Source organism: Delphinus delphis, chromosome 14, assembly GCF_949987515.2.
Source record: "Delphinus delphis chromosome 14, mDelDel1.2, whole genome shotgun sequence".
In the NCBI taxonomy this organism is placed as follows: Eukaryota; Metazoa; Chordata; class Mammalia; order Artiodactyla; family Delphinidae; genus Delphinus; species Delphinus delphis.
This window is the reverse complement of record NC_082696.1, coordinates 74013139-74066718: the sequence shown is the minus strand read 5'-3', so window position 1 is coordinate 74066718 and position 53580 is coordinate 74013139. Positions and strand designations below refer to the sequence as shown.

At 41.3% G+C, this 53580-nt stretch overlaps 1 protein-coding gene across 1 annotated transcript; it reads right to left on the bottom strand.

The window, feature by feature from the left end:
• Window positions 1–19426: 19426 nt before the first annotated feature.
• ELOVL4 (ELOVL fatty acid elongase 4) lies at window positions 19427–46328 on the bottom strand. Its single transcript, XM_060030313.1, has 6 exons — window positions 45946–46328; window positions 29574–29761; window positions 28106–28186; window positions 24769–24940; window positions 23560–23687; window positions 19427–21038 (listed from the first exon to the last, which is right to left on the bottom strand). The coding sequence occupies exons 1-6, from the start codon at window positions 46043–46045 to the stop codon at window positions 20763–20765; spliced, it is 945 nt and encodes a 314-aa protein (XP_059886296.1). The 5' UTR covers window positions 46046–46328; the 3' UTR covers window positions 19427–20762.
• Between the last annotated feature and the right edge of the window lie 7252 nt (window positions 46329–53580).

The window sequence follows — 53580 nt, the reverse complement described above, 5'->3', positions numbered from 1 at the left end:
AGATCAACAAGCCAAAAGATAAACAGGCAAGGACATAGACAAATCACATAAAAAGAAGTATAAGTGGCCCTTAAGCCAATGAAAACATACTCAAACTTACCATAATTTTTAAAATGTTAATTAAAATTATGCTGAGATGCTGTTCTCACTTATATTGGCAAAAATCCAAAAGTTCAATAACATACCCTGTGAGTGAGACTGTTGGGAAACGAGCAATCTTAGCGTTTCTGGGGGCAGCGCAAATGGTACCATCTTGGGAGGGGACTGTGTGGCGATATCTATGCAATACATATCTCAAATACTGTCTCTCTTTAAACCAATTCTCCTCATTCTGGAAATTCATCTTACAGAAGTCTCTGCACAGTTACAAAAGGATACACATAAGGCACGTATGTGGAACTAATAGTGTAGAAGCCATTTCTGTAGGTGGAGGGAGGATGGTTAAATAAACTAGGGTAGGTTCTCACAATGGAACACTATACAGCTGAACGTGAAGGAGGTTGCCTTCTCTGTCGTGCTCGGGGAAGGTCTCAGGACAGATGGTTCAGTCGAAAAGCAAAGTTCAGCGTAGGGACCACAATTTTATGCCTTTGTTTCATGAAGGGGAGGATAAGATTTTGCATTTGTTTTTGTTTGTAACTGCAGAAAATACTGGATGTGTGTACTGCAAGGGAGAGAGCAGATGGCAGAACAGGGCGGATGCAGTGGAAGCAACACTTCTCACTGTGTACCATTTTTGCTTTTGAAACCTGTGAATTATTACTTATTCCAAAAATTAAAAATTTAAAATCCTACATCTTGCCCGTAGGTTTTAGAGCCAGATTGTGTGTCTTTGTATCTCTGCTGCACCTTTTACCACATCAGTGAATCTGGGCAAGCTTCTTAACCTCTCTGAAGAAGAATCTGATGAGTTGAAATATGCAAATAAACCAAGCCTGAAGCAGAGTAAGTTCTTTGCAAGTCTGGGCTGTTATTAGTACTGCATTTACTAATAATAATTTTAAAGAGCTCTTAGTAGCCCTTTAGTGATGAGGTTTTTGGAATCTTTTCAATATTCTTGTGTGATAGGAATAAGCTGTTTCTGTTTGCGAAGAAAATAAAATTAACGCCAAGAGAAACAAGGTGATTAATTCAAGATAGCACTGAGTGCAGTACAAGTGCAGGAGCTGACAGCGGGGCACTGCATGCCACACATACGGGCACAGCTAGAGTCAAGTGCATCGATTCCTATTCCTCTTTAGCACATCAAAAAGAGAATATAGTCAACCTGATTTGGAGGTATTACAAATTTGCAAACTGTTTCGAAATGTGCAAGACAGCTGCAAAACACAGCCCCTGCAAGTAACTGCTCCAAATCTTGACAAAATCAATCATTTGAAATCTTCCTCCTAATTTTCTAGTGGCAAGGGGAGGTCACCATCAGGCTGGGAGTTTCTAGGGAGGAACTTGAAATAAATATGGGCAACAGATTCCCCTGCAGGGCTTTGCATGTTTATTTTTTAAAAATAAAGAATTACTGGGGCAGAAATAATATCATTAGCAGGGCACTGTCAGTACATTCACCTACCCCTTTTAGAGGGCTTAGTTTACCTTTTTCTGTGGAAAATGAATACGTGCGTGACATTTTGAGATTTGGATTATTTATCATCGGGTAGGGCCAATTCAAAACAGCACAAAGAAACAGCTTAGGTGTTTTTCTTTCGAATAAAACAACAATAAAACCCCCCAAGCCTAATACATTGTGAAGAAATTGTGCCCCCTGCTGATTTAATTTGGTATTAACGTCACCTTAAATTTTTTGGAAAAATCCTCAACGTCTAAGACTGCAGGAAGGTGCTGTGAATTCAAGGTCATTTAAATATCCTCTCAGACATAGCCTCTCTCAGCAATTAGGAACTCTGCTTGATACTGACCTTGGGAAAAAGGAAGCAAAGAAGAAATGCTGCCTTTTGTGACTCTTATAAAGACACTTGTCCTAAGAACCTCCTCGGCATTCCATGTACCTTTGTCGACTCTGAAGAGGAAACATGCGCAAAACGAAAAGCGTGTGTTGGCTGATGGTGAGCACAAAGCCCTTGTGCTTACTTTCAACTTTATTAGGACGCAAAGGACATTAGAACTCTGTTCCAACTACCCAGAGAAATTAAAATGCTCCTTGAGACCGACTGAGATGATTCAGTCTGAGAAGACTAATTACCGCCAACGACCAGTAATCATGGCCGTGCATTCGGGGCCTCAGAAGTCACTGTTAACTTGCCATGAGCCACCGATTCAGATCCTAAATGCTAAATCCTCCAAAAGGGCTCCAGCCCTGGACAAAATGAGCAGCTGAAAATGTAGCAGTTGTAACACTGGCCCCCCTCTTCTTGGGGGTCCTCATTTTTGTCTTGACGCCTCTCAATCTGGGCTTTTAAATCTATACCTTTTTCTGGTCTGGTACTGATTTCCCACGGGTTGCCAAGCACTCTTTCGGGAAGTTCATTGACAAAGCTTATATCCTTTTCCTCTGCTATGGACTAAATGTTTGTGTTCTCCCCAGCTCCATACGTTGAAGGCCTAACCCCAACAGGATGGTATTTGGAAGTGGGTCTTTGGGAGGTGATTAGGTTTTGATAAGGTCATGAGGTGGGAGCCCCCGTAATGGGCTTGGCAACTTTATAAGGGGACGTAGAGAGCAGAGCTCTTTCTCCTCCATGTGAGGACACAATAAGAAGGTGGCCGTTGCAAACTGGGAAGAGAGCCCTCACCAAGAACCCACCCCGCTGACACCCTGATCTCTGACTTCCAACTTCCAGAACTGTGAGAAATATAGGTCTGTTGTTTAAGCCACTCAGTCTGTGGTATTTTGCTATGGCAGCTTGAGCTGAGACATTCTCCTATGAAGATATTTATATCTTTTGGAGAAACGCTAAACATAGGAAGGACTTTAATGGTGCATTTGGCCTTGGGGAAGATAATGAAGGTGTTCCGGGGTAGAGAACCGTTCCTCATGCCTCTCCTAGCCACGGCCACAGGCTGCATCCCTGCTTTTCTGCCAACAGCAGAGAGAACACGGCCTTCTAGTCTAAAGGATGCAAAGCTTTGTTCTAGAGTCAAGTAACAGGAAGGTAGTAAAAACTGTCTTTTTTTCCGCATCCCCTAGAAAGGCTTTCATTCTTCCCAGGCCCCTTTGACCTTTGGAGGGTGTTGCCAGATTTAGCAAAAAGAAGTATAAGGCACCCTGTTAAATGTGAATTTTAGATAAACAAGGGATGATTTAATATTCGTATTTGTTGTTTGTCTAAAATTCAGATTTAACTGGGGTCCTGTATTTTGTCTGGCAACCCTATCTTTAACTGTCTTCATGGTTTCTGTTTCCCGGGCATTCTAAACACACCTGAGTGACTCCTGAGCCGGGTCGGGGTAAGTGGGCCCTGGGCTCAGGTGACCACAGGGGTCCCTCAAACGCTGCTGCTGTCCGGGAGCTAATCGCCCTCTAGTGGCCAACAGGGACATGAAACCCGCCGAGAGGGGAGCGGGTCTGGGGAAGGATGCTCAGCCCACATCCTCACGGTGGTCCTCGCGGGCTGGGGAAGGGGCCTGCTGAGCTCATAGCTGGCTAAACTGAGTTCTGTTTCCCCAAGAGCCTTTGCACAAGAAAGTCGCCCTATTCCCAGTAGCAGAAATGGAGATTCCCTTCTTTCGGTTAAAAGTACCCTGGAAGAGTACCCACCTGGAACAGCCTAAGCTAACGGTGATGATCTAACCTTGGACTGCACTCACTTCGTCACTGATGACTGTGGGATAGATGTCGTCACCACCTGCTGTGGAGAAGTCCAAGCCCTTCACCCCACTGACCTCAAGTGATTTGTCAAGGTGTGTTCTTTTAGACAGAAAGCTCCGGGAGACGCTTATCTGTAATATGCCTAGCGCTCAATAAATATGTTTAAATGAACTGATGTTGAAATCCACTAGCAGCTTTGAATTAAAAATAAAGAAGAAACCCACTCTTACCCTCAGAGAATGACTGCTGTATCAGGAGAAGAGAAGGCAGAAGTTCTTACCCTCAGCGATGACGGTGGAATTAGGCCTTAGAATTTCAGTTCCACTCTTCACATAGTGACTTGATGGCTGGAGTCGGGCCAGCACTGAAGGATTGATAAATGTGAGATGGTTTTACAGGACATGGCTTGTAATGTTCCATGAAACACATGTAATGTCTAGGGTAGTGGAATTGAGCTAGAGCCTGGGTTCTAGAATCCAGAGGTGACTCCCCGATTATACCCTGAGCTCCTTGAAGGACAATTTCTTCAGTATAGATGCCCCATGATTGCTTGTTGAATGAATGAATGAAACTGTATCTACCACAACCTTCTCCACACCAAAGATTATCTGTCACGGAGCATGCTCACTGGCTTTAGCGGGGTCACGGCAAGGCAGGTATAGACTAGAATGACAGAAGTCTCGTGTCAGGAGCCCCGACCATCAGTGGCAGTACTAAGGGGTGACTGGGGACAAGGGTGACCTTTAGTCTCCATCAGTTTTCCTCAGTCCCCCCAAAGAGCACAGAATCCAAGCAAAAGCAACCATCTTGCTTTGAATTTTCAAGACAAATCCCCTAAAAGGGAAATCTGGTTAAAACAATCATTACTATATTCTGGTTCCCAAATCATTCTTTTCATGAGGTTAACTATTCCTGGGAAGGTATGCAGGTTCAGAAGCACTGAACTTTCCTAACTTCGTTAGGAAAGGAAAAGTTAAGGCACTTGGTGATTGAACTGGTGTATTTCTAGAGAGCAGGACTGATACGTGGACATTCTGATGGCATTTTCTATGTCATTTCACCGGCATTTGGCCACTTACAGCCCCGATGAAGATATAAACCCCTTAAATCCAATAATTCCACTTGATACTAGATTATAAAAGGGGTAGAACCTGCATACCTTCCAAGGAATAGTTAACCTCATGAAAAGAATGACTTTGGAACCAAAATATAGTAATGACTGTTTTAACCAGATTTCCCTTTAGTCATTTAGATGCTATATTCATTCCTTAAACACGCATTTTCTTTTAAGTGCTTACCATGCTTCAGGCTATTCTGAGAGCTGTGAATAGGATGAATGAGAGTCACTTGAGGACTTCCCTGGTGGCGCAGTGGTTGGGAGTCCGACTGCCGATGCAAGGGACACGGGTTCGTGCCCCAGTCCGGGAAGATCCCACATGCCGCGGAGCGGCTGGGCCCGTGAGCCATGGCCGCTGAGCCTGCGCGTCTGGAACCTGTGCTCCGCAACGGGAGAGGCCACAACGGTGAGAGGCCCGCGTACCACACACACACACACACACAAAAAAAAGAGTCACTTGATTTCATTAACCTTAGCATGTATCACACTTCCTCAAATTCTTCCAGAAAGGGTCTGAGTAACATTAAGTCAATAAGTAAAAATTAAATAGATTATAGAGATGTTCCCACTATGAAAATGATCACTGTGCACACTGGGGTTTACGTTAATGGACACATGAGTGGAAGTGGTGTCAGCAACACTCTTTTTGAATATCATCAGTTACAAGGAGTCCAGAATTTTTTGAAAGAAGATAAAGAGGCTGCCTTTGAACCCCATTTTGTTTAATCACGTAGTCACCTGGTTAGACTTACTATTAGAACCAAAATATATAGAATGGATAGACAACAAGGGCCTACTGTATAGCACAAGAAACTATATTCAATATCCTGGGATAAAATAAGTGTGTATATATATATATATATATATATATATATATATATATATATATATAACTGAATCACTTTGCTGTACAGCAGAAATTAACAACATTGTAAATCAAACTATGCTTCAATTAAAAAATAAAAATTAAAAAATAGAACCAAAAAAGGATAGTTTCAAGTCCTTTGACTAAATATTCCTTTTCCTCTTACCAGCTTTTGCTTTTCCTCATTATTTAATTCTTGAGCCCTTCAATTCTATTCCTCCTTGGCTATTTGCACCGTCATACTCTTTAAATATTACTATTTCCTTCTTTGGTCATCACCCACAATACGTGTACTTCATTATCTTATCTTGGTGTGAGAAACTCATCTAATACACCGATACACTTCCCCCTGAAGATGGTATCATCACGTTAGCAATTTTTCTCTCTTGTAATTGAATAAGCTACCTAGAAAGTGATTCTTACATCTTCTTTTTCTCTCTTTCCTTATAAAAGCTCTGTCTATATTGCTGACATGGCATCTGCTTAAATATCCAAGATTAAATCTACTGGTTGGGCAGGAGAGGAGTTGATATATAACAAAATGGCACTTCTCCTTCAGGAAACTCAAGATTGTGTAAGTATGCCTGACACACCTGCTGCAATGGCGTTGTGTAATAACAGAGGGGCAACAAAGGATGGCGATGATGACAGCCCAGCCCAAGCTGTGGCGACTGGTTCTCTAACTCCATAAGCCAACAGAGAAATTATGACCTGGTGAAACAGGTCTCACAATCACTCCAGAAATTCCAAGGTGATTTTTCATCTCCTGCTTGCAGTGAAGAGACTAGGTTGTTCGATGCTTTTCTTCGCTTGTTCCATCGTTTCCGTACTTGCCTTACAAGACTCTTCACTGTCATTTAATCCAATTTGTGTTCAACAAAGATTTCTTGGGACTTCTCTGGTGGCGCAGTGATTAAGAATCCTCCTGCCAATGCAGGGGACACGGGATCAAGCCCTGGTCTGGGAAGATCCCACATGCCTCGGAGCAACTAAGCTTGTGCGCCACAACTACTGAGCCCAAGCACCGCAACTACTGAAGCCCATGCACCTAGAGCCCATGCTCTGCAACAAGAAAAGCCACCACAATGAGAAGCCCGTGCACCACAACAAAGAGTAGCCCCTGCTTGCTGCAACTAGGGTAAGCCCACACACAGCAACTAAGACTCAACGCAGCCAAAGATAAAATAAATTTATTTAAAAAAAAAGATCTGAAGATTTCTGAAGCCCTTTGTACATGCTAGCCACTGAGCTAGGGGCTGGGAATGCAGCCGTAAGTATCAGTAAGTGGACAGAGACACTAGTGTCTTCTGTTACCTTCTTCCCTATTCATTTAATCAAATTCATCTGTCTTTAAGATTCCCGTTGCGGAGCATAGGCTCCGGACGCACAGGCTCAGCGGCCATGGCTCACGGGCCCAGCCGCTCCGCGGCATGTGGGATCTTCCTGGACCGGGGTACGAACCCGTGTCCCCTGCATCGGCAGGCGGACTCTCAACCACTGTGCCACCAGGGAAGCCCCTAGGATACCATCTTATACCGAGGGAATGCACAATAAATGTTTATTGATCTGAAAGAAATTTTCATTTAATTGAGAATATTTATAAAATAAAATGCTGATAACTTATGTGGATAATTTCAAATTTCTGGCATAAACAGAGTAATGAGGCAGTGTTGAGAAGGCCATAATAGGTATTCAGTCAATAGAAGTAATAATAGTTAATATTTAATAGTAGTTAATAATAGTAGTAATAATAATCATTATATTTCAGAGACTGTTGATTTTATTTCCAAGATCTGAAGCTTTCTGAAAATGGGACACCTGTTTTTCTTTTGGTCCATGGATGCAGTGCAAGCTGCATGCCGCGGAGCGGCTGGGCCCGTGAGCCATGGCCGCTGAGCCTGCGCGTCCGGAGCCTGTGCTCCGCAATGGGAGAGGCCACAGCAGTGAGAGGCCTGCGTACCGCGTATAAATCCTATTTATGTTCAAACTGCAGGAGATTTATAGATGTATAGAGGGATCGGCATGGTATTAGTAATGTTCCTTAATCCAGGCATCCATGGCAGGCCCCTCTGGATTAAAAGTCATTAATTTCTATTATTGTCACAGTGCCTGACCAGGAGCCCCTAATCTGATTATCTCTCCTGCTATTCTAACCAGATCTATTCCAGCACTGTCTTATAACAAGTGCAAATTAATTCCTAATATAAAACAATAAAAGCTAATATAGAAAGTTCTTTGAATTTATTGTGCTATTAAATAAATTCTGAAGCGCTTCAGTTCTTGGTTAAGAAATCATGCTCTTCCCTTTCGTGATTTTCTTTGCCTGAATTCAAATTACAGTCTATTAGTCCACAATCAGTAGTATCAGGACAGAAAAGGTACAGTTAACACCACAACAACTCTTTAATTTGAAGGTTTCCCTCTGCACTGGAGATTTTATTTCCATCTCCTTATAACTATTTTCTAAGGAGGTCCCAAATTCAGAGCATCACTAAAAGTGATTTGTGATGAATCATAATACACTAGCTAAGTGCCAATACACTGAATGCTTTACTAAGCAGTTAATATATACAGAGTATTATATTATCTTTAAATTTAAAGATGAAGATGCATAATACAATCAATTCACAAGAGAGGTTCTACTATTTTCTAACTAGAGCAAAACCACTTCAGAAGTAGGTTTTAAGCTATGAAGAGAAAACAAGAAGAAAATCATGAATTGTCTTAAATAAGTAAAAAACTAGTTTGTTTCTTTGGGAGGGAAAAATTATCTTTTTTTGGAGATGAACATAAAAACAGATTGTGGATCATCTGCAACTAGAAAAAAAGCCTAGGGCAGTGATACTCTTTCTTTTTATGGCTGTGGAAAGAATAACAACCCTGCAAACTACCTAACCCTCCCCATTACTACCACAAAATAAATTAAGAAATAAAAATAAAACAATTCTATCAGATCTGAGGAAGAATGAACTTTTAAGGAGAAGTCAAGAAAAATGCAAGTTCACATTAAGCAATTTCTATGAGCTAGACGCTATACTAAATATTTTGTATACATTCTTCTATTTAATTCCTATATATTAACTCTTTGAGTTAGATATTATTATTTCCATTTTATAGATGAGGAAACGAAGATTGAGTAACCTGTTGAAGGTTATATCAGTAACACAGCTCAGGTTTGAAATCCCCCCTTGTTTCAAGAATGTTTTCTTTTTTAGAAATATTAAAAAGCTTTCTGATTCAAGATGGTAGATCAAGGTCACCTGTTTATATTCATTCCTTCTCAAGGCTCTATTTCAAAGATACTAAAAGATTGGTAACATGTCCAAACCCACAACAATGGGGGGAATATGAAGGGGCCACAGCAGGTGAGAGATTTCAACAATTTTCTAGAAGATGGAAATTGGGTAGTTAAGTTACGGAAGCGTGAGGCAGAGTAGAGGAAGCTGTCACCAAGCCACAGGCAGAGGTGGCCCTAGTGAAGCAGGGAGCTGGCTTTCCCTCCATTACCCCCAGAAAATGCCACACTGATGGAGGCTGGGGATGAAAAGTTGAGTTGAAAAAAGGGGTTTGGAAAGCCTGTATATGGAACAATCAAAACCCCCATTCCTTTCTACCACTCTCATCCATAAAATTCATAGTATTACAGCACCAACTTTCACTTCTTACACCCTCACTGAAAAAAAGGAAAGCTTACCTCTTGAAAAAAATTACGGTGAAAACTAATGCAAATAATATAGGTGTTGGTGCCTCAAAATACAGCCCTTCTCATTGTGGCATGGGGAGGTCCCCAGCATAAGAGCCAGCTCCTGTTCCAAGTACGGATCCGTATCACCAGGTCAGCACTGGCCTCTGCTGACAGCAAGCTGGGCACTCAGCAGTGGTCCAGCCAGACCAGACTTGCTAAGTCCATACCGTTTAAGCCCCAGTACAACCTTCCTTTTTGTAGGTATTGGTTTCCTGTGGCTGCTGTAACAAATGACCACAATACTCTTGACTTAAAACAACAGAAATTTATTTTCTCACAGTTTGGGGGGACAGAAGTCTGAAATCAAGGCATCAACAGGGCCATATTCCTTCTGGAGGCTCTAGAGGAGAATACGTTCCTTGCCTCTTCCAGCTTCTTGTGGCGTCCAGCATTCCTGACCAGCATCACTATCGCTCCAATCTCTGCTTGCATCTTCACATCACCTTCTCCTCTTTTGTGTGTCGCATCTCCCTGTTATCAGAACACCTGTGATGGCATTTAAGGCCCACATAGATAATGCAGGGTTATCTCCTCATCTTCAGATCGTCAACTTAACCAGATCTACATGGACTCTTTTATCAAACAGGGTAACATTTACGTGTTCCAGGAATTAGGCCCTGATATCTTCGGGGGCCGCCATTTAGCCCATTACATTCCACCTTGCTCGTTTTGTTTACGAGCCCAGTGAGCAAATATAGGGTGGCTAGGAAAAGAGGCTAATATCCATAGAACATCCAGGTCACCCTGTCCCTCTGTTTCTTGAGAACCTCTTCTACAGTGGGTGCCTTTGGTAAGCATTTACAGAGAACACAAATGATGTCACACTCAGAGCTTCTCAGCACTTCTTGTCATCATTCCTCAATTTTACTCCTTACAAGTTACTGAACACCTGGCCAAACCTTTATCAACTACCCAAAAGCCAATGTAAATTCATAACTTTGGTAATTTCTAGGAACAGTGGACAACCAGATGTACTGCCCAGAGTCCTTTCATGGGGAGGATTTTCCTGCCACACATCTTTCAGGGCCAGTCCTAAATGAAGCTGTAACACTGCCACTGTGCACTTGCAGCTTGTTTGCATATATTATGTGCTATAGTTTGTAACCAGGCTCAGTTATTCTCTTTTTCAGTTTCTCAATCAGGGTTCCAGCATAAATTAAAACTTATCCCAGATGGTTTAAATGAAGAGCCTTTAATAAAGAGATTGTTTATAGAGGTGTAGGCAAGGTTAAAGGAACAAAGGATGGTGGGGTACCCAGACACTAGCAAGGGTATGATGTTACTATCACCCCTAGACGTGAAGAAACAAGAGAAGAAAACAGTGCTCCTGGAGCTCCGTGAGAATTAAAACTATGGCAAGAGACTTGCCAGCAGTAGCTGTGGCTGTGGAGAGAGTAGCTAGGGCCAGAGATGTAACACCCAAGCAGGGAGGAAGCATGGAACAAATGTTCTACCCACTCCATCCATCCATCCACCCACGTATTGATCTCCTATTGATTGGAACCAACTGGAAGCCAGCTGACAAGGGAGACAAAGTGATGCAGTGTCCATATGGGTCAGTATCCTAGGACACAAAACAAGGCAGAAGGGATCAGAGGTGTGCAAACACAATCGACCTATACTTCAAAGGAACTTTCAAGAGGTCAAACGTGTGGGTTGACGGAAAAGTGACAGTGCAGCAGGAATGATGCAGTGGTAGTCTGAGGCACTGCCTATGCCACTTACCTGTGGCTTCATAACCTTCCACGTGATGAAAGGATGCTTCTGTGCATGCCTTAATGACATGGTGAATCAGATAATACCCAGTCCATGACAGGCAGCTCTGCTTACATGATCATGTGATAGTCTGTGATGAGATACACAAATTTCTGCCATGGTCCAAAAGTGGTCCAGGATCTGTTTCTTAAAAGAGGAGTTATTTGGAGACTAGGTTGTGGCTTTGCTCTAAAACCCAAGAGGACTGCACTGTAATTCTAAATCAAGGCTGACTAGAGGCCCCTATAGGACTGCCTTCTGTCAGATTTTTCAAGAACCATTTGATCTGTTGGATCTTCAGGCTGAAACAGCAGAGTAACTTGCACTGCAGTCCATAGTAGGAACAAAGCCGTCTCTTCCTCTGGATCCATTCAGAACTGGCAGCCTGATGGGTTGCTTGATGAGTGGGTCAAAGCAGCTCCCTCAAATGTATGTATGTTGTTTCAAAGGTCCAGTGAAATTTACCAATCAAAGAAATTCACCTCTTTAACAGTGATGGGTAACAAAGTATAGCAATTGTCTTTCACTGAGGAGGAAAACTCTCAACCTGCTACAGACCACTGGCCTGCCCCAAACTATTGATGTCATGGCCGTTGAACTTACATGCCTCCCTCCCCCACCACCCTTGGGCACACCTGTTCCTCACCAAGGAATCATGGTACTCTCTACCTCCTACTCACCATATCTAATAGTATGATGGACCAAAGCAATATCTTATGGCATGATGAGACAAACAGGGTTCCTAGATTCCTACAGGATACTGGATAATTGACACTCTCCTGCAGTAAGATCACAAAGGAATAAAGGGGAAAGAAACTACTTTTGTTATCTCTGTATTGGAAAGGAGAAGAAAAACATTTAAGAGATTAAGAGCTAAATATCACATGCCAAAATTATACTGATTTGCTTCAGTTAACTGACTACGTCTAGAACAGCCATTGAACTCTGACTTACGTGATGTAGTTGAAGATAATCCACTGTCATTCTCCAAGACTCTCCGATTTCTGATCAGGTCAAAGAGGAGAGTTAAATGGGTGTATGATAAAAATCATCACTCCTGAACCTCCATGCCTGTGATGCTGGCATGCACCTCTAACATTCACCTAGAAACGTGGCACTGCTTTTGGTCCACTGTTTCAAGAAGGAGGGGATATTTTAGGGGCTTTGACTTGGGCCTTTAATACGTATTAGCCCTCATTCCATGAGACGGGGAACCAACGTCGAGATTCAGCCAAAGACTGAGAATGACTAATCCGCTATACGTTCAGGAACCAGAGAGGATAGGTTTGGGGATCCTCAGGGCCACTGGTGAGATGGACTCAGGCCAAAGTTACACTTATCACCCGGCCTCCTTACGCCCCTGTTTGGACTGACGGTCACAGTAGCAATTTGGCTGCCCAGTGATCAGCATCTACTCAGTGCCCCAGTAATTCGCCCAAAGTCTGCTTATTACCCTTCCCTTTTGGCAAAAGCTAGTAGAATTTACAGTGCATACTTGTGACAACGTCACAGGGAATTTTCTCAAGGGGATCCAACATTCCCTTCATTTAGGAAGCTCGGGGTCTATGAACTGACTCAGGAACGCAAATTGGTGAGGGGACTCTATTGTGGTGACTCAAGCCATGCCTGTGTTCACTAACTTTAGAGTGCAGAATAGAAATCAAGTAGGTTGCCTATCTATTTCAGTCCTAGGGACATCATAATACATTAGCTGCCACCATAGATACTCAGGGATAAAGCCATTTTAATAACCACTGAGGGGAATTCCCTGGAGGTCCAGGGGTTAAGACTCTGCGCTTCCACTGCAGGGGGGCACAGGTTTGATCCCTGGTCGGGGAACTAAGATCCAGAAAGCCACATGGTGGGGCCGATGATAATAGTAAGCGCTCAGACTCAGCTGCCCATTACCGTAACCATGTCCACTTTGTTTCTGGCATTTAAGTACTGGCATTTGGCCTTTGGCAATCTGCAATACCATCATTCCTACTGAAGTCAGGGAATGCATTTCAGGGACAGCACCTTCCCTCCTTCATCATCCTGAGGGGGATCAGAATACGTCACCCCAAAATACGCCACTTTGACATAAAGATTATTTTGAGCTGAAGGCAACTGAGCAAAAGCAGACACAGGGGAGAGCTCTCTGCCCTCCCTCTGACTGCCTAACAGCAGGGCATCAATTTCCCTTGTGAAGCTGCCCCCTCCTCTCCTGTATCAGGAAAAGGAGAACAACTCTTATCCCTGAAAACAGAGAAGGCACAGAGATGAGTCTGCGTAAGAAAACCTTATGAAATAACCCTTATCCACCACGAGTTTCCCCCGTATGTCTCCTAGTTACGTTCCCACAATGTATCAGCCCTAGAAGCCCAGACTCCCTTTCCTTTGTCTAGTCACTTCTCCACAATTTATTTCCTTTTGTTAACATGGTATATAACCCTCAAGTATAACCACTTCTTTGGGTTTTTCACTTCTTCACCTGTGCATGTAAAATTTAAAATATTAACAACAGAAGCTATAAACCTTTTCTCCTGCTAATCTGTCTTTTATCAGTTTAATTCACAGGTCTCAGCCACCAACCTAAGAGGGTAAAGTTTCCCTCCTTACAATACACAGCCTACAGAACATAGCCACTACAGCAGCTTTCAAGGACAGATCACCAATGCGCATCTACCAATGTATTTCTCAAATACAGCGAGAGAGTTACCAAGTGGGCTGCACATGATAAATAATCTCCAGCATTCCTAATGCCCTAAGCCTTTGGTTTCTCTCCTCCATTATTGCAATGAATTTCTAACATATGTCTCACTTTGATGTAGGCCATCAGTGATTCCAGGTTTTCCTGATTCCACGTTAAACAGTTGACAGATCATTAAAGCTACTCCTCACTGTTGAGCTATGTCCTCAAATTAAGAATTTCTGGTAAGTGAAACTATATTAATAATTTCAGTCCCTAAACAATTTTTTAAAAATAATTTCAGTCCAACCCAAAGACATGTTTCTTTCTGCTTGCTTTGCACTCATAGAATCAATTCTTACACATTTCTGGAGGGGAAAATTAGCCAAATCCTATAATTCTAAGCTATCTCTTCCCAGGATGGATTCTGTATTTTTCCCCCTGGGGCACGCCGTGATCTAATTCCCCTTATAGATCTGATGACACTGAAAGACCAGAAAGCAGACACAAGGAAGATCAGCGTTGCTTTGGAAGGCAACTACCTTGGTTGAAGTCCTTACAGGATCTCAAGCAGCAAAGGACTAATAACTGACAAGGAAGAAAGTGCCGCTTCTCTTGGCTAGAAATATTCAGTGGGATTTAGAGATTCAGGTTCTCGGATTCATCCAAACCCATCCAAATGTCCCCATTCCAGTTCTTTGGGTCCCACTCTTTCCCAGTTAATACCACAGCTTTCACTTATTGCGGCTGTGAACTTCAGTGGTAATTCTGCAACCCGCTTTGGATCACACTTTGGATCTCATTTTAAGATGTTTCAGATCTGTCGCTGCAAGATATGAGAGGGCCTCTTAGGGCAGCAAAGAATGAGCTACTTTTCTTTCTGTAAGCTCTGCAGGACGATCAGAAGTAGCCGTCTCACTCAAGTCTTTATGTTCCTCATTTCTATCATAATAGTTCAATGCTGCGGCTACTCAGTCTGCCGAAGACCTTGCTTTCAATAGTTATCTCGTTCTAGGTGACCGTAGGTGAAAAAGTCAGCTATTTGCTTCATGGAAAACAGTATCTTGTTTCCCGCTGGTCATGAAGTTGTCACTGCCTGTAAACTCAGCTAGGTCAGATAACCAATTCCATATTCTTACCTTAGGCAGTCCATTTCCTGATTACATTCTGGTGCTGAATACTTAATTAGGTAAGGTTCACTGCATGAAATGGATACCACTCAAGGTATTTCAAGCAGAAAGAGCTTTAATTCAAAGGATTAGATGCTTATAAGATTACTGGTAACTTGGAGGAATAAAAGTCAGGAGGCCACTCCCTGAGCCTTTGACCTCAAATTCATATGACCACATCTGCCATGACTGCTATCACGATTACCACGTCCTGCCTTCACAAAGTTGGTGCCAAGATAGTAGAACACGTAGTTCAGCTGTTGCCAACACTTATTTATGTCTATAAGGAGTCTATTTATATGATTGCATTATTACAGAAGGATGGCATCCACCTCCAAATTCTGCCTTCCAAAAATGTCATGAGTGCCTCACACTGACAAAACCTAAATTTGTGAGTCTGAGAAACGTAATTTGTAGTCCTCCAGACTGTAACACCAGGAGAGGGAAGGAGGAAGAACATCTCAAAGGGTTAGGAATGGATTCAGAGAGCCAGTAAACATCTAGCACACTAACCTAAAGATGGGGCTGGATTTCTGAAGTAGTCAATATGTAGGGAAGACTCTAGGATGTAAACTCCAAATCTCACCTCTAAGTTAGAAATTTGTTCCCCCAAGTCACCTGGCTGCACTTTTGCCTCACAAGCTCCCATACTCCTTTTTTTTTTCCTGGCAAAAAAGACCAGATACCACTTTTAGAAGGGCTGGCAGTAATAATTCAAGCCCAGTGAAAACATGTAAATGTTGTTGAATAAATATAGCTTTGATGTGACCATGTAACATCTTTATGAAATTTTCACTATGAGAACTGAACTCGGAAAATATTTGAAATCCAACCTTATGTGTACAGTTGATAAACCCTCTCTCTCTCTCCCCCCATATGTATGTGTGTGTGTGTGTGTGTGTGTGTGTGTGTGTGTGTTATAATCTGCTTAGAAAAAATTTAAAGTTGTAATTGATTCCCAGATTTATTAGTGAAATTAGAACACAAGTCATAGTCAAAGGTGAGGTGTGAATGTCACGAACATAATACTGTGCAAGACTCATACGCTGCCCACCCTCTCATTACCAAACAGCTTGGTAATCATCATTCTTGAAAGACTGGTTCTTAGGATAGCTTCCTCACAGGGAGGAGAAACTCAGTTTAAACTTGATGCATCAGGGATGACAAAGAAGGAATCTCAACTGGATGCTTGCCTTTCACCTCGTGGCAAATTCAAAGAAAAAAAACTTAAACTGAGGAAAGGAACCACCTAACCGGCTTCTCTAAAATTGCAGAAAAGGGATTCAGGGATACGTGGAGCCTGACAGCACACACGGAACACTCCTGTGGGCTGACAGACACTCTTTACAGCCCACGGTCTTCTATTTAAAGTGGGATATCCAAGAATTTCAAGACACTATCTTTTTAGAGATGGCTGTATTATTTAAAACTTCCAAGAGTTTTTAGTCTTACAGTGGCTTTTAACTGGGACATATCCTTTGTGCAGATGTTCAATTACAACATGACCTTCTGATAGCTGCATTAGATTATTATAATTAGGTAGACAGATATCAAGTGATTTGTTTCAGCATGCATTTATTCTTAAAGGAGATAACTGCTTTAACGTCACTTTCGCTGGGAAAACCTCACCTATGAGAATGGGGAAAATAAAAAAATTCTAGTTGAATTTTCAATTTAAGACCAGGCATAAAGGTGGGGAGGAAAATTTGTTCACATGTGGACATGTAAACATGTCTTTATGTGGTAAAATGAAAAAGACAAAGAAAAAAGGAGACCTAACTTCTGGGCTTTTTTTTTTTAACAGGTAGAAAAATGTTTAATTTCTCAAAGGATTCAGCAAAACTTAGACCTATAAGTCTAAAAGAACACCAAGAGATAATTCAGATCACCCCTTGCCCACCTAAAATTCCTGGTAATTAATCACCATTTAAACACAGCTATTACCATCTCTTAATATGTCACAGTGCTCTTTTAGTGACATATTCCAAAACCTCAGTCTTCATCTGGTATTTGTTCTGTGTATCAATTATAACCTTTAATTTAGACCTCTGAGTCACCTTCAGGAATATAGTTGTTACCTCCTCCTATTTTAAAAACTTAAAAAAAAAAAAAGCTGTGCCTTTCAATTCACGGCCGTGCCTTCCCTCTGTAATTTATATCAGGAAAACCGACTTGAAAAATACTCGTGTGACTTGTAGTGTTTTGAAACAAGAGAAATGTTTCTACAGCTCTCCCTTTTCACAATGATTCTTCTGGTTCAGCGGTCCTCTGTCTAAAATACCTAAGATTAAGGATGGATTCTAAAATACACTATTAAGGACTTGCTTTCCAAGGTTACCTGTCAAAATTGCTTACATGCTGAGTGGCAGGTGACCAATCTCATTAAGCAGGTTTTGCGTTTACTGCTCAGATGCTGGGCGCCTGTGCAGCTAGCTCAGCATCTCGGTGCCCCTCAGTGCTCTGACCCTATTTACCATCCAGCAGGATCCCAAGTCTGAGTCACCCAGTACTGTACGGAGCATGCCACTTCCATCCTGTACATCTGTAGTCATCTTTTTCTCAGTAAGGACAGTGCTACGAATAGGGCTGGCTGAAATTAAGGCTATAACAAGGAAAGCTGAGAGGCTGTGAACAGCTCAGCGTGCTGTCACATTCTTATGAAGGTGAGATTCAAAAGCAATGCCCCAACGGTCAATATATAATGCTTGAATTATATTATCAAATGGATACAACAGCAAAAAGTCACCTCCATCTCTAGGTTCTCTTTCTTATTTACAGTGTATCCCTATATGGAGCAAGTCTGTAAATTAAAATATTCCTGCTAAATAACAAAGCATTGCTAGATTCCATGTTCTGAAATGTGACTATAATAAACCATACGGAAAAAATTCTGAATGCCTCAGAGTGTGTGTGGAAAGAGAGAAAAAGAATGACTAAATTAATAATGCTAAAACTGAAACTAGTCACCAGGCAGCATCCAACAGCAAAATGGAGCCAAGAGTAACACAGAAGAGGGAAAAAGGCAGAGCCACAGTTGTCGATGCTATTGGAAAACGCGCTGCTAACGTGCCTCAGCTATTTCTAGTCGATGCGAGTATTTCATAAATTCCCTATTTTCTACAATAGGAAAACGTTTCTTTAGTTAGTGACAAAGTTTTACCAAAAAGAGGATGCAATCCTCCTTCACTGATTTTTACATATGAGGCATGCATATTTAGTGGGGTGATAGAGAAATTATGAAGGCTACCAGAAAAGGCTACATTTATCACATCTTAAAATCATCTTTGGTAAAGAAACTTGAAGTATAGTAAGGATTGAAGGGTTTAAATATCAGAACAGGAGGGCTCCCCAATTTAGTTTTGGAACAAAAAAAAGCACAGCACCAAAAATGTTAACATGTACACACTGCTATATTTTAAATGGACAACCGACAAAGACCTACTGTACAGCACAGGGAACTCTGCTCAATATTATGTAACAACCTAAATGGGAAAAGAATCTGAAAAAGAATAGATACACGTATTACGTATCACTGAATCACTGTGCCGTACACCTGAAACTAACACATCGTTAATCAACTCTACTCCGATATAAAATAAAAAGTTAAAAAAAAAAAGTTTAAAGTGACAAATGTACGAATTCAGAAGAAAATGATATGTTTCATGTCTGGAGCCAAAAGTTCTTCCAAAGACAGCTAAGTTTTAAAGTAAAAATACGCTACCATAAAAGAATAAGCTTTTTACCAGAAATTGTTGACACCCAAGTTCTAGTTTCATTTCTTTTCATTAGAAATTGGCAACAGGGGAGAATTTAGAATATTAACAACTGAATCAAATAAATATCTAGCAGGTAATTTACATTATAATCAACTGATTAACCAAAAAAAAAAAATCATTTTTCCCACAGCAGTAGTATATTTATTGTGCTGAAATCAGGTAGCAGGGAAGGAATAGCTCTGGGGAACCAGTACAGAAAGCTCACAAAGATTTACACATCTCTAGTCATTACACACTGAGCAGCAAAAACAAAAGTGTTGAATCCTCTTAGACCAAACTATTATATACGCGGCAAATTGTCTGTAATTCTCATGTCTGCATGCCTTGGGGGGAAAGAGTGTAATTTTAATGCACAATAAATATTTTCTGGTTTACAAAATATTCTGAAATACTCTGCACAAACAGCATTACATCCTGCACATGCAGTTTTGACATGTTAAAGATACTTATACTTAGAAATATTCATGCCTTTTTTTTTTTCTTTTTGGTCACATTTTCTCGAACGATCCCTCTGCGATACCCACTAGCAATTTAACCTATGTAATAAGACAGGGTGCAAGTTCTTTCCTAGTGAATTTCCAGTTGTTTTTTTATATTACATGAAACACTTCCTTTGTAAACAGCAAATTTCATTTTCTGATTCTGGCTACTCTCACTTTCGTGTTCATCTTATGTCTTAGCAATTAACACTTTGTAACAATCAAGCACTGAATTTAATGATCTTTAGCACCAAGGAGTCAAGAATATTGCACCAAAATGGGTTTACACTTCATATCTAGTTACAGATAAGATCTTGCAACTTTGTCACAAGAAAAGTATCACTCCAAAATTAAACACGTTAAAAGAGAAGGATAGTTTCACAGAGAAGCTTGCTGGACACTACTTGTAAAAAAACACAAAACAGTGTTAGTGAATTTGAAAGTTAATATTAAAATCTACATTAGAGGACTCCTTGATTTTTTCATTAAAATTTATTTAATTTTAACTGTTCTTTCCAACAGAAGAGGTAGGTATATTTCCACATATGAAAAATCGGTAACAGCCACAAATCAAAACAAGGAAAGCCTGATAAAAATCAACATACTGTCTTCTAACAGCACATAAATGTAACTATGATGTTACTGATAGAGACATGAGTTGTTTCATGTTCCAATCAGACAATAACCTTAATGTTTATCATATATATCTGGTAGTAACAGGAGTATTGAAAGGCTGCCTTTTCATCACAAAAATTGTTTCCCACAGTGATCTGTGCTGCAGGTCACGGTGACCTTTGAGTCGCCGGGCAGGATTTTACTGTAATTCTTATTTTCCCCAACACCATCATCATCAAGCCTCTAAGAGTCTACAGAGATCATCAGATTTTTAAAATTTAATTCCAACCAAGAGGGTATCTTCAGACTAGAGGTGGAGAGATTTGACCACTCCAGTCAGCAAATGAATTCAAACGTGCACGTTTTAAAGTAGCTGCGTTTCCAGTTTGGGACCAGAAGAGGGAAGGTAACTGATTTTCATCAGTAGGTAAGTAGCAATTTAGCCAAAAAAAAAGGCATAAAGACCATGTTTCTGTGATTATCAGTCTGAAGAATGAAGAGACATGAAAACTCTCATACATTGTACACATGAATATGAACAGGGAGAGGGGCCTCCAAAGTCACGTGATGATTGCTTTGGTCTGACAACATCAAGGCTAATAAAAAAATGTTTAAAATAAAAACTTCATAAATAAAACATCTGGGTGTTGTATTTAACACTTTACTCAATCTAAAGGTCACTAATACATAGAGCACGTTTGTCTTTTTCTCCCTATCCCCAAACCCTCATTTGCTTCTGGTTTCCCTGAAATCGTATGTGAAGTGGGAGCTTCCTCGCTGTCGACACCAGGTAAGGCCCAGTTCACTTTACTCTCCTTTTGCCTTTCCATTTTTCTGCTTTCTTCCATCTTCTACCACTAGGTGGTTTTCTGATTTGTTCACACCGTTTGCTGAAATACCATTCGCAGCTGTTCTTCCAGTTTTGGCTTTCTTAGGCTCTTTGTACGTCCGAACATAGAAGTTTAGGAAGAGACATATGAAGCTGACTGCATAGGCAATGAGAGCCCAGTGCATCCATTTGGGGAAGGGGCAATCGGTGTAAAGGGACAGCGCTGTGTGCCCAATGGTCACGTGGAACTGAATCTGAAAAACAAAACAGCGCAGGTACGTTTACTGTGGGCAGCAAGCAGCTCGTCACGACCTCAGCATCTTCTGTGCGGCTGAGCCAGGCCCATGCCGTCGCCCCACGGTCCAAGGCTTAAGAGTTCTCTGGTTCCTCCTTACTCAGGCTGCTGCTCAAATGACATGTCCTCAGCTAGGGCTTCCTGCTAAGACTCAAGTACCTCCACCCAGAGGGTACCTCCATCCCTTTAACCGAAGGGTTCTGTTTTGTGTGGGTTTTTTCGTTTCATAGGAATTGTGTCTTTTGCATCTGCTGACTTCTGGACTGTCCACCTCTCCACCCGTGTACAACTGAGGGCGGGGCTCTGCGTTGGTCTCCATGATTCCCGAGCCCTTGGCCTGGTGTCTGGGCTCGAGGAATTATTTTTTGCATAATGTTGAATAATTTTACCTCATGAGAGGGAATATCAGTGGCCTAAGAGAGTAAAGTAGTGGTACTATATAGGCTCTTCAATTTTTGTTTTCCTCCCATTTTTTTTTTTTTTTTTTTTTTTTGCGGTACGCGGCCTCTCACTGTTGTGGCGTCTCCCGTTGCGGAGCACAGGCTCCGGACACGCAGGCCCAGCGGCCATGGCGCACGGGCCCAGCCGCTCCGCGGCATGTGGGATCTTCCCCGACCGGGGCACGAACCCGTGTCCCCTGCATCGGCAGGCGGACTCTCAACCACTGCGCCACCAGGGAAGCCCTCCTCCCATATTTTTGACTGATTTCTTTCCACAAAGTTGTCAGCAAGCCGGTACATATACTTCTAAAAATGAGCTTATCAAAGTGGTTCAGTACTTGTTTCTTACAGAATAGCAGACAGGTAAATATGCATTTGAAGGGACACAAGTCTTTAAAGACTAAGATTTTTTGGTAAAATTTTGTAGATATTTGAAAATAAGTGTAAAAAGAGTGAATGGTTCTCAAGAGTTATGAATTCCATGGTATTAACAAGGGTTAGCTTTTTACAAGATTAACATACACGATTAACTGTTGTGAGAACTTCTCGCTTGGAAATACACTACCTTTCATGAAATTAACATCCTGTTTGGAAAGGGCAATTGTGGTTTCTCTTTAAAGGACAGCATTATTAATATTAATTACTATATTAAATATTAGTTTTAAAATTTATCCCATGTTAAGCCCCAAATTTCTATCAGACTAAAAAACTTTAAAAGTTTTCCATGGCAAAATCCAGATTTTAAGAACTTGATTTCACGATGGTTTTTAGGACGTGCATCACAGAAGAAGGGTGAGTGTGAGGGGCGGAATCGCTAAAGGACAGTCAGGTGCGGGCTCCAGCAAAGCAGAGATGGAGAGTTCACGTGAGTTTTGTCACCTCCTCATTTTCTTGGGACCATCTAATAATTACTGAGAGAAACGAATTACACAAACTATATAAATGGCTTACACAAAAACTGGAGGAAGCTTCCTGTAGCACTTTACTTACAGATGAATCCTGCACACCCAGCATTTCCCAAAGGTTGTGCTTCCTGTTTGGTTAGCCTATTGTTTAGAAACTTAAAGCAGAGATGAATAATCTTTCCAAATGTGATTCCACTGTACACTGATAGAACTGTGTACGTGCTATGATTAAAGCAAATTATAATAAATGCCAAGGCTTAAGAACAGCTACCAGGTTGGTTTTGGATTTCCAGTTTGGCTACTGGGCTAGTGCTTGGCTTGGAAGGTTGCACTGATGCACCCAGATGCTACAAGAAGTCCTACTGGGGGTAGGTGCTGAGAACTGCCTGCTCTGAAGACTAGCATTTGAGAATACCGAGCTCTGCTCGCTAATGAGTGTGTGTCGGGGAATTAAGAGTTCTCTGGTCCTTGGTCCCTTCCTTTTCTTAAATTTAATTAATTTTTAATTTTTTGGCCGTGCCATGAGGCATGCAGGATCTTAGTTCCCCAACCAGGGATGGAACTCATGTCCCCTGTGGTGGAAGCTGCTGGACCGCCAGGGAAGTCCCCCTTCGTCCCCTCCTTTACCCCACCCCTTCCTTGGCTCTGTGCCTTTCCTACAACTTTCATATTCTAAACGTATGGGATCTGTTCACAAGGATGGAAAAATGGAATAGACAACAGAAAATTTACATAAGGGCAGGATGAAGAGAGGCAGTAGTAACATTTTAAGTGGAAAAAAAAAAAAAGCCTAAGAAAGAAGTTAGATTATTTTTCTAATCATAAATGAGTCTGTGTACTTTGTGGTGTGCTTAGGTCTTTACTCATCCATTTCACAAATATGTTTAAAGGATATTTCTCTTAGACAAGAGCTGAGTCTGGTCTTTTAAGGACATTTAAAAAACGAGTGGCCATGACCACTAGGTCTATGAACAGGTAGCTCAGAACCAAACAGCCTCAACTCCTATAGCTGGAGCACAGAGAAAGTCGGCTTGGTAACAGAAAATTGCTGAAAACGACTCAGTACTTTAGAATTAATTAGACTCAAACATTCTCAGTGTTTCACCAGAAAAAACTTTAGAAGCATTTAACTCACCAGCTGCAGCATGGTCAGGTACCGTTTCCACCAAAGATACTTCTGAATCCATGGGCCAAAGGCGGTTAACCCGTAGTATAAGTACATAATCACATGGATGAAGGAATTCATCTGGGCTCCGAAAAATGCTTTAGAAAAACAGAGGTAATTAATTACAAGATACGGAAACCTGTATTAGGTGATAAACCATTTAGACATAAAATAAATGAATCTACATTATTTTCCAACATTTAATCTTGAGTACAGATGAGGAATAAAAGTTGTAAAATAGTTCTAATGGAAAAGCCTTCTCTTCAGATCATGCCAAGTATTTTTAAAGTTTAGACTCAGGCTTTCACCATATAAATAAAAAAGGGTGTCCTTCAAATGCAAAGGACTTTCAAAGTGGCAAGTTTTCAAATGAGGGTACTCCAGTGGTTAAGTAGGCCCCAATACAGAACTACTGCCAGTATTACTTTGCATTCTATTACTCTTGGGGAGAAAAAGTCATGGTACATATAATTGTTTAAGCAGATTTGTAAATGTTTCATTATTGCCTTTACATGTGCTGATATACATAGCTACAACAAAATAGTACTTATTTCTTAGTTTCCTAAATAGTTTAAATGGAAGGTAGCAAGGTGAACTGTACTATTATATACTGACTTGTACCCTGAGGTACAAGTCAGTATATAATACTATAAACAGAGGAATGGTCTGTTTACAGCTCAATGATGTGAATCATCTCCAATGTACAGGCATCTGAAAAGCTGGAGGCAGACCTTGGCCAAACCGTGAATTCAGATTCTCTGCAACACTGAGAAGGCTACACACAATTTCCTTTGAGTAAGAACCAACAGGTGCACTTGGGCCAGTCTGACAGCAGGAGTGGGCTTTGGGCTTGGAGAGGAGACAAAGCCTTCAGACTGAGAAGCTGTATCTTGGTATCCTCTGGATCAGAACCACTAGAACTGTTCCCTATCAAAATATAACTTGCTATGTTTGGGATTCGTTTATGCTTATCTCTGGGGTAAATCTGTAGGTGTGAAAGTAGTCACAGATAAAAAACTAAAGCTTTGCTGTCTTCAAATTTCTTTAAAGTGAAATTAACACAGAAATAATTAACCATGAAAGTAAATTAAATTATAGACCAAGTCAAATTCTCACTACTTTCCATCTTCCACATTTACATAATTTACTACCTGGGGATATGTTCCTGAAAATGCTCACCCTGTCCCCCTGCGACCCACTTAATTCCAATCCACCACAATGTAAACATTGTACAGTGATGATATACGTGAAGGAAGGAGACTTGGTTGTTTTTCTTCCTCAGGATAAAAAACACTGTGTCCAAATACTCAATTCCTTTAGAAATAAAGTACCACCACAGAGCAGCAGCTATCTGTAGAAAGAAAGGGAAAAAAGCATTTTACAAACACCAGAATGACACTATCACATGGTTTTATACACATTCTAAGTCCTAAACAATCTTCACTGCACAAAATGTAGGAGGCACAGAATCATTTTTGTCTAAGTGGGTGTGAAACCTAGGCATCTATTCACAGGGAAAATAATGGGAAAGAAAGAGTCCAAATCTATATCTACACAGTGCCAACAGTTCAGAGAAAATTTTCAGTCTGTTCCATAGCTGGATGTCACCAGTACCCAACTGCTGAATGCAGAGCTGTAAACACTTTCACATTGCTGTGATTTTCAACATGGTAGAGAAACTGAGATATTTACTTGGTAAAGGTATTTCACTTGTTCATGCCTAGCCTATATACCTCAGAGATGCTTGCAAGTGTGCTTGGGTATCAACTGGGCTCTGTGAGTGTCTTGTCTCTCTCTCTCTCACATATGTTAATATGCAACAAAATACTTAATCACAGTTTTTATTAGGCAGTAACATCTTTAAAATGATAAATTGCAACAAACAAACACACACAACAAATATTTCTTAGGTCATAAATATAATCCTGCTTACATAAATAAGTCTTTTCTTTTCCTGGGCTCTAATTAAGACACCAGATGGTGCAGAAAGATTACATTACATGCTGAGATTCAAGATCCTAGGATCCAGTGAGAGGTGACCTCTGTATGTATGTTTTAAAATATTTTCCAAGGATCCTACTAAAATAGTAACCTCAATTCATCTTTTTTATGTCAAGTATTTTCTATGACGTGTCCTATGTACAAATACCAAAGGCAGCGGTACGTAACTGAAATCTGTTCGTACACATCTGCGGGTCAGGGGTTTGGCAGATTCACTCACAGCCAGGCTTAGGTGTTTCACAGCTGATAGAGACCTTCCTCATTTTATGCCTGCACCTGTTGGATGCCATGGGTTTTTGTCTGTCTGGGTTTGGCTTTTTGCTTTTGAAAAACAAAATGACAATTTTAAAGTGTAGGCAAAGAAGAAAGAGAAAGGTCAAAGAAAAATTAGTATTGTATTTACAAACTGAGAATTATTTACTGAATTTGCTTGAGTAATAATATTGTTGAAAATGATAAAGTTGTTTGAAAATAGGCTTGAAATAGGGAATTTCTCATGGCAACACTATAGTATTCACTATTATGTTAGTACTTTAAAGTATAACATTTTGGTGCAGCAAACTTTATCTAGAAGGGAAGAGATAATGTCTTATTTCTCCCCCCACCTGGGCCTCTAAATTAGCCACAACTCATGAATAGTAATAAATAATCCTTCTCTTTAGTTTGTAAACTGAATAGCTACATCAAAGTGAAGAGATCCTTCTTGGCTACATAACAATGGATATAAAAATGAGTCTTTGGGTAAAACACTTATTCTGCCACATCTCATATTAGGAGGAGAGAGCCAGGAAATTTTCAAATGCAATCTGCTGCCGCTCTGGTTCTTTCTCCTACTTGATTTCAGTTCTCACAATAGCTCAATTTTTTTTTTTTAACATCTTTATTGGAGTATAATTGCTTTACAATGGTGTGCTAGTTTCTGCTTTATAACAAAGTGAATCAGTTATACATAAACATATGTCCCCATATCTCTTCCCTCTTGCGTCTCCCTCCCTCCCACCCTCCCTATCCCACCCCTCCAGGCGGTCACAAAGCACTGAGCTGATCTCCCTGTGCTATGCGGCTGCTTCCCACTAGCTATCTACCTTACGTTTGGTAGTGTATAGATGTCCATGCCTCTCTCTTGCTTTGTCCCAGCTTCCCCTTCCCCCTCCCCATATCCTCAAGTCCATTCTCAATTTTTAAAGAACTGACGATTTATGAATGCCAGGATGGTAGGCTCACAATGACCAGAGTGGTATTTTTAAAACTTTATCCCCAAAATGTTAGCATGTTGTTTCGTCCAAGGGGTTTACCTAGGTTCACTCCTCAGAGAAAGCAAGCCCAGCGCTTTTCCCTTTCCTTCCCCTGGCCTGAGCAAGACCAGAGTCAGCGCTCCACCCAGGGAGAGGCTCTCTAGCGAGGTTACCTTAGCCAACAAATCTGTATAAAGGGGCTCCTCTCATTCCCTCTCAGTTGCATCACGGGTCTTAGGTTCTTGTTAACCATTTGTTTACATGACTAGTGTCTGCCTCTCCCACCTTTGCTAGAATGTCAGCTCCACAAAGGCAGGGATCCTATCTGCCTTTCCACCTGGGTCCCCAGGGCCCCCTCACACTATCTGCATACAGCACATGTTCAATACACATTTGTTCAATGAATAAAACCAACATGACAACCAAGAGGGGTGATTTTTCTTTCATCGGCGCATTATATCTCCTAATAGAGAAATGAAGACAGAGACATAAAATGGTAACTACATGAAAGCAATCTGGTGCTGGGTCTTGATGAATACTGCTATTTATATTGTCCAACCCCAATGCTAAAGAGCTACTTTTTTCCAAGGGCAGCTACTACAAATTATATTAATACATATATTACATGTAACATAAAACACACACATACATATAACATGTTATATATGCTATATAAATGTTTTATGTATATGTAATGTTTAATATGAACCATAGCACACAAGAGGAGTTCAATAAATAGTTAATAAAGTAAGATAATTTACTGATACAGGTGACTGCAAAGTACAATATGATAACACTATATCACTAGTCTACTTTTCTGCAAAGATGATAAAAACTGAGTTTATACCTATACAAGTTGTGCTGTGCTTAATTTACTAAACAGTACATAGTTTATAAGATGTTCGTTTTCCTCAGGCTTTCTTAACAAATGAATTCAGCTTTAAGAGTTTCTATTCTTGACCGAAAAACAAAAATCTAAAACATCATCTTTATACTATACATGGAACTTCTTTTTTTATTTTTTTGAGTACTGCGTTTTAGTAATCCAACACACCTTCACTCTCACATCACCAAATGAGAGAAGATACTGGAGGGATGAAAACAGATTTTCAATTATGTACTTAAAAAAAAAAAGCATTAAAAAAAAAAAAAGCATAGCTTTGTTGACTCGAAACAATCCAGTACACTTTTACCACTATACTGAGGAATGTTTTTCACAGACTAGGGACTACAATATTAAACCAACTTCTACTGATTAACAGTGTTTTTAAGGTACTTACCCTGACTTCGTGAACGTTATCCGAATAATCCACACTCTGGCAAATATAGCTATATCCTGCGTTATATGATCCCATGAATAGCTGGAAAAAGGCAAGAATATTTCGAGTAAAGTTTCAGTAGATACAGCATGTATAAGCACTACCTACAATATGCAAACTTGCAAAATATTTTTAAAAGCAATAGGGTCTTAAAATTTTTCAATGCATTAAACATTTAATATGTTGGAATTTCTAAAATTTACTATCTGTCAATTTATTTTAAAATTGAAATCTAAATTTAAAATGACATGTGACATTTGGACTGAGACAGACTCTCTACCTCGTAATATTGAGAAACTGTGATTCATCATATGCAGCAAGAGTTGCACGGATTTCTAGTCTTGAACCAGAGTGGGTTGCATCTAACAAATTGGGTAAAGTATCCAAAGAAGTTAAAGTTTTTTATGAAGTTGAGCTTCTGTAGGCTAAGTTGTCAATTAAAGAAAGGTTTTTTAAAAGGAGCATACTTGGGCTTCCCTGGTGGCGCAGGTTGAGAGTCCGCCTGCCGATGCAGGGGACACGGGTTCGTGCCCCGGTCCGGGAGGATCCCGCATGCCGCGGAGCGGCTGGGCCCGTGAGCCATGGCCGCTGGGACTGCGCGTCCGGAGCCTGTGCTCCACAACGGGAGAGGCCACAACCGTGACAGGCCCGCGTACCGCAAAAAAAAAAAAGGAGCATACTGTTCTTTTCCCTAGCATCACCAGTCCAGTACTCTGGGTTCATACAGAACATTAATGAGGAGTCTCGTGGAAAACAAATTCCTTTCACTCTTACAACTTAAGAAATGGCTGTGCCAATCCAGCCTTTAGGATTTTCTTTCAAAATGCCATGAAGGACTTGCTGCTGCCCAGAAAGGTGGGCAGTGGTTAGTAGCAACAGCTGTATAACAGTTAACTCACTTCAGTTCCAACATAAAATACAATTACACTACGTAATAGGATTTAAACTTGAGATTGGTATTCTACATCTGCATATTTTCATCAGTTACCAAACCTGAAACTGCTGAATAAGAATTATAAACATATAGCTACAACTATTTACTGAGCGCTTAATATGTTCCAAACACTATGTAAAAATTATCTAACTTATCTCTGATACCCTAGAAGTTAGGTATTATGCCCATCTTACAGATGGGGAAAATGAATCTCAAAAAAGTTAAATAACTTCCAGTGTCAGAAAAGCTAGTAAGGGTTATTTTAGAATCCAGTCTGTCTGCTTCAAAATCCCACTTTAAACAACTGTCTTACACTTTACATATGTTTCATATTTTTGTTATCCAAAAATGAAAACTGTCAATAACATAAAATTTACTCTTAGAGTAGCTAACATTTATCTTAGGGCACAACATTACAATGATAGTTTTACACATTCTCCTTTTTTAATTTGCAATAGACTTGGGGAATTATAAAGTGAACTTTAGTAAACCTACCTCTCTAAAGATAAAAAGGTTAAGCAAAACCATCCCGAAATTATAGATAATGAGCGCTAAACGCATCTGGAAAGGTTCTCGGTCCTTCATCCATTTTGGACCCAGCCACACGAACAGGAGGTAAAGGGTACTTATACAAAGCGTAGGCAACGGGGACTGCATCAGAGGCCAATTTTCCACGCGTTTATCTACAGAGAGAACATAAAATTTCTTATACAATAAATGTTCTATAAAATGAACTTATTAGGAAGCATAATGTTTCAACTTAGTTTTCCTAATTTGACCAAATACAGATTCTTAGAGGCCCAACAAAAATACATGACGTAAAAACCAAAGAAACGACCAATTCCTGGGAGTACCTTTTGAAAATGAAGTTTCATTACATAAGGCACACGTTATATGTTTTACAGAGAACCTTGAGAACAGAGAGAAGAAACAAAGCTCATTGAAAATTCAGAAGAGGCTTGGGATGAAAAGTTAATCAAAGGTTTCATAGACAGAAAATAAATACTTTAAGGAGAAATCTGACTTTCATATTAAACATCTGAAATTTACTAGCACAGTTTGGAAGCTGCTCCATCCTATGCCGAAAGCAGGAAAAACTTAGTAAAATGAAGAGGTCTGGAGCATGCATGGAAGCTGTTCCCCGGAATATTTCTGGATATCGAAGACAAGTACAGTTATATGTGTATTAAGTTGAGGATTAAGTTAGAGATTGTTACATTTCTATAACTTAAACAGCAACCACATATTCAAGACATTTTTTTTTCCTTGAGAACATGAGTCTGCCTTTTTTCCCATGAATATAACCAACTTAAGTACTTTTCTCTAAAGCTATAAATCATTTACCTTGCATATGTGTGTGTGTGTATATATATATATATAATGTAACATATTATTTCATTTAAAATGAATCAACTGTTTTTAAATTCAAATATGCAACCCTGCATCAAATTTATAATTGAATCTTGCCACAAATAAAACATTTCTAAGAGAAGCATGATGATGAAATATGAGGTTGACAAAAATTTACATTACAAAAGGACACTGAAGTTAATTTTTATATTTCTAAAAGCTAAACAGCATTTTAAAGGTTGTGAATCTAATGTCTAGCTTATTCTTGGTAATGCAAAACACTTCTATGTTCTATTTTGAGGAAAATAATATTTTTTTTTAAGTAAAAAAAAAAAATTTATCTTTCAGCCAGTTCGTAAAACCTAGACTAAATGAATTTAACTTAATTGCTCATTACAATGTCCCCCTATTTAAACTGTCAGTTTTACTAAAACTATATATGTAAAATAGCTCTGGGTAAGTTAACTGTCTTTCAAAATACTTTACCTAAAAATAAATTAGTCTGTTTCTATATGCTGTCAACAGAAAATAAGATACAAGACATGAAACACAAATACAAAAATATTTAATCACATAGCTTCTGAAGTTGGGGCGTGACACAATAACCATGGTTTCTATAAAATAAGAGTTGTTAGAAGGGTGGGATAGTGACTTGAAAGAAAACAACAACAACAACCAAAAAAACCCAGAAAAACTGATTTTACTGTATCGTTTACAGAGAAGGCCTACTCTCTGTCTATTCATGGAAATTATGGTTCTGTCATTCAAATCAAAACATATTCTAGAATTAAAAATAAACTAAAGTACTTAAAAGACAGGAGAGAGAGTAATCCTCTTACAAGGAGGGGGTGACTTAAAAGATGGGGGGCTGATTTTGTTGAAGGCACTGTGCCGCTATGGTCTTACCAGTGATTGTTCCCTTTTCTTTACTGTTGTCATATTATTCTTCTGTGACCATATCTTTCTACGCCAAAAGCCAACCTAAAACATGGGGTATTCATCGACTTAGATCTTTATTTTTCTATATTATAGGAAAAAAAAAACGAATACAAACCCCCTAAATCCTAAAGCTTGGCTGTACTTCAGGTGACTAGTGAAGGAGCTGCCAGGGAGCTCCACCTCCATCCACAAACTAGAGAGAGGGCAGATGCTACTTTTCCCATGGATACAAAGAGCAAAAGGACTCTGTTATGAGAGAATCTATGTAACAGAGACAGGAAGATAAATCCACCTGTAAGGAGACTATAATTTCTGACATCACGGATTATGTCTTACTCTTTTTATTAGTACTATTTTTTTTTGCGGTACGCGGGCCCCTCACTGCTGTGGCCTCTCCCGTTGTGGAGCACAGGCTCCGGACGCTCAGCCTCAGCGGCCATGGCTCACAGGCCCAGCCACTCCGCGGCATGTGGGATCTTCCCGGACCGGGGCACGAACCCGTGTCCCCTGCATCGGCAGGCGGACTCTCAACCACTGCGCCACCAGGGAAGCCCTGTCTTACTCTTATACACACAGAATTCCTCTTGACTTCAAAGGCAGTTCTGAGCAGCAAGCAGGAAAAAACTAGGGAAATGGGGCCAAACTTTCCCCTAAATCAAGAATAAATAAATAAGCTTCTTCTTTCAGATGCACAGTATGAGTAACTCACTCAACAGAGGTATTTTTTTTTAATATTCTCAATATGTTTTTCTTTTTTTTTTTAACATCTTTATTGGAGTATAATTGCTTTACAATGGTGTGTTAGTTTCTGCTTTATAACAAAGTGAATCAGCTATACATATACATATATCCCCATATCTCTTCCCTCTTGCGTCTCCCTCCCTCCCACCCTCCCTATCCCACCCCTCCAGGCGGTCACAAAGCACCGAGCTGATCTCCCTGTGCTACGTGGCTGCTTCCCACTAGCTATCTACCTTACGTTTTCAACAGAGGTATTTAAAGAGACACAAGTAAGAAGCTGAAGGTCTGATGAGATGAAGCACTGACAGAGGCCAAGAGAAGGGTACAGAGGTGGAGGGCAGCAGACAAGGAGCAGCAGACGTATCCGAAAAGGCACAGGAGGCTCCATCAGTAAACAGCCGGGCTGAGTTTCAACGCCAGCTCCGCAGCTGTGGGTAGGACCTTAAGGGCATAATCGGTCCTCATCTCCTGACGGAGAGATGAAGGGGAACTAGATTAGTGCTTCTCCAACTTTAATGAGGAGAAGAATTACCTGGCGGCACAGTTACAGTGCAGGTTCTGACTCAGCAGCTCAGGGTACAGCCCATTTTTAGGAAGATTTTGCATTTTCTAGGAAGTTCCAACTGACTCTACGCCAAGAGCGTCATGGACCGTCCTTGAGAATCAGAAAACTAGGGGATCCATTGGGATTTTTTTTTTAAACTTTTGAAAATTGTTACTTTTTAAAATAACAATTAGGAGGAAGAATGGAATTGAAGGTAAGGAAAACTGGATCAAGAAAATAGGCAGTTTCCGCTGGCCAGGGGACCCACCTCTCACGGCCAGAGTCCCTGCACGTGTGTTCCCTTACAGGGCATCACACGGTCCTGTAAACTTACTTAAAATGCCATCTCCCTCAAGGCAGGGCTGGGTATCTCGCTCTTGTATTACCAGGCCTGCTGAGGCGCCTGAACATTTATTTGATGAATAAATGAGGAGTAGATCTTTTTTTTTTTCATATTACTCCCTTATTGTCTATCCCTTCAGTGAAACCCAACAGTACAGTTACTGATAGTCGAGGTTTCTTCAGAGCCCAGCAGCCCTTTCCCACAGCTCTTCCCAAACCTCCTCCACGCCAGCTCACAGCTTTAACCTGAAGTCAGTCAACACCACCCCCTCCCAGTACTGAGAGCATGTGTGCTCCACGGGGCTCAATGTCTTTACCACATTGCCTTCTCCAGGGAAAAAACACAACACCCAACAGTGCAGGTCATGCCTTCACTTGACAAACACTTAACAGAGCCCTATGTCCAGCCTATAAAAGGCGACATTTCACACCATATCCACCTCACATTAGCCCTCCAGTTCACAAGGGTCAGAGAACTCTCAAAACTTCTACCCCCAATGATTATCACAGAAGTTGTAGTCATCGTCAGCAACGTGAGTCACAGTACAATAGCAACCTCCACTCTGTGATAACATTTGCATGAAATTTCTCCATGTCTTTGCAGTTATCTGTCTTTCTGAATTTGTGTGCATTAATATTTCTATCTGACAAGATAGCCTACACTTCTTTTACGTGTTCCCTTTTCCACGAAAAAGAAGGACTGAGTAGGTCACAATAGTATCAAACGATGATATGAAAATTCACCATTACTAAACAGTTCCCCAAGCCTCGAACCAAAAACAAGTGATGGCAGATTAGGACAGTAAAGAAAAACCACGAGTACCGAAGCTTTACCTATTTTATATTAATAATGAACTATTTTATATAAAATAATGAATTATCCAGCTTCTCATTAACACCAATGTTTAAATGACATTTTTTATATGTTGCCTTTCTTCTAAGAAAGATGTGTGCACTTGCTTACTTTTTTCTTTTGGCTTTTTTCCAGTTTTATTGAGAAACAACTGACATACATCACTGTATAAGCTTAAGGCATAGAGCCTGCTGGTTTGATTCACACAGACTGTGACATGATGACCACAAGAGGTTCAGCTGACATCCGTCTTCTCACATAGAGAAAATAAAAAGAAAAGAAAGAAGAGAAAAAGGAAAACATTTTTCCTCCTCGTGATGAGAACTCTTGGATTTACTCTAACAACTTTCCTATACACCACGCGGTCGTGTTAGCTACAGTCCTCACGTCGTACACCGAACCCCTAGTGCTTATCTCATAACCAGAAGTCTATCCCTTTTGACCACCCTTCCTCCAATGTCCCGTCCCATCACCTTCCACCTCTGGTAACCATAAGTCTGACCTCTCCTCCTGAGTTTGGTGTTTATTTTTTTTAATAACCTTTTGAAGGTAAATTAAATCCTCTATTCATTTGAGTTACACGGAATCCAAATGTAGATTAGGCATATTAGAGTAAAAGAAGATATATTTCTGGTACACTGTCAATACCCTAATCCTACACAGTTATGGGTGGGATTCCATACCATGAATTTATTAGGAAAAAAAAAAAAAAAGAAAACTTCTGTTGAAACCCTATCCCTCCCGCCACCACCGAAGTCAAATTCTGTCATCAAGGAATACCGAGATTCAAATGGGTTTCACGTAACACTCTTGGGAATTCTCTCTTTGAAAAACTCTTCTTTTTGGTGGGGGTGTGGGGGAATCAATATGGTAGAAATACAAATTGGACTCCAGTCGATCTGTTTGCCAAACTGTCTTCTCTCTATATTTCATATTATTAATATGTTTATCAACAGGTCTGTGCCTTCGTATCTTGATGATTTTGCTCTTATTTTTGAGCCTACTTAGTAACAATTTTAAGCCTTTCATGTTGCATGGAAGCCTTGATCTAAATCAGATGTGTAGAATTTTAGATTTAGAAATGATCCCTTTGTCTCAAAAATGAGATGCAGGGAGGCCAAGAGACTTGCTGGAGAAGGTGGAGCAAAAAGCCTCCTGTGGCCCAACAGCTCCTCCAGGACCACTCAGTCACCATGCCCACTCATTCTAAGGGAGAAATGCTCCCATCAATTTCTTCCTAAATTACAGGTTTAAAGAAAATTTTCCAATAGAATTGTGCCTGTCAGTCATGTTCCTTCAGGAGAAAGAAAACAAGAGGGACCTACAAAAGTCCTCTTAGCGGAAAGAAGGACAAGAGATAAACAAACCAAGGCGCACGTTTTCACGGGTGGTGCATCTGGCAGACCTGGTCCAGGATCGTGATGCTTTGGGAGACGTGACACTAAATGCTGGGGAAGGACCGAGGATGCCTGGCCTGAACCAAGGAGGCCTCATCAAATACTAAAGAGCTATCAGACTTGTGCTCTATTGCCAGAGGGCCAGTGAGAAGAGCTTTAGGGAAATAAATTACGCCTAAGTTCAGAAAATTTCTAACCATGGGGTCTCTTCTTCTGTAAGTAGGAAAGCTGTCTCCCTTGGTAATGAGTTCCCTCTCTGAGTTTTAAAGTTAAGCAACCCTAAAGCTAAATATTATAGCAAATCAAGTTTAGGAACAAGAAACTTTATTTCAATAATAAGAATTACTAAGACACATTGCCTTAACCTTCCAGACCCTTAAGAGTTAACTTCTTTCTCAGGAAAGAGTTTCCACTTAGAACATTTTGACTGTTTCATAAAGCTCACGCCCAGTGGGACTGATTTATTTACAAACATTAGCCTGGATAGCAATCACACAATTTTATCCATGTTAAAAGGCCATGGAATGGTTACACAGCCGTATGCGTTTGTCAGAACTCACGAACTGATCCTCGGAAAGAGTTCATTTTATCATGTATAAATTTACACCTTTATTTTAAAAATGGGAGGAAAAATGGTCCATCTGAAGTGGGGCTTCCCTTGAACACCCTCCACCAAGAGTCTTTTATTCCTTACCTGATTTATATCTTAAAATCATCCAGCATGGTATACAGAACAGCTTTTCAAGTCAGACCCTCCATCCTTTTTGAGCTAAGTGATTTGCAACAGGTTATTTGGCCCCTGACCTCTCAGAATTCACCAGCTATTGGAGGAGACAGACATGAAAAATCAATTGCTTTGCAGGACGATGACAGCAATGTCAGAGGCCAGTCTGAGAACAGTGGCAGAGCAGGAGAGAGGCGACGAGGGCAACTTCCAGAGCTGACATCTGAACTGCTCCTTGAAGAAAAGAGGAGGGGCTTGCCAAGCAGACAGGGAGGGCGGAAGGCTTTCTTGCAGAGAGAACCGTATGTATAAAGAGCCCCAAATGAAGAGATAAGGCACTTATTCTGTAAACTAAGCAGGCCTGAGGTACAGCATATGTACAAGCAAAGATGGCAGGAAATGACTAGAGATTTACAGGTCAGATCAGACCTGGGAGAGTCTCACAAACTATGCTGAAGACGCTGGAACTTATCCTGTAGATAAAGGGGAGATGCTTCATTGGTTAGAAACAGGAGACCACATTCGGCTTTTAGCAGATCATCACGGAGGCAGTGGGAGATGGACTGAAGGGGAAAGGCAGGGAAACCAGCTGGATCAGTGGTTCTCAGGTATCTGTCTGTTGCTAGGCTGCCCGCAGAAGGATCATCTGCTTGTTAAAAATACAGATTCCTAGGCTCCACCCCAGTATCTACTGTTCCCCTGGTGATGCTGACGGGCAGTCAGCCTTGGAGACCACTATAATGCAAGAAATGAGGGAAACCTGGATTCGGGGGCTGCGCTGGTGATGGAAAAGATAGGCAGATATTAAAGTCACGGGGGCACAATCTACAGACGTGGTGGCTGACATGGACGTGAGAGGTGAGAGTGAAAGAAAAGTTCAGGATTACCCCCAGATTTCTGACCTGCCTGGTGGCACAGATGGTAAAGTCGTGGATCCAGGACAGAGCATAAAGGAAGAGGAACAGATCTGGAAGGAGATGATAAGGTGCATTTTTTAAAATTTATTTATTTATTTTGGGCTGCACTGGGTTTTCGTTGCTGCACGCGGGCTTTTCTCTAGTTGCAGCGAGCGGGGGCTACTCTTCATTGCGGTGCACGGACTTCTCATTTCTCATTGCAGTGGCTTCTCTTGTTGTGGAGCACGGGCTCTAGGTGTGTGGGCTTCAGTAGTTGTGACATGCGGGCTCAGTAGTTGTGGCTCGCGGGCTGTAGAGCGCAGGCTCAGTAGTTGCGGCGCATGGGTTTAGTTGCTCCGCGGCATGTGGGATCTTCCCGGACCAGGGCTCGAACCCATGTCCCCTGCATTGGCAGGCGGATTCTTAACCACTGCGCCACCAGGGAAGTCCGATCAGGTGCATTTTTAAACAGCTTGTGTTTGAAGCACTCATGGGACACCTAGGTGGAGGCATCCAGTAGGCTCTGGAACTGCAGATGACTGCCAGGGCTGCAGACGCACAAGAGAGTCACCGGCAGTGAGAACCCCAGCAGAAGTTCAGGTCACAAGGGAAAGAGCGCATAGAATGAGAGAATAAAAGGAACAAAGATTGAACCCTGGGGGACACTTAAGGGAAGAGTGGGATCCGTGGCTGCGAAGCAACCAGAGAGGAAGGAAAAGAGAAAATGATGTTGTGAGGACCAAGAAAGTAAGGTGTTTTGAAAGCGATGGGGTGGGCGACAGACGCTATGGATGGAGAGTCAACTGTTCTCCCCTCTTCTTTTTAATGAGGAAATAATAACCATCTCACAGGGTTGATGGGCGATGGTTAAATGGGAGAGTTCCCAGCACACGTGGACACCGCAAAGCCCTTCCTTCCGCTGCATCCCGTTCCCTCTGCACCCATGCCTCCACGCAGGTGTGTCCTACGTCAGGGATCATCTGAGCCCCTCCTGCTAAGAGTCAAGCCCTTCGATGTCTTCCAGGCCTTTTCTTCCTGACCTAGAGGAGTTCCCTAGGTTCTGGATATGGGCATTCAAGTCAGACTAGCAACCTGACAACCCCAGCTTCCTCATTTAGCAGCTGAATAAGCCTCACCAAGTTACCTAGTCTCTCTGGCCTTACACGTGATGACAGGGTTGTTGGGAGGAATAAGACACTGCGTGTATAGTGTCTGACACAGAATAAGAGCTCAATACGTGTCAGCACTGTCATTATTACTGACAATAATCAAACCACTAAATCCTCCTCTGTCCCAAGAGAAGAGTTAAACCAAATTAAAGAAAAATTACCATCAGTAATTTTTATGTTCTATAGAAAAAAAATATAAAGATTAAGTTTAGACTATCTAAGCCATTGTTTTAGGAGTTATTACAAGGATTCAATAAAATGGCCTTAAGAGAACATGTAGTCTCAAACCTTCTAATTGTACAGGTAGAAATATGAGCCCCAAAGAATCAGGAATAATTTGCCCAAGACCATGTAAAAATGTAATAATTTGCCCTTGGCCATGCCCAAGACCATGAAACCACCTGCAGAATAATAAACTTATTCTCTAATGTTACTGTTATTATTTTTGACAAAATAGTTAACTCTGGGTTGTTCAAGGAATGTGTGTATCATTAAATGGGTACAGAATTATAGCAACAAGCACAGTGCTCTGTCAAAACAGGTGCTTAAATATCCGTATCCGTTTGTTTTTCTATTCCTTTAACTATTTCCTATGGAGCAGATAAGAGAAAGTGAAAAGGACTAAATAGTTTTTGTTTTTGTTTTGTTGTTTTCGGTACGCGGGCCTCTCACCGTTGTGGCCTCTCCCGTTGCAGAGCACAGGCTCCGGACGCGCAGGCTCAGCAGCCACAGCTCACCACAGCTCACGGGCCCAGCCGCTCCGCGGCACGTGGGATCTTCCTGGACCGGGGCACGAACCCGTGTCCCCTGCATCGGCAGGCGGACTCTCAACCACTGCGCCACCACGGAAGCCCAAAAGAGGACTAAATGTGAATCTGTTATTTTCACTACTTGGGCAGCACCAGTAACAGTCTTGCTGGGAAAGATTGGCATTGTTGCACAGAATGTGGTTTTTCAATTACTTATCAATATATGTTTGTTTGAAATTGCTTTACCTATTTAAAGAATTTTTTAAACTTCCATCTATATGCAGAATTTAAGAGCCGGATGAGACCTTAGAGATTACCTAATTCAACTCAATTAAGAGATGAAAAAAGTTGAGTTGGAAAAGCAAAGGGACAGCCCCAAACTCTCACGGCTAATTAGCGGCAGATCTGGGGCTAAAGCCTCGGTCATCTAAACACAAGTCCAGGATCTTTTCCATCCCCTACACCAGGCTGCCCTCCTCACTCCCACACACATCACAAGGCTTCCGCACAGACTATGAAGAGAGAGGAAGAATTACATCTGATTTTATATCTCTTGAAAGTATTTCGTGCTAAGTGATTTAATGGTTTGATTCCTTCATTAAATTTAGTCAACATCAACTGAATTTATGACTACCTTTAAAAATGATAAAGATCATTTTTAAAACTCTCTGTAATTTAGTGTAGCCCAAAACCTTATTAGTATTTAGCAACCAGAATATATCACTATTTGAAATTATACTGGATTAAGAGGGTTGTATCAAATCAACAAATGTATGGGCACTTCCTAGTGTTGGGGAGAAAAATACAAAGTGAAAAGATAAATAATAATGAAGGTTAAAACAGTACAAGACAACAGAGTCCCAGAAGGAACAGCACAAGGATGTACATGAGCAATTGTTTAGGATGATGGGATCAGATGCAGCAATGAGCTGCTCCGGGTACCACGACGGAGAAAGGCTCCGTGTGGGAGGGAGACTGAGCCGGGAGGGTCTTGGTGATGGGCACGTGTGGCAGGAGCCAGGGGAAAGGGCAGTAAAGGCAAGGGCAGTGTGATAAGGGACGTCAAGGCAGACGTGCACACGTTTTACTCACGGGTGAGTTATCCAAGTTGGCTAGAGCTGCACGTCTGTGGGCAGGGAAGTGCTGACTGACCAAGTTAGAACGGCGAGCTGGAAACTGGTTTTGAAAGGCCATGTATTTCTTCCTCCCTTCTCTTTTCTAAAAGTCAAAACCCATATGATTTTTTAAATATATATTCTAATACAGTCTCATTCTAAGGTAAAATAAAACAACAGCACCTTAATTGAAAAACGTCCTAATAATGAAAAGAAAAAAGAGCCATGTAGCACGAGAAAAGACAGATGCTTCTGTTACCCAACTCTTCTGTATGTGCTAATATATGTCTAATTCAAAATAATAAGTGACTCAATAAATGTAAAATAATACTTATGTTAATAATATTAAATCATTCACTAATGACATTATCATAGGACAAAAAAAAATAAAACATCGAATTTTAAAAGGATGATCAACTTCTTTGTGGCACTTAAGATCACAAAAGCACTGCCTGATATAACTATCTACGTAATTCTTAAAACCTTGTTTCCCTAAGCCAAAGAATCTAACTGTATAAAACTGTGTCCTGGGGGCTTCCCTGGTGGCGCAGTGGTTGAGAGTCCGCCTGCCGATGCAGGGGACACGAGTTCGTGCCCCGGTCCGGGAGGATCCCACATGCCGTGGAGCGGCTGGGCCCGTGAGCCATGGCCACTGAGCCTGCGCGTCCGGAGCCTGTGCTCCGCAACGGGAGAGGCCACAACAGTGAGAGGCCCGTGTACCGCTAAAAACAAAAACAAAAAACTGTGTCCTGACACTAGTTTTAGAATTTGCACTGTTTTCCCCTTCTGGAATTCCATCTGTGATTGGATGCTTTGCTACATGCTGCTGGGGAATGGACAAGAGCATCAGACATTAGAATCCAGGAGTCTGCCACCAAAAACCACTGGTGAGGGAAAAAGTAACAAGAATCAAACAAACAAACAACCCTAAAATGGCAGGGACCTCCTAGAGGCTTCAGGGAGGTTATGAAGGAAGGATAAGACCAGGACCCCATTGAAAATGCTGCCTAAGGGAGATCCCACATTAGAAGATGGACACGTTCCACATATTTGTCTTTAATTAACTGCCTAGAACTTAGAATGTCTTTTCTCAAAGAAACATTGAGAATGGTAAGTGAGTTTCCAGGCTAGGCCAAACAAAAAATCTGTTTTAGATAATAGCGTAGATAAAAAACTCTAACTGTGACAAATAACAAAACCAACGTAACTATAATAGACGATATTAAAGACCCGTGCTCCTCTGGGGCCCGGCAATCTGTGGGACAGACCCTACCTATCTGAGCTGAGTTAAACATCCCCTCCCACGGGCCCCCAGTTTCAGCACGCCAGGCTGACTCACTGGCCCTTAAACTCATTCCCAGTTTCCATGGGTTTTTAGTTTTGACACCCCTTTCCTTAGTCGACCTTTCAAATACTCTCCCCAACAGTACCCACATGAACTTCACGTGGTGAAACAGCTAAAATACTCTAAAGGCAGAGCCCGTACATTCCTCTCACGTCTCAAGACTGCGGTGCAAGTAGAAGTGGAGATGAGGAGGGTAGAGAAGCAATCTCCTGACCTTCCCTAGGCCCCAACTAGGCCTGACTCTGACTCTGATCACACTGCCTTCAGACCATGATGCCAAGGAAGGTGGAATGGCCGTAAGCTGCATGGGGTGGTGACCGAGTGTCCTCATTCTCTCCCCGGAGCCCAGAACTGTGCCTGCACAGTGGCAGGTGATGAGGTAAGAAGAAAAGATTATACAAGCCTAGCTTCTGAATTTCATCATCATCCCACAGGAGTCCTCCCTCCTCCTGAACCACTCATTCCCTTCTCCCTTCTGCCCCTCCAAAGTGAGGGTAAGGCCAGCTAGACTGGCCTTTCATGCTCTAACTTCAACTCCCAAGTAGACACTCATTTTTCACCCAAGTCTAGGGGGCCATATGTGTGAACAGAGAGCAGTGTCAAAGTCCCCCACCAAACACACATGCATGTACAAACATACTCCAAGAACAATGGCTGTTTAAAAACATGTGGTCAATGTACACAGTGCTGTATTTAAAATAGATAACCAACAACGACCTACTGTATAGCACAGGGAACTCTGCTCAGCGTTATGTAACCTAAATGGGAAAATAATTGGAAAAAGAATAAATACATGTATATGTATAACTGAATCGCTTTGCTGTACACCTGAAACTATCACAACGTTGTTAATCAACTATACTCCAACATAAAATAAAAAGTTTAAAATAATTTAAAAAAAAACATGTGGTCAAAAAGAAATATGGTAGTTCAAGAGACATCTGGCCTTATTGTGGGCATGCTGGCTACTAACTTTCTAGGATGTTTCTATGTTAATGTCAGTTACACAAAATGGTACTAATAAGTATTTATTAAAATAACAAATGCAACGGAAAATATAAGGTACAATTCGGGTACAAGTGGGTATTAATAAGTTGGGGGTATTAAGACTCATTGGTTTTCAAATTTTACATACAATTCTTCTTGAATGGATGTACACTTTGAGCCTAGGACCCCAGTCCTAATAATTTTAATGTACTCATAAAGTGAAAAAATAGAAGGAAAAAACACAATGACATCAGAGTACCTACTCTCATGCCACCAACGGGTATAAAAATGTCCTATACCAGTCTATAGTTTCCTATATGTTATAAAGCAAGACTCACTTGCTTGTTCAAAATATCTAAAAATATAATATAGAGAAGGGAAAATTTATTTTTGCTGTTTTTCTAAAAGTACAGCTCTTTCAAAGTTTTGACTCCAATGTATTAATGATGTAGTAAAAGTAATACTTTGTGTTTATACACTGTGGGACATAGTCTGTATTTGCTAGATATGTGTCTCTGAAAAGCCCAATTTTTTTTTTTTTTTTGCGGTACGTGGGCCTCTCACTGTTGTGGCCTCTCCCGTTGCAGAGCACAGGCTCCAGACGCGCAGGCTCAGCGGCCACGGCTCACGGGCCCAGCCGCTCCGCGACATGTGGGATCTTCCCGGACCGGGGCACAAACCCGTGTCGCCTGCATCGGCAGGCGGACTCTCAACCACTGCGCCACCAGGGAAGCCCAAGCCCAATTTTTATACATTGCTTTGGACATGTTTTATTAAATAACCACCATTTGGGAGACTTCCCTGGTGCTGCAGTGGTAAAGAATCCACCTGTCAATGCAGGGGACATGGGTTTGAGCCCTGGTCCAGGAAGATCCCACATGCCGCGGAGCAACTAAGTCTGTGTGCCACAACTACTGAGCCTGCGCTCTAGAGCCTGTGAGCCACAACTACTGAGCCCATGTGCCACAACTACTGAAGCCCGCGAGCCTAGAGCCCATGACCGGCAACAAGAGAAGCCACCAGCCCCCATTTACCACAACTAGAGAAAGCCTGTGTGCAGCAACGAAGACCCAATGCAGCCAAAAATAAAAAAAGAAAAGATAAATAAATAAATTTATTTTAAAAAAACCACCATTTGATATAACAGCGCAAAATGGTATTTTTGCAGAAACTGCCCTAGGGCAAAAACCTTTGGGCTCATCAAATGTACTCTACAAATGTGTAACTATTCCTGTTCTGAAAGTCCAAAGTAGATAAGAGTTAGGCAGAAAACTTTACACTTAACTTTACACTTAGGCAGAAACCTCAGTGGAGAGAAGTATTTAATGAACTGAAAAAACAGAAACAAAGAAGCACACAACTACAGTGTGAGGATGAAAGCACTCAAGGGCACAGAGCCTTGCTCATTTCTTTCTCTCCCTGAATGATCTGCATTCTTTAACCATACTCACAGCTATTTCTCAACACCATCTTTCTCTCTGCCCACTTTTATCTTCCCCTCTGACTCATCGACTTCTTCTTCAGCCTCATCTCATAAGCTACTTTTCTACTTTGAAACTCCTTCACCCAGATTTTCATGAAACTATAGCAAGGAGATCCTCCTGGAATCAGAGTAGTGCAAATGAATCAAAGACCAGAGAGCGGGGCAGACCTATTCTGCCTGAGTCTGAAATAGCCCTCTTACACAGCAGCAAGGTAGAACCCACTAAGCCTCTAAGTTGGCTAAGAAATACCATCTACCTACACTAGGTAGCTCATTACAGGAAGCAAGGAAGCAGTCTCAGGTTTCGTAAGTGGATAGCCAGAGCATGGGTGAATACCTTCCCTCTGATCTGCTAGTGAGAGGTCACTTCGTTCTAGTGGCTACTCTCACTACTCCGGCTTGGCCCTCAATATTATATTATTTGCCCTTCACAGGCTCGTGGACAGCTTTCACATGAGGCAAGTGCACAAAGCTTCCCGTTTCATTTGTGATTTTTTTTATACAAGCATCATTAGGAAGGAATTAACCATCACAGAAAGGCATATTCTACCTTTGCTGTCAGTTGCTCTGCGACTCCAGAGGTGGGAAAGCTCTGAGGTAGGAAGGGAAGACAGACAGGAATGAGAACTCCTGGGTGTGGCTGGCTATATGGAGATCTGAGGACCTTGACGAGGCCTCAACTCTGAAGCATGCAAAGTGCAATTATCTGCCAAAGCGCTTGCCTGACGTTCAGCTCTGTACAATTGTGTCGTGGGAAACCCTGATACAATGTTTAAATAACCAAAATCACAGAGATGAAGGGAAGGATACATCTTTCCCAGTTTTTGTAGGTATAGCAGCATAACCTCAGCATACACTACATAGAAGAGAGACTTAAAAAGGAACGACTCCATTAAAAAGTGCTTTTTAACCATTTGCAAGTGCAACAGCTAAATAAGTAGCTTATTTCTCAAGGTCAAACTTGAGATCTTCTGAAAAAGAATACACTTTGCTAAAGAAGTTAAAGCCATATCAATGCCAAAGAATCATTTTGTCTCACACATAAATAATTCCAGCACACCTTTTTTTCCACGACATATATCCCATGTATTGTACTGTGTTCATGCTGTAACCACTGTCCCATTGACTCTAACAACGAACACCAAACTATAGGAATATATTTCCATTCCTTGGGAAGGGAGGCACAGTCCTAACATGTAAGGTTAACCTCCTCCACCGCTGGGATGCAGGGCAATACTGCAAAAGGACTGGAAATGGCAAAACATAAGATCATTTCTAAAATCCTGTTAGCTTAACTGTTTATTTCAAAAACTTGTAAATGCTTTAAACCCAAAAGTAACTTAAGTAAATGAAGAAAACAAATGGTAAAATATAAAAATAACATATTAGCACAACTCTTCCCCTTAGAAAAGCTGCCTAGCTCAGCCAACTAACCATCCCTGTCAAACTGCAACACTGAAAGGGAAAAGTTTGCCAATTTAAGACAACTGTATACGTGTAGGCTTCTGGGACCACCTCTAGGTGCTGCTGTAGAGACCCCCTTTCCTAAAGATTCCCTACTTCTTTCCCGGTGTTTTAACCTTCCCCCTCCCCCTGACCGCACTGCACTGCGCAAAGCCATCACAGACAATCACTTCAAGCCTATCTGTTGTTGAAAAAGCCTCGGAAACTAACCTCCTCCAAGGTTCAAGGAGCCGAACAATGGCTTTTGACTTTTCATTCCAAATTATATTCTAGATGGACGAGCTAGACAAGAAACTATTAGCAGGTGTGTCAAAGCAACCAGGAGGCCAAAAAAAGCAAAAGGACAGCGACCACTGGGCCCTCTGCCCTCCCGAGCCATCTCACCGACGGAATATTGCTAAATGTTAAAAATGATCCCTGTGCAAAAGAGAAGTGTCAGAGCTCGGAAGATGTAGGACCACAGGGTGGGGCGGGCCTGCGCCGAGCTCTCAGCAGCACAGACTCCATCTGAAATGCCAGCTCCTGCATCCGAGAACCTGACGAGAGATGGTGGAAGCTCAGAGGAAAACCGGGCAAGCGTCGAGGGGAGGGGGAAGAATTAACGTTCGGATCAGATTAACCAGTGCCCTAGCGCGGTCTCCGCGCCCGGCACCTCCTCGGATCCGCAGCATCCCTACAGCCACAGGGGGCGGGGGCGCTGCCGGGCCGGGCGCTCCGAGGCCGGGGGCTGGTGTCTTCCGCGGGGCCAGGCGAGGATGGAGAGCTTTACCTGTGATGGACAAGGTCCAGCGGTAGAGCTCCACGGTGTCGTTGAGCGCCGTGGACACCACGTTCAGGACGCTGCCCGGCTCCGAGTCCAGGAGCCCCATCGCGGCGGTGAGCGGGCGCTGGCGTTGGGAGGAGGAAGCGGAGACCCCGCGGGAGGATCGACCTCCGAGGCGACGGCGGACCGAGCGAGCGGCAGCCGGCGACCCCTCTAACGGCGGCGGCCCAGCTGCGTCTTCTCCCCTTCGTCGGGGCGCCGCGGCGGCGACGAGCCGGGCGAAGGAGAAGGTACCGTCAAAGCTCCCGGGGGGAGGAGGAGGTGGTGGAGGTCCTGCCGTGAGTGCCCGGTGCTGCACCCGTCTGCCGCCACGCGCCGCCGCCGCTCCAATCTCCTCGGCCGGCGTCACGTGGCCGCGTGCGGGGAGGAGGGGCCGGCGCGCCCCTCCTCCCGCCCGCGCGCGGGGACTTTGCGCAGGGATACTGCGGCGGGGAGGGGCCTGCGGGAGCCGGGGCCGCGCAGGCGCTGGCCGTCGCGCATCACTCGTCCTCGCCCTCTACGCATGGTCTGGGTTGCGGGGCACCGCGGCCTCCCCTTGCCACCTCCCCCCGCGGGTCTCCCTGCTCCCCTTCCCCGCCTCCCTCTCCCATCGGGCCCCTGCGGAGGAGTATGACGCCTTCCCACGCGTGACCTCGCATCCACCCTGGATGCGCCTTAGGAAACTGGACAGGGAAGAATGGGCGTTTTGTGGGGAAGGCTGAGGTAGGCGACGTGCTTTGGTCCTTACCTGTCATTCACTTCGATTTCCCTTGGGTTCTGTTTCCTTCACCTCCACCTGCACAGACTTGTCACCATGACAAGGGAGATACAGAAGTTATCCCTCTAAATTAGTAAAGGGATGTTTGTCTTCCCAGCTACAGTGATGGAGAATGGACTTTGGGGTCTAATCGTTAGCAAGTTAACAAATAATTTGAATGAATGCTTGTATGTGTTCCGTAGGCCCTTTTAATATACAGAGATTAGTCAAAGCAATTTAATTGTTAAATAAGGTTCTAATAATTAAATGAGGTCCTGTGGAAAAGAGAGAGGGCCGAGAGAGGCCTTACAATTAGAAAAGTCCGCTTAGACCTGACGGAGTTGTGGTGAGTCTAAAAGCGTAATTGCTCAGGAGACAAAAGACAATCTAGGTGAAAGAGGGAAAAGTATTTTTTTAAGTTGTTTAGATAATAAGAAGATGATGGGAGGTAACAAGATAATCTTACCCCTGAAAAGGAGCAAAACTACATACAGTTCGTAATTTGATAGTTTCTGACAATGAACAAGACCTTTGAGAATAGTCCAATAACCTTTTCACCTACTTGGTATTTAAGCATGTCACCTGCTTTTTGTGTAACCTGTTCTCCAGTTGATTTAGGATGCTATATTTAAAGGCCATTGAATGCAGTGTTAATTGCTTCTGCTCTTTGACACTGTTAAAATAATCTGAATACTATCTTTTATCATAGTTATTTGATTTATTTCTTTTCCAATTGACCCGTTATATGTTCTTTGATTTTATTTTATATTGGAAGCATCCTAGAGTATAAGAATTATTTGGGGTTCCTTTTTGAGGATCCAACCCAGTGCTATAAATAATATTAATAAGTATTTATGATGATGTCAAAATGATAACATATTTTTTCAGAACATAACAAGGACTGTAAGTGGCAGACACTTTAGGGAAAGAAGAGATAACTAAAAGTAACTGATTTATTGTATCGCTCAAGCAACCATAGCCTTCATTAAATGCTCTATTTTTGAAAATAACAAAATAAAATGTAATTTATCAAATATATTTATCAGATTAAAGTTTTTTGGATTGAAATTATGGCTCCTCAAGTCTCAACTGCAATTTATGTGTGTCAGTCTGATCCTAGAAGCTATTAGCTATATTTTAAAAAAAAAAAACCCAGTCAAGTCTCTATATTTGGAGAGTAATAATGTTCAACAATCTACTTATGTACTTTGGTGGTCTAGCAAGGTTCAGATTAGTTTGAACTTCATCTAGAAAATTGATGACTACTTCTGTATTGTGAGATCCTGAATGCTTTCTATGGAGAACAGATCCCCATCCTCTCTCCCATTCACATGCACGAAATCGCAACATCTCGTTTAATACAGTGTGAAATTCTTAAAACCATTTCAGAGAGTATTTCTCCAGTCTCCCTTTTATAGTGAGGCCAACTTAAGTCCCTCTATTCACTAGGGGGCGCCTGTCACGTATAAGAAAATCCTAGACAAGTGAAGACAAATATGTCAGGAGTGGCACTTCTGACTCCTTCATGCTCTACTTGGTGCAGTAGTATGCTTGTTTGCGTTTATGAGCTGTCCAAACATACACCAAGAACCAGAACCCTAGAACTTACCTGCTCTGGAGCCCTATCACCCAGCACTGAGACTGACAGGCCAGTCCTCAATTCACAAGTGGTTTACAAACACCACTGGCTGACCAAACCCAAAGCCTACCTAATGGGATTGTGCAAAGGGAAGGAGACCTGCTGTCCACTCAGCTAGAGTGACAGCCATCTAACAAAGATCTTGGTGGCATTGTGACAGAACAAAATCAAATACAAGCATCCATGTTATCTGCAAAATTTTAAGAACAGAGTTCTTTGTTGAGGACTGAATAAAAACGCAGTACAGTTACCTACAAAAGCTAAAGAAGAGGATATGATTATAATAAAATGATTTTACATAAAACAGCAAAAAAATTGTGTGTGTGTGTGTAACTCTAAAGGTTTTTTCCTTGTCTTCACCATGAGGCTCACATGAAATAGGTTAAAATTATAACACCCTATTTTACACTGATAACTTCAACTAAATTTCTTTTTTTTTAATTTATTTTATTTTATTTTTTTGTATAGCAGGTTCTTATTACTTACCTATTTTACACATATTAGTGTATATATGTAAATCCCAATCTCCCAATTCATCCCACCACCACCACCTCCCTCCCTGCTTTCCTCCTTTGGTGTCCATACGTTTGTTCTCTACATCTGTGTCTCTATTTAGCCTTAAAAACTGGTTCTTCTGTACCATTTTTCTAGATTCCACATATATGCATTAATATATGATATTTGTTTTTCTCTTTCTGACTTACTGCACTTTGTATGATAGTTTCTAGGTTCATCCACGTCTCTACAAAATGACCCAATTTCAGTCCTTTTTATGGATGAGTAATATTCCACTGTATATATGTACCACATCTTCTTTATCTTTATTGCTTCCATGACCTGGCTATTGTAAATAGTGCTGCAGTGAACACTGGGGTGCATGTGTCTTTTTGAATTATGGTTTTCTCTGGGTATATGCCCAGTAGTGGGATTGCTGGGTCATATGGTAATTCTATTTTTAGTTTTTTAAGGAACCTCCATACTGTTCTCCATACTGGCTGTATCAATTTACATTCCCACCAACAGTGCAAGAGGGTTCCCTTTTCTCCACACCCTCTCCAGCATTGGTTTTTTGTAGATTTTCTGGTGATGCCCATTCTAACTGGTGTGAGGTGATACCTCATTGTAGTTTTGATTTGTATTTCTCTAATAATTAGTGATGTTGAGCAGCTTTTCATGTGCCTCTTGGCCATCTGTATCTCTTCTCTGGAGAAATGTCTATTTAGGCCTTCTGCCCATTTTTGGATTGGGTTGTTTGTTTTTTTAATATTGAGCTGCATGAGCTGTTTATATATTTTGGAGATTAATCCTTTGTCCGTTGATTTGTTTGCAAATATTTTCTCCCATTCTGAGGGTTGTCTTTTCATCTTGTTTATAGTTTCCTTTGCTGTGCAAAAGCTTTTCTTCATTAGGTCCCATTTGTTTATTTTTGTTTTTATTTCCATTACCCTAGGAAGTGGGTCAGAGAAGACCTTGCTGTGATTTATGTCAAACAGTGTTATTCCTATGTTTTCCTCTAAGAATTCTATGGTGTCAAGTCTTACATTTAGGTCTTTAATCCATTTTGAGTTAGTTTTGTGTATGGTGTTAGAGAGTGTTCTAATTTCATTCTTTTACGTGTAGCTGTCCAGTTTTCACAGCACCACTTATTGAAGAGACTGTCTTTTCTCCATTGTATATCCTTGCCTCCTTTGTCATAGATTAGTTGACCATAGGTGCATAGGTTTATCTCTGGGCTTTCTATCCTGTTCCATTAATCTATATTTCTGGTTTTGTTCCCATACCATATTGTCTTGATGACTGTAGCTTTGTAGTATAGTCTGAAGTCAGGGAGTCTAATTCCTCCAGCTCTGTTTTTTTTCCCTCAAGATTGCTTTGGCTATTTGGGGTCTTTTGTGTCTCCATACAAATTTTAAGATTTTTTTGTTCTAGTTCTGTAAAAAAATGCCATTGGTAATTTGATAGGGATTGCATTGAGTCTGTAGATTGCTTTGGGTAGTATAGTCATTTTCACAATATTGATTCTTCCAATCCAAGAACATGGTAAATCTCTCCATCTCTTTGTGTCATCTTTAATTCCTTTCATCAATGTCTTATAGTTTTCTGAGTACAAGTCTTTTACCTCCTTAGGTAGGTTTATTCCTAGGTATTTTATTCTTTTTGTTGCAGTGGTGAATGGGATTGTTTCCTTAATTTCTCTTTTTGATCTTTCGTTATCAGTGTATAGGAATGCAAGACATTTCTGTGCATTCATTTTGTATCCTGCTACTTTACCAAATTCATTGATTGCCTCTAGTAGTTTTCTGGTGGCATCTCTAGGATTCTCTATGTATAGTATCCTGTCATCTGTAAACAGTGACAGTTTTACTTCTTCTTTTCCAATTTGTATTCCTTTTATTTCTTTTTCTTCTCTGATTGCCATGGCTAGGACTTCCAAAACTATGTTGAATAATAGTGGCGAGAGTGGACATCCTTGTCTTGTTCCTGATCTTAGAGGAAATGCTTTCAGTTTTTCACCATTGAGAATGATGTTTGTTGTGGGTTTGTCATATATGGCCTTTATTATGTTGAGGTAGGTTCCCTCTTTGCCCACTTTCTGGAGAGTTTTTATCATAAATGGGTGTTGACTTTTGTCAAAAGCTTTTTCTGCATCTATTGAGATGATCATATGGTTTTTTATTCTTCAATTTGTTAATATGGTGTATCACCTTGATTGATTTGCATATATGGGTGAATCCTTGCATTCCTGCGATAAATCCCACCTGACATGGTGTATGATCCTTTTAATGTGTTGTTGGATTCTGCTTGCTATTATTTTGTTGAGGATTTTTGCATCTATATTCATCAGTGATATTGGTCGGTAATTTTCCTTTTTTGTAGTATCTTTGTCTGGTTTGGGTATCAGGGTGATGGTGGCGTCGTAGAATGAATTTGGTAGTGTTCCTCCCTCTGCAATTTTTTGGAAGAGTTTGAGAGGAATGGGTGTTAGCTCTTCTCTAAATGTTTGGTAGAATTCACCTGTGAAACAATCTGGTCCTGGACTTTGGTTTGTTGGAAGATTTTTAATCACAATTTCAATTGCATTACTTATGATTGGTCTGCTCATATTTTCTATTTCTTCCTCGTTCAGTCTTGGAAGGTTATACCTTTCTAAGAATTTGTCCATTTCTTCCAGGTTGTCCATTTTATTGGCACAGAGTTGCTTCTAGTAGTCTCTTACAATGCTTTGTATTTCTGCAGTGTCTGTTGTCACTTCTCCTTTTTCATTTCTAATTTTATTCGAGTCCTCTCCCTCTTTTTCTTGATGAGTCTGGCTAAAGGTTTATCAATTTTGTTTACCTTCGCAAAGAACCAGCTTTTAGTTTTATTGACCTTTGCTATTGTTTTCTTTGTTTCTATTTCATTTATTTCTGCTCTGATCTTTATAATTTCTTTTCTTCTACTAACTTTGGGTTTTGTTTGTTCTTCTTTCTCCAGTTCCTTTAGGCATAAGGTTAGATTATTTATTTGAGATTTTTCTTCTTTCTTGAGGTAGGATTGTATTGCTATAAACTTCCCTCTTAGAACCCCTTTTGCTGCATTCCATAGATTTTGGATCATCGTGTTTTCATTGTCATTTGTCTCTAGGTAGTTTTTTTTTTAAATAAATTTATTTTATTTATTTATTTTTGGCGGCATTGGATCTTCGTTGCTGTGGGCAGGCTTTCTCTAGTTGCAGCGAGTGGGGGCTACTCTTCGTTGTGGTGCGCTAGCTTCTTATTGCAGTGGCTTCTCTTGTTGTGGAGCATGGGCTGTAGGCGCGCAGGCTTCAGTAGTTGTGGCTCGCGGACTCTAGAGCACAGGCTCAGTGGTTGTGGCGCCTGGGCTTAGCTGCTGCACGGCATGTGGAATCTTCCTGATCCAGGGCTCGAACCCGTGTCCCCTGCCTTGGCAGGCAAATTCTTAACCACTGTGCCACCAGGGAAATCCCTCTAGGTAGTTTTTTATTTCCTCTTGATTTCTTCAGTGATCTCTTGGTTATTCAGTAATGTATTGTTTAGCCTCCATCTTTTTGTGTTTTATAAGTTTTTTTCCCTGTAATTGATTTCTAATCTCATGGTATTGTGGTCAGAAAAGATGCTTGATATGATTTCAGTTTTCTTAAATTTACTGAGGCTTGATTTGTGACCCAAGATGTGATCTATCCTGGAGAATGTTCCATGTGCACTTCAGAAGAAAGTGTAATCTGCTCTTTTCAGATGGAATGTCCTATAAATATCAATTAAATCTATCTGGTCTATTGTGTCATTTAAAGCTTGTGTTTCCTTATTAATTTTCCGTCTGGATGATCTGTCCATTGGTATAAGTGAGGTGTTAAAATCCCCCAGTATTATCATGTTACTGTCAATTTCCTCTTTTAGAGCTGTTAGCATTTGCCGTATGTATTGAAATGCTCCTATGTTGGGTGCATATATATTTATAATTGTTATACCTTCTTCTTGGATTGATCCCTTGGTCATTATGTAGTGTCCTTCCTTGTCTCTTGTAACATTCTTTACTTTAAAGTCTATTTATCTGATATGAGTATTGCTACTCCAGCTTTCTTTTGATTTCCAGTTGCATGGAATATCTTTTTCCATCCCCTCACTTTCAGTCTGTATGTGTCCCTAGGTTTGAAGTGGATCTCTTGTAGGCAGCATATATACCAGTCTTGTTTTTGTACCCATTCAGCAAGCCTGTGTCTTTTGGTTGGAGCATTTAATCCATTCACATTTAAGGTAATTATCGATACGTATGTTCCTATTACCATTTTCTTAATTGTTTTGGGTTGTTTTTGTAGGTCCTTTTCTTCTTTTGTGTTTCCCATTTAGAGAAGTTCCTTTAGCATTTGCTATAGAGCTGGTTTGGTGGTGCTGAATTCTCTTAGATTTTGCTTGTCTGTAAAGCTTTTGATTTCTCCATCAAATCTGAATGAGATCCTTGCCAGGTAGAGTAATCTTGGTTGTAGGTTCTTCCCTTTCATCACTTTAAATATATTGTGCCACTCCCTTCTGGTTTGTAGAGTTTCCACTGAGAAATCAGCTGTTAACCTTATGGGAGTTCCCTTGTATGTTTTTTATCATTTTTCCCTTGTTGCTTTTAATAATTTTTCTTTGTCTTTAATTTCTCTCTATTCAATTACTATGTTTCTTGGCATTTTTATCCTTGGATTTATCCTGCCTTGGACTCT

What these genes read in the sequence shown, in the direction of transcription:
- ELOVL4 (XM_060030313.1), bottom strand. Translation starts at nt 46,045, where the DNA reads ATGGGGCTCCTGGACTCGGAGCCGGGCAGCGTCCTGAACGTGGTGTCC. An exon ending in CTGGACCTTGTCCATCACAG is followed by an intron (nt 29,762 to 45,945) that starts GTAAAGCTCTCC and finishes TTCTCTCTGTAG; the next exon opens with ATAAACGCGTGGAAAATTGG. An exon ending in ACCTTTTTATCTTTAGAGAG is followed by an intron (nt 28,187 to 29,573) that starts GTAGGTTTACTA and finishes GCCTTTTTCCAG; the next exon opens with CTATTCATGGGATCATATAA.